Raw genomic sequence first — 71619 nt, forward strand, 5'->3', positions numbered from 1 at the left:
AGGGTACACCAGTACAGAGTCAATGTGCGGGGGCACCGATTAGTTTAGGTAATATGTACATGTAGGTAGTGTAATTACAGTGACTATGCATATGTGATAACAACAGAGAGTAGCAGCAGTGTAAAAGGGGGGCAATGCAAATAGTCTGGGTGGCAAATTTGATTAGATGTTCAGGACTCTTATGGCTTGGGGGTAGAAGCTGTTTAGAATCCTCTTGGATCTAGACTTGGCGCTCCGGGACCGCTTGCCATGCGGTAGCAGAGAGAACAGTCTATGAGTAGGGTGGCTGGAGTCTTTGACAATGTTTAGGGCCTTCCTCTGGTATAGAGGTCCTGGATGGCAGGAAGCTTGGCCCCAGTGATGTACTGGGCCGTACGCATTACCCTCTGTAGTGCCTTGTGGTCAGAGGCCGAGCAGTTGCCATACCAGGCAGTGATGCAACCAGTCAGGATGCTCTCTATGGTGCAGCTGTAGAACATTTTGAGGATCTGAGGACCCATGCCAAATCTTTCCTGAGGGGGAATAGGATTTGTCATGCCCTGTTCATGACTGTCTTGGTGTGCTATGTTAGTTTGTTGGTGATATGCACACCAAGGAACTTGAAGGTCTCAACCTGCTCCACTACAGCCCTGTCGATGAGAATGGGGGTGTGCTCGGTCCTCCTTTTCCTGTAGTCCACAATCATCTCTTTAGTCTTGATCACGTTGAGGGAGGGGTTGTTGTCCTGGCACCACACTCCTCCCTATAGGCTGTCTAGTTGTTGTCAGTGATTAGGCCTACCACTGTTGTGTCATCAGCAAACTCAATGATGGTGTTGGAGTTGTGCTTGAGCATGCAGTCATGAGTGAACAGGGAGTACAGGAGGGGGATGAGCACGCACCCCTGAGGGGCCCTTGTGTTGAGGATCAGCGTGGCGGATGTGTTGTTACCTACCCTAACCACCTGGTGGTGGCCCGTCAGGAAGTCCAGGATCCAGTTGCAGAGGGAGGTGTTTAGTCCTAAGGTCCTTAGCTTATTGATGAGCTTTGAGGGCACTATGGTGTTGAACGCTGAGCTGTAGTCAATGAATATCAAATCAAATGTATTTATATAGCTCTTCGTACATCAGCTGATATCTCAAAGTGCTGTACAGAAACCCAGCCTAAAACCCCAAACAGCAAGCAATGCAGGTGTAGAATCACAGTGGCTAGGAAAAACTCCCTAGAAAGGCCAAAACCTAGGTAGAAACCTAGAGAGGAACCAGGCTATGTTGGGTGGCCAGTCCTCTTCTGGCTGTGCCGGGTGGAGATTATAACAGAACATGGCCAAGATGTTCAAATGTTCATAAATGACCAGTATGGTCCAATAATAATAAGGCAACCCAGACATGAAGATCACATCAGTGAGTCAACCTGCTCAAGTGACGCACCCCTCCCAGGGACGGTATGAAAGAGCCCCAGTAAGCCAGTGACTCAGCCCTTGTAATAGGGTTAGAGGCAGAGAATCCCAGTGGAAAGAGGGGAACCGACCAGGCAGAGACAGCAAGGGCAGTTTGTTGCTCCAGAGCCTTTCCGTTCACCTTCCCACTCCTGGGCCAGACTACACTAAATCATATGACCCAATGAAGAGATGAGTCTTCAGTAAAGACTTAAAGGTTGAGACTGAGTTTGCGTCTCTTACATGGGTAGGCAGACCATTCCATAAAAATGGAGCTCTATTTTTTTTAAATATTTTACCTTTATTTAACTAGGCAAGTCAGTTAAGAACAAATTCTTCTTATTATAGGAGAAAGCCCTGCCTCCAGCTGTTTGCTTAGAAATTCTAGGGACAATTAGGAGGCCTGCGTCTTGTGACCGTAGCGTACGTGTAGGTATGTACGGCAGGACCAAATCAGAGAGATAGGTAGGAGCAAGCCCATGTAATGCTTTGTAGGTTAGCAGTAAAACCTTGAAACCAGCCCTTGACTTGACAGGAAGCCAGTGAAGGGAGGCTAGCACTGGAGTAATATGATCACATTTTTTGGTTCTAGTCAGGATTCTAGCAGCCGTATTTAGCACTAACTGAAGTTTATTTAGTGCTTTATCCGGGTCGCCGGAAAGTAGAGCATTGCAGTAGTCTAACCTAGAAGTGACAAAAGCATGGATTAATTTTTCTGCATCATTTTTGGACAGAAAGTTTCTGATTTTTGCAATGTTACGTAGATGGAAAAAAGCTGGTCTTGATATGTTCTTCAAAAGAGAGATCATAGGTCATAGAATAGCATTCTCACATAGGTGTTGCTGTTGTCCAGGTGGGAAAGGGCATTGTGGAGTGCAATAGAGATTGCATCATCTGTGGATCTGTTGGGGTGGTATGCAAATTGGAGTGGGTATAGGGTTTCTAGGATAATGGTGTTGATGTGAGCCATGACCAGCCTTTCAAAGCACTTCATGGCTACAGACATGAGTGCTACGGGTCTGTAGTCATTTAAGCAGGTTACCTTAGTGTTCTTGGGCACAGGCACTATGGTGGTCTATGTGAGTGAATGTGAATAAATGTGAGTGAATGTGAATAAATGTGAGTGAACATGTGTGAATGTGAGTGAATGTGTGTGTATGTGAACAAATGTGAGTGAATATGAGTGGATGTGTGTGAATGTGAGTGAATATGAGTGAATGTGAATAAATGTGTGTGAATGTGAGTGAATGTGGGTAACTGTGATTTAATGTGAGTGAATGTGAGTGAACGTGAGTGAATGTGAGTGAACGTGAGTGAATGTGTGTGAATGTGAGTGAACGTGAATAAATGTGAGTGAACGTGAGTTAATGTGAGTTAATGTGAGTGAACGTGAGTTAATGTGAGTGAACGTGTGTGAACGTGAGTGAACATGTGTGAATGTGAGTGAATGTGTGTGTATGTGAACAAATGTGAGTGAATATGAGTGGATGTGTAAATGTGTGTGAATGTGAGTGAATATGAGTGAATGTGAATAAATGTGTGTGAATGTGAGTGAATGTGGGTAACTGTGATTTAATGTGAGTGAATGTGAGTGAACGTGAGTGAATGTGAGTGAACGTGAGTGAATGTGTGTGAATGTGAGTGAACGTGAATAAATGTGAGTGAACGTGAGTTAATGTGAGTGAACGTGAGTTAATGTGAGTGAACGTGTGTGAACGTGAGTGAACGTGTGTGAACGTGAGTGAACGTGTGTGAACGTGAGTGAACGTGAGTGGACGTGTGTGAACGCGTGTCAAAGTGAGTGAATGTGTGCAATGTGAGTGAATGTGTGTGAATGTGAGTGAATGTGAGTGAATGTGTGTAACTGTGAGTCAATGTGTGTAACTGTGAGTGAATGTGAGCGAATGTGAGCGAATGTGTGTAACTGTGAGTGAATGTGTGTAACTGTGAGTGAATGTGAGCGAATGTGTGTAACTGTGAGTGAATGTGAGCGAATGTGTGTAACTGTGAGTGAATGTGTGAATGTGTGTAACTGTGAGTGAATGTGTGTAACTGTGAGTGAATGTGAGTGAATATGTGTAACTGTGAGTGAATGTGAGTGAATGTGTGTAACTGTGAGTGAATGTGAGTGAACGTGAGTTAATGTGAGTGAACATGAGTTAATGTGAGTGAACATGAGTGAACGTGAGTGAATGTGAGTTAATGTGAGTGAACATGAGTTAATGTGAGTGAATGTGAGTGAACGTGAATAAATATGAGTGAATGTGTGTGAATGTGTGTAACTGTGAGTGAATGTGAGTGGATGTGTGTAACTGTGAGTTAATGTGAGTGAACATGAGTTAATGTGATTGAACATGAGTTAATGTGAGTGAATGTGTGTGAATGTGAGAGAATGTGTGTGAAGATAAGCCTGGTCACTTATTCCTCCCATGCAGTGATCTGTCAATACTCACAACCTTAAACCCTGCAGAGGCTTGAAAATGAAAGGATTCTTTATTGGACTAACTTAATTAGACTGTATTGTTTTGTACTGCAATTTCCATGATTTGCTTCCTTTCCAAAGAAACATTGGAGCATTGTCCCTTCCTCGTATGTGAATAATAAAGATATATTCAATGTATTATATTCTAAGCAATCAGAAGAGGGTTTTCAGTTGAGATGCTCGTGCAGAGCAGCTTTTCTCTGCTTTCTGCCAGGACCGAAGTCTGGCTAGGAGCTGGTTGGCTGGAGGGGGTCCTGTCCAGCGACTTATTACCCAGTCACTTGGGGTAGGATTTATGGGTGATTTATGGGTGATTTCCAGGGCCCCCTCAATAATAAGGCCTGATGAGAATGTTCAGTCAATAAGATAATAGCGAGCAGAACAGCGATAAGGGTCTGGATTTATTAACGCACCGTAACTCCTGTCAAGCAGTAGTGTAACATCAGGGCGCTCAAGAGTCACGAACTGGCTCGTTCCTTATGACGCTGCACGGTAACATAAGTGTTACCACAACAACAAAAGAAAATAGATGAAATTCCCCGTTCTCACACATCACCCCCACAAAAAAATGTCCTGGAAGAAAATGAACTCAACATCCCTGAAGTGTGAAAGAGTAGAGCATGAGGTATATGCTTGACATATGACCATGCCATAATGATGTCATAGTGTCGATGTCATAGTGCTTAACAAACAACCAATAAAACAGATGAAAGGAATACAAGTATGAAGAATCCACACAGCACATATTTAAACATGTTCCTGAAAACCACATACAGTAAAACCAGTGTTATATTCCAACACCATAAAAAGGTACTGATGAAATTCCCCTCCCTAACATTTCCGAATCGCTCTCTTAGCTGCCTGCCACACAAGACAAACAGGCATTGATGTGTGGATGTGGAGCTGTGGCCCACAGCCACAGCTCTACAGCGGAGGGGGGGACCAAGCGGCTGATGAAATCGTCCCAGTCTGCGGAGGGATCTGTCAGGGTTATGTGGCGTGCGGAGTGGCTCGCCCTGTGGTGGCCCGTCGAAGGAGGAGGAAGAGGGGGAGGAGTGCTGGATCAAATGTTAAATTGACGGAGGCAGGGAAGAAGGGAGGGAGGGAGGGAGGGAGGGAGGGAGGGAGGGAGGGAGGGAGGGAGGGAGGGAGGGAGGGAGGGGGAGGGAGGGAGGGAGGGAGGGAGGGAGGGAGGGAGGGAGGGGGAGGGAGGGAGGGAGGGAGGGAGGGAGGAAGGAAGATTATTGCCCCGGCCAGCCGGTGATCAAACCCAGCTGATGAGTCTCAGTGGAGGCAGGGTGCGGCTGGCTCAGCGACCCACTCAGCCCCTGTCCCCTGCTCTGTCGAATGGCCGTTGGGACGTCAGCGTGTCCCTGCTTGATGGCACCCATGGGAGAAGGGTATCAAGGGCCCTGGATTGCCATAGGGCTGGTGGTGTATTTTAGTCGGCCTCTCTATCAAAGGCCACTAGGGACCTTAGAGGAAAGAGATCTCTCATCATTATACTGTAAGTCGTATGTTCTGACAGGAGTCAGGTGTTAGAATAAAATGTGACCGGCCTGGGTTTGAAGCCAGGTACCCTGCACACCACAATACTGTGTTAGCCCACAGAGCTAAAGCCTAAGCATTCGCTTTGGGAGCGAACGCAAGTCTTCAGGTCTCAGGCAATGTTACTCATGATGCGAGTGTGGTTCCGAACCTTCTTTGCTGCACTAAGGCAAACTGTTTTACGTAGAGGAACTACACAGCACATACGCAAACACATTGCGTTAGTGCTAACAACGCACCACCACAGTGATAAGAGTCGCTGATGACTCTTAAAATGGTTCCCTGTCACAGTTACAATTAGTTATTGCAAGGTTTCACGGGATACCACTCAAAGTTGGGCGAACAACAAGGCACAAAACCCAAACTCTCGTCATAAAACAAAGCGTGTGACGAGTGTACTGTTTTCTTTTATGGTTTGGCTCCAGGAAAACTTTGTTGGAGCAGCATTGTCCTCTCTTCGGTGCTGGACCAGTCACACGGTGTGACATGTTCTCCGGTCCTTCTGCTGACACAGGAGTTTGGAGGTCAGTCGGCGTGACAAGCCATCCATCGCCGTCACACCGTGACAATATCCGCTGTGACATCCCACGGTGCATTCTGCTGACACCTGGAAGTGCACGCGGTGCACTGCATTACCCAGGATGCATAGGAGGAGGAGGGGGTGGGGGACTTTGGGTAGTGGGAGAACTGTACATTTTAGGCACAGTGCATTATGGTTATTGTGCAGAGCTTGTGTCGCCTAGTGTTTCACAGATTTTGGACCATAGCCGTTTTGTTTTCTGATTTTGCACTGAGGTTGTGGGGATTCTCAAAGCGGTTTCCTGGACTCATGGTGGTCTTCCACAACAGAGGAAGTAAAGTCTGCTCTGTCATCTAACGGTTATCTTTACAGTGGATAGTAAGACATCTAAGGAAGGCCTTCAAATGCCCCTCCTCCCTACCCCATCTCTCTCCTCTCCCTCCGACCCCCCTCTCTCTTTTACCTACCCGCAATCCCTATCTCCTGCTCCCCCCCAACCCTCCCTCTCTCTCGCTCTTCCTCGCTGGGATGGAAGAAGCCGTAGAGAGAACAGCATGGCGAGTCTTCTTCTCTCAGCTGCACTGGCAGCACAATAGAGGTAGAGGATGGATGTCGGAGCCAAGCACATGCCTGCAGGCAGCAGCCCACACCAGCCAACACAGAGCGTGCACGGATAGAGAGTTTCACACACCCACTTTGAGCCGTTGCATACGGTGCAGCACAATAAAAGGGCTTGAATGACCCAGTCAGATGAGTCATTACAAGATGTTGTCAAGTGGAGCATTTTAGTGGTAAAAACACACAAGCGTGCGGGCACGCACACATACACTTGTGCGCGTATGGGCGCACAACCACACACAAGGCATCATCACGTTTAATAAGCGCTTGGTCTTCTGCTGCCATTTCCACATCACATGGGCGTTCAGAGTGAAATAAATAGCCAGGAAAGGAAAAAGGCAGGAAAAAGAAGGCCAAATGGAAGAAAGGCAAGAAAAGAATATAACTGAATCTCTCCACACCACTTCACCCCCTTTTAGAATGTTATATCCCCATTTCCTGCTTTTTTCTCCTGCAAGACCATTAGATGTATTTGAGGTTGGTGTTGTTCAAAGTTGAGTGCATTATTCTGGCTGCCTGGCCTCTTTAATCATGCTAGGGCTGTGCAGCATGTTTGGATTATAGGATTATTTGCAGCTGCTTCCTCCTGCCATTGTTTTGCAGGTGAAGTAGGCCAGCGGTTTGGGACACACTAGCTGCAGTAACATTTCTGTTCGAGGACAGAGTGAGCCGACGCAGGTTACAACCTATAGTTTGTCCCTGGTTAGCACCGCTGCCTCAAGAAAATAGAGAGAGAGAGAGAGAGAGAGAGAGAGAGAGAGAGAGAGAGAGAGAGAGAGAGAGAGAGAGACATTGAACAACAATGCTGAGCTGTGTCAGTAGAGATTACAGTTACTGGTTACGCTGTCTCTCCTTACCTCACCCTCTCCCCATCTTTCCTTCGACCTTTCCCTGTCTCTTTCCCTTTCTCTGTCTCCATCTCAGTTTCCACTGTGCCTTTCCACTGACTCTTCCTCTCTCTCTCTCCTCTCATCTCTCCCTTTTCCCCTGCCTCTGTCTGTCCCTCTCACCAACAGGGTTTGAGAGTTTTGATTAATGCCTCTCCTCAGATTCCTCTCTTAAAGCTGGTGTTATGGATGGGAGTTTACTGTTTATTTGGGGGGGGGGGGGTTATTTCCCCACAGAGTTGGCCCAGGAAGGCGAGCTGCTGGCCTAAAATCACAGAGCTAAGCACAGCTCCCTATATTGTTCTGTGCTTGAGAAAAGTGTGCGTGTGCTCGCTCAGCAGCTCCATGTGTGGCAGAGCTATTTCAGGGAGCTACAGCAGCTCGGCAAAATCAATGCTGTGATGCTGTGAGTTCTACGCCACACTGTCGCTGAAAGTGTACACAAAATAAAGCAGAGGACATCCGAAACACCATTATGTCAAAGAGGCTGTGTTCCAGCATGCAAACGAGCAAACTAGCATGATGCATACTTAGGATAAAGTATTATATTGGGCATGCATTTTAATTCTGCTGTGGTAGGAATGATGAGGTGAGGGATAATATGAAGGTCCCACACTACTTTGGACATTGGAATGTTGCCCGTCTTAAAAATACCTCATTTAGTTATCATGCCTGAGTGTTCCCTGTGCTTTATTGCTGTGAGGTGAGGGTTTACTCTAAAAAAATTAAACAATTAAATACTGTGAATACAATTTCACATGGAATCGAATGTGTACAGTAGGGGAGAGAGGGTTAAATTGAGCCAAAGGGGTAGTTGAGCCACCCCTTGTTTCCAGGAAACCATACACAAAACGTATCATTTGACCAAATATTTAGGAAGAGGCCGTCATTTCATGGAGTCTTGTGAAGGAAGATACCACCAAAAAGTTTCCCAAGAAAACGTATTTCACAAAATCAAAGAAATGTATTGTGTTATATAGGTTTCATGATTCTTGTATCTAAACCAAAGTAGATCGTTTTAAGATTATTTTACGCAACTGTTCTATAAGCTACAATATGAGGTCCTAAACTTAGCATCAAAGTGCATCCTTGTAGCTGTGTGGGCTAATATAGTCAAAGTGTTTGCCTTGGGGTACGTTGAGCCTATGGTCATGGGGTAAGTGGAGCCAATAGCCGTTGGGTAAGTTGAGCCAATAGCCACCACACCCCATACAAATGACAATTACATTTAGTCAATTTTATGCATAATATGCATCTTTTTGCTGTGTGCCGTGCATTTCTATTGTTACAGAGCAGACATCATTATGCCCGTGTGAAACAAAACAAGGGGTGGAGCCCAACTTGAGGTTCTTGAGAGAGCAGCCACGGAAGTGAGTGAAGGGAGGAAGTCCATTTGAGCAGCAGCAAGGGATGAACAAATAGACTGAATGACACTGAAGATGTACACTGGCAAACAAACAGAAAAGGAAAAAGGACCTGTGTTAAAGAGAGGCTGTGATAGAGTAGCGGAGGAACACAAGGTCTTATCTGATGACATGGAGTCTGAGCTTGCTAAACATGTCAAGAATCTCTTGGACCAGTTTCCTGGGCTTAGTAGCCTCAAATGCAGAGGAATTGCCAATGATTTGGCACATCGAAACGACACCCTGTCGCAGACAACCGGTCAAGAAATGGAAGGATAACATTATATAGAACAGAGATGTCTATATCTTTACGGAGGCATACATTTAAGATATACTGTACGATATAGCACACCTCCATTCCACAAATGAGACTTTGACCTACCAGCAGCATCACCCACCGTCACAGGACACCATCACCCACTTACCCCGTGGTTGCTCAACTTACCCTGTCCCTATGATCTATTTACCCCATACCCGGGGTAAGTTGTGCCAAGAGAGCTTTTTCAAAAAAAGTGGTATCTTTTCAAAATTGTCATGTTTACATGAATTCAGATTACATCCAGGGAAACACAACATCCTGAAATCTATGTAGATATCTTTGTTAGAAAGAATACTATCTTTCCCTTGATGTAGTGATGCTAAATGTTTGTTTTTTTTAAATGGCCACACTCCCCACACACACACACCGAACACCCCACCTTTAAACCTAAAGCGTATAATGGTGATTATCTGGACCATGGCCATCCCATAGAATTAGGAATTAAAATGATTTGTTAGGATCTCTATGGCCCATCCCCTATCCCGTCTCTGGCTGTGCAGGTTCAGCAGAGGGGCTTCAATCCTTCCCCTCCGCCCCTCCTATTCCCATCCCATCCGGTGTCAACGCTCCACGTACAACACAACATCTGTGGGCACCGACAGAAACAAACTGCACATCCCACATGTGTATCGCCTTACCGACGAGGGCGCAGTATTGCACGGGCGACAGATATGCATGCAATTCAGTGAAATGTAAGCTGTGTTGATTGAGCACATTGTAGCCTGTTTTCATCCTTCTGGCGGTAACGTTTCTGATCCCGCAGGTGGCGCATCAAACTGATAGACAATGTCCCCATCTGCCCAACGCCAGCTTTGGTGCTACAGGCTGATTGATACCTGATCTCCTATACAGCTTCCTCATTCCCCAACACAAGGCTATAATGTTGGACATGGACCAAGACAGTCAAAGACTCTCTGAGGGGTCTAGCTCTCTATAGTATCGTAATACACTCTGATACTATCGAACCATAGTGCACACACACAATTGCCCTTATTATCAATGGATAATCTCTATTGAAAATAGTTTTTTTTAGTCCAGGGCTAGGCTTAACCTGTGTCCAGGAAACTGCCCCTACGATGATTATTGTCCACAGTTTACATCGTCAACACTTGGCTATGGTTGACCATTCACCAGACTATCATGATGAAGGGAAGTCTGCCTGGGGCCTATTCATTATTCAATGGGCAGACTGGGGTATATATATGTTATAGAGAAAGAGAACGTGAGAGATAGAAAGCGAGAGAGGGAGAGAGAGAGAAAGAGAGAAAGAAAGAGAGAGAGAAAACGAGAGAGAGAGAGAGAGAGAGACCGGTAAATTGGGAAAATGATGACCACTAGCCAATACAAATCCTCCAGGGGTTTGATCAGATCAGAAACAGATCAGTTCTAGCCACAGTTCTACAGAGGAACAGACACGGGATCCTTTCTTCCACTCAAATAACCTGTCTGATTCCCACTATAGGGCCAAATCAAATCAAGCTGGGTTGTACTGGTCTGACCATAAAGTAGTTGCTGGAACGGTTTGGGTGGACCCTATTGTGTGAAAGCCTCTACACGATCTACAGCAGAGGCTACTCTACCATATGTATGGTGACCAGAACCTCAGATTTGCCTTACAAAATCCCTCCATACAGTGATTCTGCCAGTTATATTACATAAGTGGAATCACCACTAAGACTGTATCCTCATAAAGACATTACTAAGCCACTCTGGTTATTGTCATCTACGGTCACCTGGTTGATGGCCATTCCAAACAGATGTGAGTCATGGGACAAGAGGTCAGTGCCTATAATCACTTGGGCTGTGTCCCGAATGGCATCCGACTCCCTATGTAGAGAATAGGGTGACATTTGGGGCACAATCTTGGTCTACACAACAGCAGTCAACAGAGTGCTGTGGGCGTGGGTGGGTTGTCTGTAGTAGGCTATATAACAGATAACATGGCATGAGATTTAGAGTAATGACTACTGGATTATGACGGTTATAAATAGACTAGGAGGAAGCACAATACATGAATACATTCATACTGTATAGCAAGAAAATGTTCTATTTACAGCGGAATGCAAAGAGGAGAAGAAAAAAAAAACATTCACTATCTCACAAATACATTTCTAACACACACACACACACACACACACAGTGGACATGTAAGGTCAAAGCCATTATGCACAGAACAGAAAGGTCAACTGGTGCGTTATTGCTTAGTTATTATTAGTCCATGTATTATTTGGGCAGAATAGGTCAGACAGAGGTATTTCACCTCAGAGCATCTCTGTCTCCAGACGGATTTATCCTCCGTAATCTGAACCCCTAACTGACCTCCAGTCCTCCAATCACAGGGCACATAACCAGGAAATGATTCAAATATCCAATAACGCTGACCGATGGATCCAAGAGAGAGCGAGACGGAGCTTGGTGCCACTGTGTCAAATATAGGACTGCATTTGATGTTTCTTTGGGTCATGGAAGCACTGTGCACGTGTACAAATGTAAGGACCTGTATTGGCATGTTGAAAGTACACATAGTACTGGCCAACGTGTGGATTAATCATGAATCAGCCAATCAGATTACAGATTTTAAACCGACACAGTGGCTATGGTCCAGGCTGGGCAGTCAAAGCAGGGAGGGGTGGAGAGTGGTGGTACTGGTGGTGGGTACTGATGGTGACTGGACCATGAAGCCCCATTGCGATGCATGTGATTCGGACATAGCCAGAGGAGTTAGCCCTATCACTGCATGGTGGTGGTGGTGGTGGTGGTGGAGGGGGTGCAAGGCAGGGCAGAGAGCCAAATGCTGGTCACTATGGCCCCTGCTCACCCAGGAATGGCAAGCTCTACCGGGACTCTCTCTGGCACTCCCCCAGGGGCCAACATAGATCACATATCCACAGGATCTCCATTTAAACTGAATTGCAATTAAAAATGTGTCAGCTAGCTATGGGCATCTGACTTTGATATGAGGCAAAGGGGTGTTGAGGGATTTGTCGTTTCAGGGTGTGATATGCAACACGCTGCATATCAATGAGTGTGCGGTGAGCCTTGATGCTTGCACCTTCAAAGCTTTCTCGACCCCCCATCTCTCTTCTCTCTCTCTCTCTCTCTCTCTCTCTCTCTGAAGTAAAAATGCTCCTCTGCTTGAAGCCAGTGGGGTGGCTCAGGTTTTTCTTTGGTGCAGCGTTGGAGTGGTGAAAAGTCGATCATGAAAACACCAGCTTAAATTCTGTGATGTTACCAAACATCTGCTCAAAGCGGAGCGCCAAGCCTGACCCACGCCTGCCCAGCTTCAGTGTTGGGGGAAATTAGAGAGCTGGATAGTGTTCATTGTGGCACACCGTAGCAAAATGTTTTGCAATGGAAAACAAAAACGAGCATTTCATATTGGACCAGTTCATGTAGTCCCGCCCTGTTTCAGTAAAAAAAATCCCGATTTGGTGCCTAATGAAGACGACCTGGCTTGGTTGATGGAACTAGATTCAAGCTGTTTTTGGTTTGTAGATCCCCTGTTAGTCGCTTCCATAGCCAGGACTGTGGCTTTTTATAGCAGTGGGTGACAGAGAGGTCACTTAAAACTCTGTAGATAGAGTGACTTTCATTCAATCGAAAGGCTTTGAGGTGGTTTTTAGTTATTAGAGCAGTCCATATTCTCTCAAGGACCCATGTCCTGCCCATGACTCTCACACACACATACAAACACAAACAGATACGCGCGCGCACACACACACAAGGTCGCGCACGCACGTACACATACATACAGACATACTACTGCTTTGCAAATCCACGGCTCGTAGATTAAGGATGTTCTCTTTAAAGCGGCTTAACACTTGATATCATTGACCTGAGCTGTCCTGGTGCCTGACACCTGGACACAATGGAGACCGGCTGGGATGTTTTTACCTAGAGAGAGGAGGAAGGACAAACTGGCTCAGGTACTAGAAGGAACTATGGAAACGGGAGAGAGAAAGACAGAGAAAGAGAGAAAGAAAGATGGAGAGAGAAACAGAGGGAGAGAGAGAGCGAGAGACAAAAAGGAGACAGAGAGAGAGAGAGAGGGGGATAGAGAAAGGTAGCGCGAGATGGAGAGAGAAATATCGAGAGAGACGGAGAGCGAAAGGTTGGAAGTATAGGATAGAGAGTGGTGTAAAAAGGAGAACAGGAGAGATGAGTAACCCAGACAGTGACCTCTCTAGGAGTGCAGGCTGCCAGGGCTCAGAGGGAGGGCCGGGGGAGGAGGCTGAAGGTGACCAGAGGTGCGGTTGCCTGGCTGGATGGGAAATGGAGAAGGCCATATGGCCCCACTGTGAGAGGCCTGTAGCAGCCAGGGCTGCTGCTGTAGGATAAAACACACCCACATTCACAGCAGCACAGCACCGCCACATTCTCTTAAAGTCACATATCCATTACAGGAGGTGGACCAGCCGTATGGTTTTTAGCTTACTGTAGTCTGTATGACCCACTACGCGTCCTCTGTGACGGTATTGGGAGATGTCACCCCATTCATCACCTCATGGTGTGATCAATGTGATGATCACAGGCACAATGTCTACCGTAATGTGTTCTAATGGATAGATTCAAGCAATCCTGGCTACTTAGCTTCTTTGTTTTCACCTACAGAATGGTTTTTAAACGACAAATCTGATTTGAATCTCAGAATTGTAGTTCGAGGACAGCGCTTGTTAATTCTCAACAGTTTCAAATAAATGTGCTTCCAAGGACAATTCTATAACAACAATTGTCAGTACCAATCAAACCGCTTTCCCACCAATCCTATGATTGTCAGACAAGGTAAACCTTCAGAGGACAGGTCACCTGTTTCATCAAGACTTATCAACAACCTGCTAATCCCTAACACGGGCATGACCCCTCCATGTCGTCAGCTATATCACCTGTGTCCTCAGCGTAACCATGTCCATGTCAACAAGGCTGTTTAGGTAATCATACATTTGATGAGGCATGATATCATATTAATAGCAATAACACATGCCATTTAACAGACACTTTTATCCAAAGCGACTTACAGTTATGCGTGCATATATTTTGCAGGCGGGTGGTCCGGTCCCAAGAATCAAACCCACTAACCTGGCATTGCAAGCACCATGCCCTGGAACTGAGCCACAGAGGACCTTGTTTGGGATGTTACATGACGGTGCATATAGTCAGTCGTGAGGAACGACAGCCACAGATGGATAAACACACAGCTACACGCACACACACACACCTGTCCCACTTTGCTGTGTGCTCCCTGTGTGTGTGGCCCAGCAGCTGTCCATAATCCCGTCCCCAGACGACAGTGCCCCTAGGACAAGACCCTGGACTTGTGTTCTCTTCACAACAAATTGGATCCCCACTCCCCCCACCTCCTCTAATCTCACTTTCTAGGTTAAGTTTTTCTGCTTTAATGTCACAAAGGATAACATCAGAAATCTTTGCAGTAAATCTGAGAAAAGTCTAACTGTTAAACTATTGGATTTCATGACGCAGAGATTATCTACACAGCATTTTGTCTACAGATTTAAACCTGTAAACCATGGCATCATTGGAAATCAAAAAATGTGTGGAGCCCAAAATCGGATTGAGGGCATTGATGTATGTGAGAGATTAAGAGTTGATTACCTATTTCAACCAACACAGAGAGAGTGACTTCTTCAAATGTTGTCTAGCCAGACGGCCTTCATAGAAAGCAGGTGGATGGACCATCTCAGCCAAAAGAGATTATAAGGATTCAACTTCAATTCTCTGGTGCTGAGATTAAGTCTCCAGTAAGGAAAATGCTCTGCTATTAAGATTATTACTGTAGGAATATTTAGCATCAGGAGACAATTGAGTTGATGTTCTTCTGCTGGGAAGGGACAAGTCCAGGGCGAGTTTCGCAAACTACCTACGGAGGTGGTGTAGGAGATGTGACAAATGTGTGGCTTTACACTTCAGTAATATGTGGAACTGAGGGTGTGTCATTTCATTTGACTTTGAACGTTTCGTAAACACCGTTAAAACATCTCTCGACTACACCTTCACCACTGCACCATGGCAACTGCACCGTCCGCAAGGGGTTAGTGCGGTCAGCTCAACGCATCACCGGGGGCACACTGCCTGCCCATCAGGACAATCTACAGCACCCGGTGTCACAGGAAGGCCAAGAAGATCATCAAGGACCTCACAGCCACCCGAGCCACGGCCTGTTCACCACGCTATCATCCAGAAGGCGAGATCAGTACAGGTGCATCAAAGTTGGGACCGAGCGAGTGAAAAACAGCTTTTATCTCAAGGCCATCAGACTGTTAAGTAGCCATCGCTAGCCAGCCTCCACCCAGCACGCTGCGCTGAGCTTAGTCACTGTCACTAGCCGGTTACTCCCTGTACTGTAGCGGCTTCTGCCCTAAGTACATATTCATGGAACATTGGTCACTTTAATAATGTTCACAATAATGTTCATATGTATATACTGTATTATAGCCAAGGCCATCCAATTAAACTATTGCTGTACATATCCTATTCTTTCCATGTATTCTTCAGATATACAATGTATACAGACCCTTCACTCAGTACTTTGTTGAAGCACCTTTGGCAGCGATTACAGCCTCAAATCTTCTTGGGTATGATGCTACAGGCTTGGCACACCTGTATTTGGGGAGTTTCTCACATTCTTCTCTGCAGATCCTCTCAAGCTCTGTCAAGTTGAATGGGGAGCGTCGCTGCAGAGCTATTTCCAGATCTCTCCAGAGATGTTTGATAGGGTTCAAGTCCAGGCTCAGGCTGGGCCACTCAAGGATATTCAGAGACTTGTCCCAAAGCCACACCTGTGTTGTCTTGGCTATGTGCTTAGGGTCATTGTCCAGTTGGAAGGTGAACCGTCGCCCCCTTCTGAGGTCCTGAGCGCTCCGGAGCAGGTTTTCATCAAGGATCTTTCTGTACTTTGCTCCGTTCATCTTTCCCTAGATCTCGACTAGCCTCCCAGTCCCTGCCGCTGAAAAACATCCCCACAGCATGATGCTGACACCACCATGCTTCTTGTAGGGATAGTGCCAGGTTTCCTCCAGACGTGACGCTTGGCATTCAGACCAAAGAGTTCAATCTTGGTTTCATCAGACCAAATAATCTTGTTTCTCATGTTCAGAGTCTTTGGGTGCCTTTTGGCAAACTCCAAGCGGGCTGTCTTGTGCCTTTTACTGAGGAGTGGCTTCCGTCTGGTCACTCCACCATAAAGGCCTGATTGGTGGAATCTTGGTGGTTCAACAATTCTTCCATTTAAGAATGATGGAGGCCACTGTGTTCTTGGGGACCTTCACTGCTGCAGAAATGATTTGGTACTCTTCTCCAAATCTGTGCCTCGACACAATCCTCTCTCTGAGCTCTATGGACAATTCCTTTGACCTTATGGCTTGGTTTTTGCTCTGCCATGCACTGCCAACTATGGGACCATATATAGACATGTGTGTGCCTTTCCAAATCATGTCCAATCAATTGAATTAAACAGTTGGACTCCAATCAAGTTGTAGAAACACCTCAAGGGTGATCAATGGAAACAGGATGCACCTGAGCTCAATTTCAAGTCTCATAGCTAAGGGTCTGAATACTTATGTAAATAAGGTATTTCTGTTTTTAAATTTTTATACATTTGCTAACATTTCTAAAAACATTTTTATGCGTTTGTCATAGATTCCAGATTTGTATTTAATCAATTTTAGAATAAGGCTGTAACGTAACAAAATGTAGAAAACGTCAAAGGGTCTGAATACACTTTACTATATATTCTATCCACATGCTATCCATAATGTCTGACATTATATACTGTACATATATACATATACAAAATCCAGACTCTGCTCATCCTAATATTTATATATTTATTAATTCCATTTACTTTTAGATTTGTGTATTGTTAGATATTACTTCACTGTTGGAGTTAGGAACACAAGCATTTCACTATACCCGCAATAACATCTGCTATACATGTGTATGCGACCAATACAACTAGAATTTGCACAGTAGTGCCCCCCTGTGGTACACTGGATAAGGACATCCGGTTCTGACTAAAAATAAACTATTATTAAAATAATAATACATGAATTACTGTAGCAGTTAAATAGTGATGACAATATCCCCAAAAGCTATTCAAAACTTAAATGCTCTCCCAGGTCAGCTTTATTAAGCATCAAACAGAAGAAAATGGACTGAAACAGAGAGGGACTACCAAAAACGTATTCGATTAGAGCTGCTTATTTTGGTTTTCCATTGAAAAACATTTGTGCCACAGCTTACCCAAAATGTACACAACCCCTGTGTACCTGGCCAATAGTCGTGACTCGTGACACAGCGGTCGGAGTCAGAGTTAAGCCACACTTAAGTCAGACTTAAAACTGAGGGTCAGTGCCATGTTAACATTCAAGGAGGAAAAGACAAGTAGAATCAATATGGGATTGATGCAACGTCACTGTGGCTCCAAGGCCACAAAAGTCACGGCCGGCCCTTCTTGCTGATACATCTGCTTTAGGCATCAGGAAATATATATTTTGTCGATACGACACCCTTGACAATTTCTGTTGTGACCATGAATGTTAAACATATTAGCCACAATGTAATACTGATGTGAATATCAGAATATATCTAATGGTACTAAATGAGTCAATTCTAAATGACATCTCTGGTACATAAGAACTGAATCGTAGATTAAATACAGTATATGGTACCAAATTGCAACTATGGTAATGGTACTAAATGAGTAAATCGTAAATTACATCTATGGTACAAAAGCGGGAGCTAAGTAGTTCATTTAAATGTTGTAAATTCAGTAGCACACCACATACAATGAAATAATTTTCAATTTATATCCCAGTCATCTCAGTGTCTGTTTAGGCGACTCAAAAGCAATGTTGGCATTTATAAAAGACCTTCATTAAAAATCCCCCAAAAAATCCCTTATGCATTCCATTTTAGTTGCATCAACATTAAGTACTGTGTTCTCCAGAAAGACCAGAAATGGTTTTCCTCAGATCCATAGATGCACACCAAGCCACCTGGATATACAATATATGAAAATACAGATATTGCATAAGCTACATTTTCCACATTTGAGAATAGTTTATTGGTTTGGAGAGTGGTTTGAGAGTTATGACCGGATTGAACACGTGGGCAGAAAAGCTTATGATCCCAGTTCTTTTAAGCTTAATTTCCTTCTACTGAACAATCACTGGTGATTGAGAAATTTGACAGATCTAAAATATTCCAAACAAGCCTGACCATAGGTTAATCGCCTACATTATCAGTATGGACAGTCAAATGTGTTGCATTGTCGACGCAAGAATAAGTACACGGTCAAAGAATAACCTTAAGTAACGACATCATTTGTGATGGGCGGTGGATCAGATTTGACTGCTGTTTGAGCACCCTCTACTGTTGGGAAATAAGGCAAACCAAAGTACCTGTATCTCTGTCCAGGGACACACTATCACAATGAAAACAGAGAACATCAGATGGGTTTCATTTATTGGCTCAAAAAGGAGTGTTAAGGTCATTGCTCTTCTTCTCCTCATTAAAGACAGTACAAGAAATCTCATTTACACATACAACAGTACTTGAAGATCTGTAGTATAAGGCAATGTTAAATACTCTGCATTTATAGGAACAATAAAACGTGTCAGTACAGGGTTTAACTCCAAGATCAGGCTATACAAAAAAGGTAGTAAGGCACTGTTCTTGGACAATTCATTTAGATTCTAACCCATATTTTGCCACAGCAGTAACATAGCAACAGGAAACATTTACGACAAGTTACGACAAGCGGCCTCTTTGGATTACACTCCTGACAGTTAGCCGACAGAATAAGCGTCATTCTAATAGGAGTACTCTGAAGACAGAGGTAAGACCACCCTCTCACTTTCTGGGAGACGTTTAGCATAAAGGAGGGACATACTGCCGCAGCTGTTAAAGCATATCAATTAAAAGATAAACACCGAAAGACCGTTTTTGGGGTGGAGTTGTTTCATTGGTCCATTGTTAACGGTCTCAAAATGCTTTGCTTGTCAGCAATCAAGTTCAAGATATGCAATTTTCAAAATATATCATACAGGGATGATTGTCATCCTGTTGCTGCATCATATGACACAAAAAGCCTCATTCAGGGATGATTTGTGTTTTGAATGTTCGATATCTAGAAAACTTGATTGCTGACAAGCAAAAACATTGAAACTATGGTCAATAGACTAATGAAAAAAATACTAAAAGATAAGAGTTTAAAGGAAACCTCCATCCCAAAACTGTCTGTAGTGTGTAGAATAAAAACATTATCACTGGGCATCAAAACATCATTTAGCTAGACCAACAACTACACCTTCATCCTAACGAACCCTCATCACTAACCAACTGAACCATCCCATCTCTACCAGTCTCCTCATCACTAGCCAACTCCACGGTATCTATACAGTGTTAATCAGAAACGGCATCACACCAACGGCGTCCCCGGGATCAATTTGCTACCGCATTGAGCCGGCTGGGTGGACGTGATTACCATCACACGTCAACACTAAATACCTTCCTTATGACCTCACCTAGAAGAGACCTGGTCTACATACATGAACCCACCATTCCAACTGCTACACTCAAATCTTTTCACATGGAACCAGCATACATGTAGATATGGCACAAGAGACAAAAACAGATGACATACGTGACAAGACAGTGACAATTCAGGGGATCAATTAATCAAACACAATTAGACAAAGACAAGAGCAAGGATCAAATAGGAACATTAACTAGAATTTGGAACAGTGATTGGTGACTAAGCAATGGTTTTGATACAAGCAGGGAAAGGGCACTGGAGGAATTGAGCATGGAAAAAAAACTGAAAGCAAATGAGTGTATATTCCAAAATCATGCAAAAAAAAAAAAAAAAAGATTTCACCAGGTGTTCCTTGTTCCCCTGCACCTGCTCTGACAACCATGAAGGCAATAACCTTAAGAGCCACACTTATGCATTCAATGCCATTCAAACATTCAATGAATGTGCAATTTGTTTAAAAAAAAATATAAAAAAAAAAAATAATCTACAAAATGGTTGTCACATACTTCGTAAACAGGTGTAGACTAACAGTGAAATGCTTCCTTACGGGCCCTTCCCAACAACGCAGAGATAAAAAATAATAATAATAACACCAGGAATTAATTTGCAATCCGAGTTGCATTGGTTCGTGCCAATATTCACAAGCTGCTCTTTGTGTGTGCCTATTCAGTCATAAATTATCAATAATTTATGCAATGAGCAAAAAAAACAAAAACTGAAATACATTCATTGTGGAGACACGTAGGTTCTCAACTTCACTTGTCAGCTGTTCACTGTGTGAATTCATGAATCTATATTAAGATATATAAAAGCGCACAACACAAAAGTTTATCAATACAATCTAAAAACCCTTGTTATCAGAGAAGAGGCTACTGAAGCAGGGAAGACATGCACACTCAAACAGTGGGAGCATTGTGACATTACATTGCCATCCAGTACACAAACTGTCTATCCCATGAAAGGACACCATCATGTAATCCACAGGTCCTGTTCTAGAGGTGAAAGGTCATTCTTTAATCCTGGGGGGGTCCATAACTGGGCCGTCCTACCCACCTGTAAACATTTTAAAGTCCTTCTGACACAAGTGACAGTTGCTTGTCCACAGTCTAAGTCCTAATAGCAAGCGCAATAACCCAGTACTAGACAGGACTCGTCACAGAGGAATTGCAGTGTGACCACTTGGTTTCAACTCAGTCCATGATTAGTAAAATGTTATTACATAGAATTAATAAGTAAATTAGGGCCAAAGACTCCAGGACCGGTTCCACAGGAAGATATGCCTCTAGTTTGAATACTTCAGAGCCAGCTAGAGGAGAAAGAAAATCATAATTTACACATTCTAGATCATTTCCTATTAAATAAAAAAAAAACATTTTTTTCACTTCGATGGGCCACTTGGGAGGGCATTCTAGGGCCTAATTTTTTTGTTTGTTGACTGTAGCTCTGCTGGCTTTCTCAGTGGGTAAAAGTTCTGAACAAAGTCAACATACACAGCAGGATAGTCATAGTGTGGAATGATGCACACTTCATAATAAAAGTGGGACCAAAGTGGACCAAACTCAGGGGGTGAAGTCAAACTTTTACCCACATGCTGAATCTGTGTGTGTGTGTGTTAGCGTGTGTGTCTATACTATTTACATTCAACAATGTCACACCTTGTGAGCAGTGTCTGCAAACTGCTGGGCTTTGTGCATTAGGTCTACCGTCTTGTCCTCGGCCCGGCCCAGTCTCTCCCCACGCTCCTGCAGGGCCTGGCTGGCCCTCTGGACTACACTACCCATACTGCCCCCTGGAGGGCGCTGCCCACTGGGTCCTGCTCTAGGACCTGCTGCACAACACACAGGGACAGAGAATAGTGCATCAGAGATAGGCTACTCATAAGACTGCAAACAAATCCTGTTCAGTGATAATTAACAATTATTTAAAAAACAGCCGAGGCATGAGTTCAGTATATTCATGGCTGAAAGTGTCAGAAGGAGTGCTGATCTAGGATCTGTTTATATAATAATATTCATTATGATCCAAAAGGCACTCCTACACTGAGACGCTTTGTGGATACAAGCCCTGGACTGGTCAGCTTAGGACAAAGACAGCAACATTTGCTGTCGCTCTGTGTCTCTAGGCCCTGCTACCGCCTGGCACCTCTCCCAGTGCTACACATGACAACCCCCCTGTCAGCGGGTTCAATGGGGAGCCGCGTTCCTTCTCAGTCTCCCTGCCCTGGAGACTCAAGGCCAGCCTTTGTTTTTTAGCAGGAGGTTTGGACACAAAGTCACCACTCATCTAGGCACAACCTCATAGAAGAGCCATTCTCTACTGCAGTGGAGAGGTGTAACAGAAGACAATAGACCAAACCCATCCATCTCCTGAGAGAGGATTAGGAATCCATGAGAATAGAACAGACACAGCCACAGGCCTACTAAGGTCATCACCACATGCCTTTTGTCATCTCTGCAAAGATTGTGTTGCTACTCAGTGAGTATTAGGGGTTATTTGGGTTTATTTTGACTCACTTACCTCCAGTCTGAGAACGGCTTTGGTTTGAAACCATCACCTTCTTCATGCGATTGAAAAAGACCTTGCAACGGTACAGGACCAGATTCATTTTGCAGGCATCTGTTAGAATGACAATGACACACATAGTAGAATCTGATAATAGCTGTATTATAACCATGATCAAAATAGGCAAATAGAAACTACAGAATCAAACATGATATTGGGAGTCCCTGCCATATTATATGAGATGATAAGACAAGCCACTCCTAGGGTTGACCCAGTGGTCCCAGAACAATTCACACTCACATATGACCCAAATTCACTCCCTAACCCTTCCACTAGCACTTCGATTTGAAAATATGGAAGGGTTAGGACCAAGGAGAAGGAAGTGAATTGGGACCGACTGTTGATAGACTGGGCTTATCCTTCAACACTTCCTTACCTCCTGTGAGTTTGGACTGACAGTTGACAAACTCAGTATGATGGGGCCTGGGACCCACGGTGCTCTTCCGTCTAGCCTGGGCCACTGGTCCTCCTATCTGGCCCACTTGGGCCCCTGGGCTACCTTGGCCCCCTGGGCTACCTTGGACCCTTTGCCCCTTCTGCTGGTCCCCGGCTGGGCTACCAGGGACCCCCTCCTTGCCTTCCCAATAGGTCTGACAGGCGTGGTACATGATCTGGATGAAGATGCACTTCTCTGGTGCTGAGCTGGCCACCCATTGGTCAAAGGCGTTGTCGAACACCAGGTCAAACTCTGGGCAGTCCTGAAGGAGACACACAGGAGGGATACAGTATAGATCACAGGACAGTAGGGGGAATAGTGGTCTAAACATCCCAGCCAATAGGCATGTATACTGGTGGTGATGTCACCTTGTTGGGGTTGATGCCGTTGACCTGGCGAAGCTGCTCCACAGCCCACTGTGACCTTCTGGTGAAGGGGGCGGAGCCTCCAAACTGCTTGACTTTGGTGATGAGGAGCTGAGCTGGCCTCTTATTGGTCACTGGGGAATTGAGAGGAGTCAAGGGTTTACAAATATGCCAATACTGAAAGGTAAGCAAGCGCACTTCATAACACCCACAAGAGGATGTAAATGTACTCCCTACTAGAATCAAGATTAAAAGACTTGATAAAAAAGACTGGCTATCCAGAAATGGATATGTTTCATTGTGAACAAATTAACCCAACACAGAAGGCATAAGCGATCGGTCACCGTCACAGATCAACAAACAGACCACCAATGCTTATTCTTCAGTGGTTTCTCTTGTTCACCACACGATATGAGGGTTTTGTAATGGGGGGGGGGGATGTCAGTGCCAGCTGAGGACACCCAGCCAGCCATCACCCACCCATCAGTGGTGTTTGGGTAGGGCCAGTGAATGACCATGGCTCTGGGTGACTTCATCACAGTAACAATAGCAACAGATGACACTGAATACAGCTAAATATATGTGAATGACCCTTCCTGCTCAATTTTAGGATCCATGTCCTCTGACAACGTCAGATGCAAAGATCTTAGATTACCAGCAGCACAATGTCGTTCTTGCGACACGATGAATAACTCTGCATCCTTCTGTTCAGACAATGCCACTATGAGACAGTTAAAAACACAGATTTTCAATAACCTACTGAACAAGCGAGTTGTACATAGCAGGACTACAGAGTAGCAACAGGACAGTGAACTGTAAAAGTCACACTGATCTATCAACCGGTCATCTCAGTATACCCGGGCCCGTATTCACGTCGAGTCCCAATGTAGGACTGCTCGTCTGGATCAAGGTCTCTCCCCTCTTATTCATTATGATTTAAAGCTGCAATATGTAACTTTTTGGGCTACCTGACCAAATGCACATAGAATGGCGAGTTATAGATCTGTCATTATTATTGAAAGCCAGTCTAAAAAGCTGTAGATCTGTCCTATGTGCGTAATTTCTATGCTTTATGTTCTTAAGTTTCATTTTTTACTTTTACTTTCAGTTTTGTTAACCAGTTTCAAAACAGCAGAAAATACTATATTTTTGGCAATGGAAAATATATTACACAGCAGTTTAACTGGTAGTGATTCTCTACACTTGCTTGTTGTCAAATAAACATATTTATATGACAATTTCTGCATAGTGCATCCTTAAAAGGCAAAACTCATCTTAGATCACCACCTACCCTGAGACATAAAACAAACAAAAAAAACAAATGCTGAATGTAGATGTAGTCATGTTGTTGTATGCATAAAAAACATTGGTGTTACCTGACAAACAGATGTACGTCATGTAGTCTCCCTTGCCTCCAGTGGGCAGAAAGGGGACCCTTTTCCTTTTTCTCCTCTTCACCTCCACAGCCACTAGCATCCTCTCATCCCGGGGAGCAAACACTGCCCTGTTGATAGCTGACTGGATATTCATGGTGGGACTGGGTGGAGGAGATTTGATGAGTGATTTATGAAGATAGACAGTGAGACTGATGATCAGATTAGTTTAATAGTCACATGCACGGAGTCACAGATGTAATTGCAGTGTACAGTGAAATTCTTATGCCCCCCGAGCTCCAACAGTGCAGTTCAAAGAGAAGTGAATGAGACAATAATTAAAATATATATATTACACATTTACAAGTGTAGCAATTATAAAAGTCCATTAGTGGGTGGGGGCAGGGTAGGTATCCATTAGGGGGGGGGGGGGGGATGTCCATAGGGAGAGTAGCAGGGGAGTAAGTGAGAAGTGAATGAAACATTGATATATTCATTAATGTAATCTTGATTTCCTGTGTGCCATATATAGACCATCATTAATAATCAAGGACCCTTAGAGGGTTATTTCTAACTAGTAAAGTGGTGAACGTTACACCTCTAAAAGTGGCAGATCATTTAAATCAGTTCTGGATCTATTTTACTTGACCGGAGTGAATTAAATGAATCGTCGCAAAATGATTTGCAATAAAAAAATTCTCCATGGTGGCATTCAGAACAATTTGCAAGAGAGCAGAAATAATCGTTTACAATACCTGTTTTGTTGTTTTAGCCCTCACTCTTTCGAGACGCAGAAACAGGGAAGCTGCAATAATGCTCACCAAACTATTCCAACGCCTTATAGCGGTGTTGTTTTGTCACACAACAACAGCATGCCTTGCGGAGAAGGCGAATCTGTCTGGGACGCCATCCCATTTGAGCAAGTTAGAAGTCACGTGGGAAATTGTCCTGTTGAGTTGAATCTCATTACAATACATTTTAATAAATATAAATGTTAATCTTGGTTTAACATAATTATCTTTATTATTTGCAGGTTGCAAATATCTGGAACATATTGATTTAAAAAATGTTTGTACTCTTTCAGTACTGTAAAAACTTCCTTGGACATGATACTACTTTAAAAAGCGTAGATATTGGGATTGATCCACGAAATGAGAGCCTTTTGCATTCCTTTAATATTTTAAGTAGAAATTGTGCACAGATATTTGATTTTAAAAGCCTGTTATATTACATTGAGTGACCACATGGAAAATTCAATAAATCCGATTATTTTTATATGAATAAAGACTAACGTGACAAAATGTCCCTCTGTGATTCCTCCAAAATGTCTCCGAAGTTTTCAGCATCATTACAAAGCTCTAGTTATTTTGTTGTTTTGACAAAGTTTCTGAACAACATTATGTATTTCATGTGGTTAGTGATGAATTTTAAGGTAAAAATCAAATAAAAAATCAACTGTCCCTCATTTTAAGGACAACCCTGTCATGTGACCTGAACTCTCGTTTTAACATGGTGAAACTACTCCTGAAGACACATTGAACATCTAATAGTCAAATCATAGTGAGCTGGTTCTATTCTTTTTTCCCATTTTCTGGTGTTTTGTGGTTGAAAACTTAAAAGGGGTGAGCATAACACGTCAACCCTCCTACCTATAGACACGCTAAAATGTTTTCACAATAAATATACAAATTGTCAAGCTTGCATTCGATTGCCCCTCCCTGTTGCACACAACAAGCTTCCATTCCCCTTCACAGGAGATTTATGGCTGATTTCAGATGAAGTCGTCAACACTGTTACTTTATTTGGCACTTACTGAAGTATGTTTTTAAATTTAACCTCTTCAGATGAGAAAGCCATCTGTTTTTTTGTTAGGTATGAACATGTGCTCTTTTTGACAGAATGTTAAAATTAGGTGAAGTTACACTACTCAAAAGGCACCTAATTGGTGGAATGACCGACGGGCTGTCTTCGTCTTTGTTCATGAGCACATATGAATAAACTGAGACCACAGACAGACAGCTGTAGAGATACATTTTAATGTATAACAAAAGGGTTACCAAGGTTAAGCATTACGTCATTAATTTGAACAAAACACAGGTTAAAAATGGTGAGCAATGAGCATGACAGTGGATTGGGCAGTAAGTGGAAACATGTCCTCTAGTGCAAGGCAAATGGGAGTATAGCTGAAGAATGGACTACCCACAACACAATCAATCACAATTCAATGCCCTTAGGGTACAGTACATTTAGCCTCGAATGACAACTCTATGCACAATTAAGAGAAGATAGCTATGCCAGTTACACATTATGGCACATTGAATGGGTAAGTTGTAACATAAGGAAGAAGGAGGTATCAGCTTGCTATGTTTGAGTGTAACAGTGACAGTGTGACATGTAAACAAGGATATGCAAAACCAAGGAGTGAAGCACAAACAAAATCCTCTAAATACTCTTTTCGCACTACTGAGCCAAACTTAATCAAGCTGTATTGGAACTGGCCTGGTTACGTATACACCATAGTTGCTGGAATGACGCTCGAAAGGACAGAGTGAAAAGAAAATATCTGTGCCAGCACAGTACAGTTCCGCTAGGCCATATAGTGTGAATCAGGCATTTGTAAGCGCAGACGCAACGGGATGACACAGTAGCATACCTAGGAATCTGACAGCATGACTTAACAAGGGATGGACTCAAACACATCTGAGGAGAACTTAAACAGCAAACATTCACAAGACGGCAAAAAGGCATACTCTAACACATACTGTGTACAAAATACATGACACCAAACAAAAAAACAACTTCCTGATGGCAAGCTTGATTGATCCTTGATTATGGCAGAGATCCAATTTGAGTTATGTCACTCGGTGTTAGTGTAATACATTTGTTTTGTTTTTTTACTTTAAAAATCATGGAGGAACCCTCCAGGTGACTTTCAATGTGGCATGCTACAATCCCCCACTACTAGTAAGACAATCTTAAGCAGAGCATATTCATCCCCGTCTACGTACATACTGCACATCATGCTTCGTTTTCATTTTGGCCCGAATAGTTATTGATTTAAATAAAGTGTTAGAATTGTAAGGAGTGTACTCTGCAGACTTCTCTACTGCTACTCTGTTTCAGTACAATGGATGCACATAAAACATTTTGAGTCCTTCATGTGTGTGTTTTACTGTTGTTTTACCGATATGTCGTATCTCTGTTCGTTGCCTGACTAGAAAGTGCCGAAAAAACATAAAGCTATATGTGCAACATGTCAGTATTACAAATGGAGTGCTCTTTTCGATCAAGACAATTCACAATAGAACAAAGCAAATCGGCGGCCTTCCTATGGACCAGCAAAACCGACCGAACCTGCCACTGTTATAAGAGAGAGCTAAACAAAAACTGTATTTGGCAACTTTGCTAAAGTTGTGTATCCAACATTAGTATCTTTCAGCCTAGTCTTGCAGTTAGTCAGTTAGTGTAAACATAATTTGGCGACTCCACGCATCGTCGCAGCAGTACAGTTAGTATATAGAGCTGCATTTCATTTTGTCTCAGTATGCTCCATCCAATGTCATCATCATTCATTTGGCTTTAACCCTAGCCAGGTTAAACTGAACGGATAAAACAATGGTGAGTGCAGTGTTCCGTCTGGCTACTTCAACCCTTCCATAACAATCCACTTTGATCGACCTGACGGGTTGAAATCAAACGATGCAATTGAACGGGTTTCAGTGTGCTTCTCTGAGGCATTCAGACCATGAAAGGATGGATTTGAATGGATTCTCAACAGGCTAAACATCTGAATGAGTGTTGATGCTCAGAGTTGAGAGAAGTTAGGCTTGAGCCATGGCTACAGTTTCAGGAGTCACACAGACCGAGTCAAAGCTGTGTCCGACACCAACACAGTCCAAGAGACACAGTCATCATTTACGGTCACAGGAAAGAGGAACAGTCTTAATTGGGGTTGGTGGGTGCTTTGGAGGGGAGACGGTATTCAGAATTGACAGCATTGGGAACATTAGAGGAACAGTCACTATTAGAACCCGTAGGGTAAAGGGAACAGTCTCTGACGAGATCACCACCAGCTGACCACAGGCTGTGGAGTGGTCTCTGACACACAGACATGTCTCCTCGGTCTGGTTGCAAGATCAAGTGGGTGTGTTTGTGTGTGTGTGTGTTGGCTGTGGGTTAGGATAACTCTGGGTTATCCTCAGAGAGCTGAGTGGGATACTCCTGTCTGTACATGAAAGTGAGAAGAAACAGTGCCACGTCGTGTGAACACCAATAGGCAGTGTGAGAGGTCACCGCCGACCAATAGCGGCTCTCCACCATGCCCTCTCGCAGTTCAAAGTCAATACGCCTCTCCAACTCCACTGTAACACACAGAAAGACAAAGAGTTTCACAACAAACACACACACAAAACACGCACTTTAAATACTAGCCATAGATACGGGGACAAAGCAGTTACAAAATGCAATAGTGAAACCTCTGTCAAAAGGGCATAGTGCGTAGTCAAATTCACTGCTGGCTTTCGAAAACAATATGAGGGAGCAGGGTCCAATACATTTTTCATATACTTAAAAATAATTACGATGTGCTTGATTTAGCCTGCCTAGCATGAGTTTGCACTTTTGGTTATGACACCGGTTTGGTTCTTTGGCTGTCCCCCCCATAGAATAACCCTTTGAATAACCTATCTAGGTTCCAGGTAGAACCCTTTCCACAGAGGGTTGTACATGGAACCCAAAATAGTTCTACCTGGAACCAAAAAGAGTTCCCCTCGGGGTACAGCCAAAGAATACCCTTTGGAACTGTACTACAGGGCAGAGTTTATAGATTTCTTCCTTCCAATTAGTTTTTCCTGGCCACTGTGCTCTTGCTTCTGTCTTTGCTTGGGTCTAGGGCCGGGTTACTGTAAAAGCACCTTGTGACAACTGCTGATGTAAAACGGGCTTTACAGACACATTTGACTGACTGACTGATTGTCCCTGTCAAGCTAAATCAAGCACACCTAAACAATTTCGTATAAAATATTTGCAATGCATAATTGATCCAGGTCTGTGGGGAGCACTAAGGTAGATGCTTCGGTTGAATAGATCTGGTATAGGGATACGTACATGTGGTGTTGTCCAGGATAGCCGAGGTGGAACGAGACATGGAGTGCTCTATTTCTCTCGTCTCTTCGACTACCGCTAACTTCTCCACTAACTCCGCAGCCACGCCCTCCTCCCCTGACACGGCATTATCCACCTCCAAGACCCCGCCCTCTGAGTCGGAAGGCTCCTCCTCCACGCCGCCCACGTGACCACTTGAGCGCGAGAAGCGGGAGAAGAAGATCCCGCCGATGCCTTTGCCGAGACTTGCCGCGCCTGCCGAGACAGAGAGCACACAGCGAAACTCAAAGACAGACAAGCACACATGCACACACTCACGATCACATGGCACAGCACAGGACAACACATAAGTCTACTAACTTCTCACAGATATAGGCAGGAAAACAAGGGAACATTTATACTGTACCTATCACACCCATTGATTTACATAATTGCATTAGACTTGGTCCTATACTGCAAAGTGTTCTGTAAAAATACTATCTAATCATGAATGAAGGAAATCCTTTATTCATTGGTTCTATAGTGTCAATCCCTGTGACAACACTTAATGTCTCTCCATTGATTTGTTGAGCCTGGGTTTTCTGGACAGTGGTTCTGTGCTTGGCTTGCTGCTACATCAGCTATGCAATCTACTTCTGTTTCAGCGAGCAAAAATTAGGTATTTCCACAGAATAAAAAAATTATTACACACACACAGATATATATATATATATCTTAATGCGTAGGTCTGTCCTTGACTAAAGCCAAACAGCCCACTCTCTCTACTATAAAATAACAAAATAAGCCAATTTCAGGAAAGACCAAAGTAAAAAACACCAACAAGATCAACAAAGAGCAAAGTCTAAAAAGAAAGGAGATAAAAATGAAGAATCCACCACTGAAAGTCCCTATGTCTCTCCCTTCCTCCCCCGTCACTCATTCTCTCTCTCACCCATAATACTGGCTTTCCCCAAGTTCGTAATGGACTCTCCGTAGTGTCTTCGGGCCTGAGGGGGGGAGGTACAGGGGCTAGGGAGGCTCTCTGTGTCCGAGACAGATGCACTTTCCTTCAGTGCAGGGTTGAGAAGCGTGGGACGGATCTGGTCGTATGGAGTCGGGCTACTTGTGTTATACCTGTAGATCCCGGTCACAATACAATACATGTCATTCACAAACACTGATTCATACAAAACTGCTCCAAGGGTGCTGCTCTGCTGCCGATTCTGTGCTGTCCCAATATATATGTGTGTGTGTGTGTGTGTACTGACTGTGATCTATTCTACTCAAAATAAAATACTAAATCCACTACTCACCAGTGTATTTGGACAGGTGAAATGTTACTGTAGTTCTTTAAGATTAGGGGCTCCAATCGGTACGCCTGAAAATACAGCCATAGGCATCATTAAGCACTTCCATCATGCCATCAGCAATCTCAGAACCGGAACCCAAAACCAAATCGTATGTACACTATCTAGCCAGCCACTTGATTTGACTCTGGAAGCACAAACGGAAACAGCAGGTATGTTTCCACCCCTACCAAAGCCCTTCCTGAGCCCCTTTCCCTTCCAATCCTTTACGGATCTGCTACAGTATACCATCAGTGACTGACTGAATGACTGAATGACTCTACTGTCTGGTTCAGTTGGTTGGCTCACCACAGGGTCGGTAGGATGAAAGACGTTGAAGAGACGTTGGCAGATGGATTTGGGTAAGATGTGATCCTGGGTCACGTTGTTCCCCGGTCGGATCCCTCGCAACGCCAAGAACACGGCCAGGGGAGAACCCATGCAAAAGAAGTTCTCCACCTATAACAAAATAAAAGACACAGAGAAAATCAGAGGGGAACCGCGGTTAAATCCATGGCTCAATCTATCTGTCATAACAATTAGAAGGAATGAAATATGGAATTTGTCACCTTAAATTTCAAGGCTGAAGAAGAGCCTTCAGATGATGGGGATTGCAAACCAGCAAACTGATTTTCCAAATCCCGTAACCTTTAGACATGAATGCAACACCAATATTATCACACAACCGTAAATGAAACATAAACATTCAACACTGGGGACAAATGGTGGTGGGATCTGGGTCGTATTCAACAGGAAACACCATAGCAAAAAAAAATCCTACAGAAAATGAGTTGGAAAGTTGAAGTAATCCCTCCCTGTTTGAGCCAGTTTTTCCCCCATTTGGTGCCTAATGAATTTGACCCTGGCCAGGGCCGTGAACAGACGTTTCAGGGAGATAAAAGAATAAATTAAAATTCTTTCATAATTCATACACAACATGACTAAAAGTATGTGAACACCTGCTCGTCGAACATCTTATTCCAAAAGCATGGGCATTAATATGGAGTTGGTCCCCCCTTTGCCACTGTAACAGCCTCCACTCTTCTGGGAAGGCTTTACACTAGATGTTGGAACATTGCTGTGGGGTCTTGCTTCTATTCAGCCGCAAGAGCATTAGTGAGGTCAGACACTGATGTCGGGTGTGGCTCGCAGTCTGTGTTCCAATTCATCCCAAAGTTCTTCCACACCGATCTCAACAAACCATTTCTGTATGGATCTCACATTGTGCACGGGGGCATTGTCATGCTGAAACAGGAAAAGGCCTTCCCAAAACTGTTGCCACGAAGTTGGAACCAACAGAATTGTCTAGAATGTCATTGTATGCTGTAGCATTAAGATTTCCCTTCACTGGAACTAAAGGGCTAAGCCCAAAACATGAAAAACAACCCCAGATCATTATTCCTCCTCCACCAAACTTTGGCATTGCGCATGGTGATCTTAGGCTTGTGCGCGACTGCTCGGCCATGGAAACCTATTTCATGAAGCTCCCGACGAACAGTTCTTGGTTCTGACGTTGCTTCCAGAGGCAGTTTGGAACTCAGTAGTGAGTGTTGCAACCAAGAACAGATGGTTTTTTTAATGTGCTACGCCCTTCAGCACTCGGTGGTCCCGTTCTGTGAGCTTGTCCGGCGTACCACTTCGCGGCAGAGCCATTGTTGCTCCTAGACTTCACAATAACAGCACTTACAGTTGACCGGGGCAGCTCTAGCAGGGCAGAAATTTGCTGAACTGACTTTCTGGAAAGGTGGCACTCTATGGCGGTGCCACGTTGAAAGCCACTGAGCTCGTCAGGAAGGCCGTTCTACTGCCAAAGTATGTCTATAGAGATTGCGTGGCTGTGTGCTCGATTTGATACACCTGTCAGCAACGGGTGTGGCTGAATTTGCCGAATCCACTAATTTGAATGGGTGTCCATATTCTTTTTTACATTTTTTATATATAGTGTATCTCGGGAAAGGCCTATTTACTTCTAAAACAACACACTCTCTCATCATCACAAATTGTAAGCAAGCGAGTTACATTCCCTCTTAAAGACATGAATACCATCGGGAAAATCGGGTGATCATTGATGTTGATGACTGATGTAAATCTACAAGTTAGCTAGCTCAATTTATTTTACTGATTGTGATTTACCTCTTTATGTCTTTCTGCCTCTATCTGCTGCGGCTATCAGCCAACCAGACCAAATATTGATGATGATATAGGCTTAAGCAAGTGTTAACAAGTGTTAATACAATTTTATGCTGCTGTGGCAGTACATGTTGTTTTTTGTACTATTTAAAGTGAATTATTTTACAAAGACAACAAACACGTTAACAACACCACAACAGTATGAATCATAATATCCATAAAACCTAATGGTCAAACAGAGAAATGGGTCCAATCGTTTTTCCACCATACATTTTTCCCACAGGGGATTTCAGAAACACAAAATAATGGGTCTGTGTTTTGTGTGAGCTTACTATGGCGTGACGTTTTAAAAACCGTGTAAATCTGTCTCGGACAACGTGGCGTTTACCAATATATTTGCTTGTATTTTACACCCAACAAATGAAATGCTAATTAGCTGCTAATGTGGCTATCATAAAGAACGAAAAATGCCATGGTGATCTGGACGAGACTGCTGAATTGAGGCAAAGGTAAGAATCTCTAGATTAACTATCTAATGTTAGCTAACTGTAGTAATGAATAAATTGTCTAAATTCCTTTACATTTACGCGTCAGCAAAGGTGCCAGCTAAAGATGACGTGCTTGCAGGGATTTGTAGTCTTGCATGATGTCTACTTTGATGCTAATTAGCATTTTCGAATCTGAGAGTAAATAGAGACGAATATATAGATAAAAGTCACCTTGTCCGAGAGATTTACATGGTTATCAAAAAGTCACACCAGGGTAAGCCTACACAAAACACAGCCCTTATTTTAAGTGTATCTAACATCCCCTGTGGGAAAAATGAATGGTGGAAAAATAATTGGAACCATTCGCGTTTGACGGTTAGGTTTTATGGGTATTATATGACACCTCTGTGGGGCTCTATAAAGAGGGGGTATGGCCTGGGTCCTATCAGGACACACAGGGCACCCAGCGGGTACTGCCAAAGCACGCCCAGCATCCGGTGTGCAAACGACTCAAGCCTGGGGTGGGGGTGATACTGTTGGCAGTACTGTTGAGATATAAACTAGGTAGCTAGCTACAAACGCTTGACCTGGGATCGCATCTCTCAAGCCATGCATGTTTGGATACTGGGAGCGCACGTGCTCCGTACACGGCAGCTCAACAAGCACAACCAACGGACGGGTTGGGGGGTGGCAAACTTGACGACGACTTGCGGGCAGTGGGTTCCAAACAACAATGACAAAACAAAATAATATTTTTGGGGGAGGGGAAATTAGAGCCTGGCCCTGGCTATTGAGTGTCTACCTACCTGAGTCGTGTGAGTCTCAGCTCCTCTTGTAGGTGACGTTCCTGATAGCTTGACCAGCACTCTTGCATCTCTTTTGGGTCCGGCGATAGTTCTTCATGATGGAAGCGTACGGGGTCCCAGCCTGTCATGATGTCGAAGGTTATGACACAACCCAGGGAGTGGGACACGATGGACACCTTGCCACTCTCCTCAAACTCGGGGTTCCGCATGCAGAAGAGTGTGTATAGACGATTCAGCTCCTGAGTTAGACCCCTAGTGATCTACAGACACACGAAGCATGACGGATTACATTTGTGTATTAGGCTGCAACTGCAAATTGGTAGATATTAGAATTTGAGATTGAGTGTATGCGTGTATGTTGTAAAATATGCATGGGACATGCAGACAAGTGTGTGTGTGTGTGTGTCTAGACACATGGCATGCGAAAGTGGACACTATCATATGTCTACTGTATGTTTATTTGACTCACAGTGACCAGTGGGCCCCTATAGTTGTCTACTCTACAGACATACATACAGCGGTGGCTGGTGGCACCAAACATGGGGAGGAGGGGCTCATAGGATTTATGGTATTTTATTTGGAATGTTAATGAATGGGTGGTGCCATTAACTAAGAGAGTCTTACCTCGTCTCTGTACAGAGGGCTGGTGTAGTACATGATGTCCATAGCACTGCTGTTGAGCATGTCTCTGAGTCCTCGAACTTTATCTGGAGTGATGGAGTCCACGGTGTCTGCAACCATCACACAACCACACACACACACACACCAAGTCACCTACAAAGACATTTCAGTCCCTCCGGTATGTCAAACAGTGGGACTACAAGTAAAATGACCTATCTATACACACTAATAGCTGATGTTACTACTTAAAGGGATATTTTATTTCACCTTTATGTATACAGGTCTGTCTCATTGCAAGAGAGACAAGACAAGAAAAAGATACACATACACATACGATAAAAACCGGACTCTGCACCCTGCCATCTATGCTACCATGACGTTTATTGGCGACAACGTTTCTCGACCACTCAGGTCTTCAATAGGTCACAAAGTAGGTGTGGCCAAACTGGCCAGACATACCTCCATCCAGGCACAGTTTGGACCTCCACTCCACAGGAAGGAACTCCACATGCTCTGTGGAACGATCGGAGAAATGCTTCTCCTCCATCTTCCTAGCAGCGTCCCTCATCCTGTAGACGAGTAAAGGCACAGAAGCAGATGCGCATAAACAAACGTTACACTACCAAGAATGTTTGGTCATATATTCTAGGAATACCCTCTTCATGAAGCTTTATGAACGCATTACTATTGCACAACATAGCTGTGAATAAGTGATCATAAACAATGGTGCCGCGACAGCTTTAGATTGAATCGTCCAGGTCCAATCGTTGGTATCCCTTCTCCCACTCTGCTCGCTTTCCGTACAATAATACTAGATTATAAACATATGAGATTGTATAAAACTCTATGGCAGGTTCTGATAGGGTTTTATACAGTATTATAACAGAGCTCATTGTTCCTGTAACTCACATGCTTGTGTTCCTGATGATGCGGCCCTCATCCATCTTCTGGCCAATCCCATGCACCACAAAGACAATGTGTGTTGTTTCGGGCGGTGTGTCTTCGGGCGCTGCCTCCTCCACATAGCCCCGATGGAGACGCGTCCCACTACTGCCAGCTGAGGAGGACACAGGGGAATTATACCAGTTATTATATAGAACACTGTAAATGTAGTTTTATACAGTACAGAAACACAGTATTTGAGCAAATCCCACAAAAGATTGCTAGTTCTTTCTGTCAAAATTGATGTTTTTACTCAGGATCATTATGAGATGAAAAAAAATAGACATGCTTATGACAAGGCTTATAATGCATTATAACCATAGGTGCACAATTGTACCTGCAGGCTTTAAGTTAGATGTTATACACCTCGTTATAGGCAGTGAAACACAGAGGATTCTTATTTCACCTCAGTGGGGATACAAACCTTTGGAGAAGCCCAGTCTCTGGGTGACAGTGCGTGCGATCTTGGAGGTGGTGGCATCACTGTAGAGATACACCTCATCCACACTGTGCCAGTCCACATGGCTTCGGCTCAGTTTCAAACTGTGGATCGCTGTAAGAATCAAGAGGGAAATTAATTAACATAGACCTAATAACCTCCTTCCGTTAATGTGAATTAAGTCTCCAGTGACTTTTGTAGAAATCCCACTTCCATACACCGCTTGCATGCACTCAATCAAGGGTCGTGTTCAGTAGGTAATAAAACGGAAGAAAATTGTCCAGATATGAAATTGTCCAATAAGAATCGCTTGTTTTTGTTTTCTGCGGAAGTTCTAGCCATGTTATTTTCTTTCCTTATTCAAAGCGTTTGTTTTTGGGCCCAGAACCGGTGTGTGTTGTTCATCTATATCATTCACATAGAATGTGACACAATACACCCTTCATCAACACTGTCACGCCAGACGCCCCACATGGCACGCCCCCGTCCCACTTGCCATTGAGTCCATCCACTTTACAGTCCTTGCTGTCCACTGCGGTGGTCACCACCTCGGTGGCAGTCTCGTAGATCTCCCTCATCTGGTGGCCACGAAAACGGGCCAGGTGCTCCAGCTCGATGAGGTCACTCTCGTCCTCCTCCAGAGGAAGCCACGTGCCGTCGATGAACCACTGGCCCCTCATCACAGGAATACGGTCCTGCTCTGTGGACAAAGAGGTTGCGATGTATGGTCATGTCGGTCCATTCCTGTATTGAATGAGCAGGTATTGAATGAGCAGTAGGCTAACTTTGCTCTATGCGCGGACAGATGTGGGACTGTTATGACATGCTTATTGAATAGGAATGGTATCAGTGTGATAAAACCAGGATTAACAAGACAAATAGCACGAGAGAGAGAAACATCTATAGTGATAAGAATAGGCTACTCACGGTTCCAGTAGACGGGGTAACATTCTTTCTCTTTGACATCCACTTCATAGAGACCCCCTCTGACGCAAACAGCCTCAACGTTGACACTTATGGAATCCAGGTCGATGTCATCCGTCTCGTATCCTCCCTCCCCTCCACCTTCCCCTTCTCCTGTTGCCGGATCCGCCTGAACAGCTCCCCCCTCCGCCACATCCTCCGGTTGGGCCTCGGACCCCATGGCTGACCCACTGGGGTTCTCTGGTTCGGTGGCATGATTGAGACATTTCTCCTTGCAGGGGTTTAGTTCACATAATTTGCGGTAAATTACTTCAATTTTCAAAGAGTCGTGTCCAACAAATGGCTTCCAGGTTTTCTTGTCCTCTTTGTAGAACCATCGCACTTCCTCGGGTCCCAGCTCCGTGACGACCTCCCCGCGGTGTCTGGAACTGTTGGAGCGGTTCCGCTTCTTTGTAGTCACACTCCCATCACTTTCGGTGTACTTCAGGTCGTTTGTGATGTCCAAATAGCCTGTCCCTGAGTCGGGGAGAGAGTGATAGCCCGAGTAAGTTTCCTCCACTAGGCCCAATAACATGCCGTCTTGAGATAAACGGTGATCGCCTCGCAACAGCGGAGGCAAGTGCATTTCCAAGCCGGACTGGACCGAGTCCATGTCCCCGTGTATAGTCTCTCCCATCGGTTCCTCGTAGCAGGACACAAACACATCATTGGCCATATCCCAGTCATTGCTGCTCACGGAATTATTATCCGAGCTCAGTCGACGGGTAGTCGGCTTAATGTCCTTAAAATTGCTCATCACTTGACAAAAAAATCAACAGCTTGTTCCCTAAAAAACAATATGGCCTACGTTCTCAAACGTATTTATTTCTGCGCCTCTTGTTGACCTTTGATTGACAGTCATAGGTCCAGGACTAACGGTTTCCAAACCTCCTCCTTGATTATTGTAAATGCCACCATCTTTGAGCCGGTTCATCCACTCAGTACCCAGATACAGGCTACCAAATTGGAGACTTTTTGAAATTGCTGATAGATATCCTACTATTCAGAGACCCAGTTTGTCACTGCCAGTAGGTTTACCTGTTCACTTATTCTATTCGCATGCCTATCTGCGACTTGCTTACAACATAATTACAATGGTAGACTACGTGCTCCTCCTCCCAAATGCGCGAAAAGATTGCGCATGAAAGGCAGATTGTGCACTGGCCACCGTAGTTGAAAGACGGAAGTAACTGCTTTGAAGTATACGAATATTGTTTTCTCCACGGGTTTAATCATAAATTGGTTTATTTATCTTCAGCCAAGATTTAAAAATGGCAGCGGTGTTTCTAATTACGTTGTATGAATATTCTCCATTATTTTACATTACTGTCATATCGTTATGTTTCGTTGTTACCGCCGCCATGGTCCTCGGCTGGTAGGTTCCTGTCAAATTGCCTTGTTATGACAACAACAACATTAGGCTGTTATTATTGAATGGAATGATTATTTTAGCCTACAAATAAAGTTGTCAGCTATCTGTACTTACATTAAGCAATCGGCCCTGTTTATATTTTGTTCAGTAAATCACACGAGACTGTGTTATTTGCGGTAATAAATATTGCAAACGGCGATGGTCATTTGACATCACGGCAATGCTACGTTGACACATCACGTGACAGCATACAGAGTGATAAATGTTGCAATGTTAGGCACGCACGAAAATGTTTAATTTTTTTATCTATTAGGATCCCCATTAGCCGACGGCAATGGCAATAGCTAGTCTTATTAGGCTGCGACCCATAACGAAAAATACATTACAGACAAAATACTTTGCAATGTACATATATTTAAAAATATTCACATGTGGGGGTGTGTGTATCTGTCAGTTACACATGCATGTCAGTACATACACACAACAAGTAAAATGAAACTTTGTAGCGTTAGTGCTATCCGGGAACCTTGGAACGGCTCTTACCCTAACTATAACCATTACCTAACCTTTAACCATTTTAAAAGTCAACTGCAATGGGGTAAAGTCAGAGTTGGGACGTCCCAAGGACCCTGGATAGCATGGACCTTGGATACACCTGGCATTCGGGAAAGTTAATCAAAGTGTCATTGCCTCAGAAAAAAATACAGTACCTGGTATTGTATTTACTGAAACATGGACTGTTCTGCACAGTTGTCTACTTGTTTTATTATAACATGTGTTTGTTTTTTAAATAGCCATTTACAATGTTCTACATGCATTTCTTTACATCACAAGGTAGGCTATTAGAGAGCTTTCTTTATAAGCAGAAATTGTTTTATAAACTTTTATCAATTTGGTGTGCACGCAATATCAAGTTGTTATACTTTAGGCTACTTCACTTATCTTGTCTGATCTCTTATACACACAACATAATGAAATATTCAGATTTTCTGTCCTTATGTTCCACCATATCTCCCATAGGTTTGGTTTCGATGTCCCAGTGATTCTCCGCAGCTCTGATGAGACTGAGTCAGTCGTGCCTGTCCCAGAGAAGAGGATGGTTCAGGTGACCAACCCCTTTGCCCTAGAGATGGGGTCCTCTGGGGTGGCCTCTGTGACTGGTGAGAGAGCATGCAAAGACAGTTATTATGCAACAAACCACACATAGAGCCATTTTCCGGGACCCAGATTAAGCCTCCAGGGCCTAAAAGCTATTTCAATGGTGATTTTGAAAAAATGACCTGTATAGCATAGTGTGTTGTATTAGGCCTTTGCCCACACTATGTTATTGGTGTGCCAGCATGAATGATGCATGAATCTAGATTGTATAAACTGTGTGGTTCAAGCCCTGAATGCTGATTGGCTGACAGCCATGGTATATCAGACTGTATACCATGGGTATGACAAAACATTTGTTTTTCCTGCTCTAATTAAGTTGGTAACCAGTTTATAATAGCAATAAGGCATCTCAGGGGTTTGTGATATATGGCCAATATACCACAGCTAAGGGCTGCATCCAGGCACTCCACGTTGTGTCATACTTTAGAACAGCTTTTAGCTGTGGTATATTGGCCATATACCACACCTCCTCGGGCCTTATTGCTTAAATATACCACATTTTCGTATTGAGTGGTTAACCAGGGAAATATACAACTAGTACTGCATCCATGCCAATTTCCTCAACGCCCATCTGACTGCCACTTTGAATCATTCATTGTTTACCTCTTTCCAGAGGGTGTGTCCCTGCTTCCATGCTGCCTGGAGCCTTGTGTGCTGAGTTGTTACTGGGGTTGTGGTGTCCATGCCCTACAGGGGGCGCTACAGTCCCACCAACACGGCCCCAGTAAGCTCGCCACGCCACATCTGTTCCAGGAAGCTCTGCACTTCCAGTACCATCACTGCCAAAGCTTCCAGTATCCTCACAGGCGATAATTGTATAATCGGTATCGTTGTTGTTAGTATAAGGATGGTCTTATGATGTGTTCTTCATTTTTACTCTTAGTATTATCTATCCTGTTGTCTAGTCACTTTACTCTGCCTCTATGTACATACAGTGTCTAACTCAAATACCTCATACTCCTTCCTGCACATTGATCTGGTACTGGTACTCCCTGTATATAGCTTCATTCTTATGTATTTTATTCCTCTTGTGTTACTTTTTAAAATTAATTGTTTTTACTCTGCATCGTTGGGAAAGGGTTGTGACAAATCACATTTGATATCCGATATTCAGGTTCTAGAAGATATTATTTGCTCATGTTTGTCTTTTATGAAATATTGCACATTAATGCATGTTTCATTGATGTATGATATGTCATATTTCATCATCATATTTAGTTGTGGCACTAAGGTTGAGGATAGACGGATGGAGTGCATGCAAGGCTAAAATGACATGTCTTTCAGTTCAGTTTCATCCTGCATGTATTTTACCCCTTAACCAAAGGCTCAGTATCAGTGGAGAGGACAGAGAGGAGCATTATACCAAGATGCCAGCCAATCTGGGGATCACTGATTTCGGGCTTATGCCACGGGAACGCTACCACATAGTGGCTGTCCTCACACTGGCCGAATCTGAAGCAAGGGACACGTACAACATTGTTAGTGTGACAGTCTTGGTAATACTTGGAACATCGTCACATGGGGCCAGTTTCGTGGACACAAATTAAACCTAGTCCCAGAACATGCTCAACGGCGAATTCCCACTGAAAGGGTTTTTATGTCCAGGACCAATCTATGTCCGGGAAGTTCAATCACTTCAATCTGTATTATCCTAGGGGTAATGATGCAATCCACACCCCGATATAAGGTGTGCTCGTTAGGTTTAAAGTTACCATCTTGGCATGGGCGTAGTCCTGGGATGTGACACTCATTATCCCTCATTGTTCCTCTCGCTCAGGTCGCCAGCGTCACAGTGGTTCACGTTCCAGATGACAAATACAGCCTGTCGGCACGGATCCTGTTTCAGTATCTCCTCACGGCACAAGGGAACATGTATGAGTTGAAGGTACGGCTTTATTTTTTGTTAATTCATCATTTATTTCTCCAGTCTCATTGACGTAGCAGGAATGTCTTGTTCAAGGTAATGGACAAGGGCTCAGTGAGGTTACAGTAGCCTATCATTACTTTTTTCAGATTTTTGGTTGTGTTCTAATATCCATACTAGCGTGCCGTTTAGAATGCAGGCCAATGTGCCAATACATTGCTTCCTACGTGATGTGCTATTGTAGTTATTTGAACAGAGTATTCACTGTTAAGAGCAAGTCTGATGCTAGCAGTTAACATCCTTACAAATGTAATGTTATCTGCTCCAGCCACTATTTATGTCAGCCGAGAGCAAGGGGTTGTCGGAGGCGACTGACCCCGACCGTAGCACAGAGGCACCACCAGAATCACAGAAAATAGAACCCGGAAAGGAGATGCCAGGAATAGAAGATGAAGAGGATTGGTCAGAGGAGGGAAAAGGAAAAGATTGTGTGGTGTGTCAGAATGCACCTGTTAACCGCGTCCTGCTGCCCTGCCGGCACGCCTGTGTGTGTGACGGCTGTGTCCATCGCTTCCAACACTGCCCCATATGCAGAGCTTTCGTATTAGAGTCCTTTGCCCTGTTCCAGCAGACCCATATGGAGGAGATAGAGGAAGAATGAACTGTAATGTAGCAGGTCAATATTACCAGTATTTAACAATATGAACGTAGTAATGTAGCTCTACAGGCTACTGATAGGAAGGAATGGTGTCCAAAAAGTCCATGCTGATTGTCACAATGGGTGCTGTTCCAACAGATACATGAGTACAATTTCAACAGAATCAAAGTGTTTACCGAATGGATGATATGGTTTCACATTGAGGTGTGTTTTATTGGACATTTCTAACTGTTTTATATGGCTGTGTGAGCATATGAACCACATTTTATCACGTTGAGTTTATCGAGGTGCAAACTACTTGTACTATTTGTAAATGTAGAAATGGAAAACCTAATATTTTTGATGTGCAATGTATAGAGAATGTATTGTTTTTGTCAATATACCATACTGTGAGGTGTTTTTTCTTTTGACCCTTAAAATCATGGACAAAGTTATGAATTGCATCTTTATGAAAATCACAAAGAAATCAAAACTGGCATCACAGCTTCCCCAAGGTTTAAAAGGCAGCAAAAAAAAAAAAAATAGGACAATCAGTGTGAAATATCAATGTTTTAATGTGACATATTCCTTTGATTTTACAGATACAGGTGCTCCAATGGCAAGAATATTTGTTTTGTTAATATAACCCAAAATACTGGGCCAGTGGGCATACATTTCACACTATGGAGTGGAGACAGAGACATTAATGTATCCATTTCCAATATCTATAACTGTTTTGAGGTCACTTCTTGGCAACTCTGTATATAAATGGTACACTAATTAGAACAGACACCGCCCCCAAGAAGCTTTTCTGCATCACACAAAAAGTTAAACCGCAAAAGCAAACCCCATCCCAGCCTCTCTTTCTCATCTACTTTCCATTTTCACATATAGGAATACTGATATAGGCATTTATATGGGCTTGTAGTCCAGTTTGGATTCAAGCTTCTTTGAGTCGGCAACCTTGCGAACCGCCTTCATGAAATCTTCTTGAGTGACGTACTCGTGATCGGTACGGATCGCAAACATACCTGGAAGATGGAAAGGAACGAGACTTAGAGCATGAACAGCAGGTTGGGTTCAGGACAATAACAGCTATGTTCAGATAGGTTTCCCGGACACAGATTAAGACTAGTTGTACCAGTCGTGGCCAAAAGTTTCACAAAGTCTGCTGCCTCAGTTTGTATGATGGCAATTTGCATATACTCCAGAATGTTATGAAGAGTGAGCAGATTAATTGCAAAGTCCCTATTTGTCATGCAAATTAACTGAATCCCCCAAAACAGCCCTGCCATGTCAGTGGTTCTCTTATTAACACAGGTGTAAGTGTTGACGAAGACAAGGCTGGAGATCACTCTGTCATGCTGATTGAGTTCAAATAACAGACTGGAAGCTTCAAAAGGAGGGTGGTGCTTGGAATCATTGTTCTTCTGTCAACCATGGTTACCTGCAAGGAAACACGTGCCATCATTGCTTTGCACAAAAAGGGCTTCACAGGCAAGGATATTGCTGCCAGTAAGATTGCATCTAAATCCACCATTTATCGGATCATCAAGAACTTCAAGGAGAGAACTCCAGCAAGCGCCAGGACTGTTTCCTAAAGTTGATTCAGCTGCGGGATCGGGGCACCACCAGTACAGAGCTTGCTCAGGAATGGCAGCAGGCAGGTGAGTGCATCTGCACGCACAGTGAGGCAAAGACTTTTGGAGGATGGCCTGGTGTCAAAAAGGGCAGCAAAGAAGCCACTTCTCTCCAGGAAAAACATCAGGGAGAGACTGAGAATCTCTGCAAAAGGTACAGAGATTGGACTGTTGAGGACTGGGGTTAAGTCATTTTCTCTGATGAATCCTCTTTCCGATTGTTTGGGGGATATCAGGAAAAAAGCTTGTCCGGAGAAGACAAGGCAAGCACTACCATCAGTCCTGTGTCAACAGCAAAGCATCCTGAGACCATTCATGTATGGGGTTGCATCTCAGCCAAGGGAGTGGGCTCACTCACAACTTCGCCTAAGAACACAGCCATGAATAAAGAATGGTACCAACACATCCTCTGAGAGCAACTTCTCCCAACCAACCAGGAACAGTTTGGTGACGAACAATGCCTTTTCCAGCATGATGGAGCACCTTGCCATAAGGCAAAAGTGATAACTAAGTGGCTTGGGGAACAAAACATCGATATTTTGGGTCCATGGCCAGGAAACTCCCCAGCTCAGTTCCCATTAAGAACTTGTGGTCAATCCTCAAGAGGCAGGTGGACAAACAAAACCACCCAAATTCTGACAAACCCCAAGCATTGATTATGCAAGAATTGGCTGCCATCAGTCAGGATGTGGCCCAGAAGTTAATTGACAGCATGCCAGGGCAGATTGCAGAGGTCTTGAAAAAGGGTCAACACTGCAAATATCAACTCTTTTCATCAACTTCATGTAATTGTCAATAAAAGCCTTTGACACATGAAATACTTGTAGTTATACTTCAGTATTCCATAGTAACATCTGACAAAAAAATATCTAAAGACACTGAAGCAGCAAACTTTGTGGAAATTCATGTGTCATTCTCAAAACTTTTGGCCACAACTGTAAACTAAAAAGCATACTCAATGGAGAATCTTCATTAAAATGGCTTTTCAGTCCAGGACTAGGCTTTATTTTTAGCCGGGAAAGCCGCCCATAACGTGGGTCAGTTACCTGCTTCAGTGCACACGTTTCTCAAATCGGCTCCGTTGAAGCCGTCTGAAAGCTTCACGATCGCTTCGTAATCTAAAAATGCAAAGCGACAACACCTGTTACAAGAAGCAGTTTAACAAAATCGAAAACATGATTACACCCAAATGTGTCCCAGTCCCAGCTGTGCTAACAATCAAGACTAGTGTCTCCATAGTGTGTGAGTACACACACACACACACACACCTATTTCTCCATGTTTGGTGATGGGGCCAGAGTGGATCTTCAGGATGTCCAAGCGGGCCTGTTCATTGGGCAGCTCAATGTCTGTTGGAACAGTAGAAATAACCATGGGTCACTCATTGTTTCATACCATAGACATTCACATTTCTTTCTACTTGGTTATGATTGAGAAAGAAATGGAAGGAGATCATTGTGGCCTTATCTCCCAAAAGGAGATAAGGTCCTGCATGGCTCAGTTGGTAGAGCAATGGCACTTGAAACATCAGGTTTGTGGGTTTGATTCCCAGGACCATCAAAGAATGTATACACACATAACTAAGTCACTTAGGATAGAAGTGTCTGCTAAATGGCATATATCATTATATTACATTAAGTGGATTAAGTATGAAGGTTGCGGGATGATGATGAGAGGAGGAAGAACGTACGGATCTTGCGGTCCAGTCTGCCGGGACGCAGCAGTGCAGGGTCCAGGGTGTCAGGCCGGTTGGTGGCCATGATCATCTTGACTCTGTGCAGGGTGTCAAAGCCGTCCATTTGGTTCAGCAGCTGTGCGGTGCACAAACACACAAAAGATAAGTCGGCGAGGAGCCAACTCACAGAGAGGATTATCTGCCGTGGATCCGGGTTAACTTTAGACATCTTTCAGTAAGACCCTTCAGTACGTATTGAAATGCCAGTCAAGCTGGCTGCAAACTACACGTCACCGAGTTCTATTCCCATCTTCAACATCAGCCAGAAGATATACTGTACTGACCAAGCCACAGAACGGTCTTTCAGCAAATAAATATATTTTACAGAACCATCACTCTCATAGAAAGCAACATCTGTTGAACATTATCCATTCTATGTAACATATATCTAAGAGTTATGGCCTCCCATTTTACCTCCATCAGGGTCCTCTGGATCTCTCTGTCAGCTGACGTGCCCTCTGAGAACCTTCGGCCACCTTGTAGAGAAAAAAAGTTTTTAACTTACAACACATTCAACATTCCCAGACACTGCACGCAATGCTAAGCAAAGGGAGAAGGAATAGATATGGCATCAGGGCTCAGGATGCTTAGCCTGGTCCCAGATCTGGTTTTGCTGTATAGCCAACTCCTTTGGTTGACAATGACTACAGCAATTGGCTTTACAGCTCAAACTGATCTGGGACCAGGCTCCAGGTGAGGATGCTCACCGATGGCGTCGATCTCGTCCATGAAGATGATGCAGGGCTGGTGGTCCCTGGCATAGTTGAACATCTCCCTGATGAGCCTGGCGCTCTCTCCAATGTACTTATCCACAATGGAGCTGGACACAACCTGCAGCAACCGGTGCAAAGAAGACAGGACATGCTAAGCATCAGCCATGTTGTTCAAAGAATAGTGAATACAGCCCGAAGGGCCAGTGGAGGAAAACAAAGTGTTGCCTATTACTCACCTTGAGGAAGTTACAGTCCATCTGACTGGCTACAGCTCTTGCCAGAAGGGTCTTTCCGGTGCCTAATGAAAAGTGCATAAAGGAAATCGATGAATAAACCCTCAGGACCTCAGTGACATAACCAGCATTACTTGGGGTGAATCTCAAGTCTTTCCTTGGTTCGCCGCATCCTTTATTCCTAGACCTCCTCAAGACGCATTGGAGAAGAAGGTCTGAGGGGAGGGACCTCAGATCTTTTGATGCAATGTGTTTTGAGATGTAGGTCAAGGAATCCAGGACATGAGGAATCAATTTAAAGTCTACATCAAAATCCTGCTAGTGACTCACCTGGAGGTCCGTAGAGCAGGCAGCCCTTTGGAGGGATAATCCCCACCCTCAGGAAAAGCTCTGGGTTGGTCAGGGGCAGCTCAATCACCTGACAGGGAACATAGGGGAGTGTCATATAGAACACCTGCCTGCTTCAGGGAAGCAGTACTACCTGTACTGTAGAATGTGACGTGTACCTCTCTCAGTTCACGGATCTGCTCGGCCAAGCCACCAATCTCTGAGTAGGAGATACTGCCAGGATCTTCATGGGACATGTTGTACACCAGGGGGTCGACTTCTCTGGGCAGATACCTGTAGGGTGTGTGAGCATACATGTTATCTACCATCAGGGAAAACATTTAGGCCTGACATACCTTACCATTTTGTGTCAGTACATTGTATTGACATTTGCTCAACGGGTGTGTGTCTGTATTAGGGCTGCACAATCAATCAAATTCACATTGAAATTGCTAAATTGATTTGTGCAATATCCATATCGCAAGAGATCCATATCGCATGCAACATTTTGGAACGCCAATAAGCCGCGTGTAACATCAGTTACGGTTTACTCTGTTTGTCGTCTCTCTCCCCCTCATTGCTTGTGGCTGCTTCCCACACACCAAGCCCTGTCACTCAAGCAGCACAGTTCCCCCTCCTCAAAGTTAGATTCACTATAAGTTTGCATGCTATTCTGTAAGTTAGATTCACTATAAGTTTGCATGCTGTTCTGTTAGGTCAAATGCAGTCAACACAATGCTGCTTTCCACTTCGCCTCTTAATATAAATGATTCTATTTCAATAGTTCCAACAGTTCACCCAAGTGTTTTGATCTATATCGCAATATATAAATGGTCAATTTTTTGTATTTATTTTTTTTTTTAAATCGCAATTAAAATGTTTTGCAACCCTATTGCGTGTGGGTGCAGTACCAATTACGGATGTTAACGGTTAAATGCATTTTACCGTTCATGCTTATTGGTCTATAGGTTAATTTGCATAATTTTGTGGAATGAAATTGATGAGTGTATTTTTGTTAGTCATCGTGCAGCTTATTAAAATCACACACGCACAGCATACAGAGCCTGGTTTGAGGAGCGGAATAGCCTACCACCTGTCAGACAATGCGAGAGCAGCTCCTCAAAAAGCTGGTACTGGAATGAAATGTGCTTTTGCAAGCCCAGTCATTGCGCAACAAATAACAATTCTAAATGCAATCACGTGTTAAACTGTTTTGATGGCCACGATTAAAGAGCTATTACTTGTATTTTTCAATCTCAACTCGTAATCAAAGGGCGCCTCCCATTCTTCATTCGAGTGCATAGGCTATAGTCGATGGTAGGCAGGCTATCAGCGAGTCACCCACCACTTTGCAATGTGAGCTTGTGGCAGTATAATTGTTTGAAACTGAACGTTTTACATTACTTCAAATAATGAGGCATGTCTTACTTTGCTTCAACGTAGCCTAACCATTATTCAACCACAGAAACAGAGGCAATTGTTTTATAAAGACTTCCTCATGCCATTAAGCAGCATCTCTCTCCTGTTCTATTGCTTTTCATATCAACTTTCTTTCATTGTCCAGAAGCCAAAGGCACAATCCTAATCATATTAGCAACCCATGCTAGTTGTTGCTAATAGATGCCCCGTCTTTCTACGTTTCTAACAGAGATTTTAATCTCTGTCACATATGGAATCCCTAGTGCCTACCTCATAATGGTGAGGGTGGTCATGTCCAGGGCCACTCTAGTGCCTGGTTTGAGCTGTGATTTATCCAGCTGTGTGAAAATGACAGAGAGATGAGCTCAATTACAATCATGGAGAGATGACACATTAAGTAAATAATCACTGATGAAATGTTGGTAACATGTTTTAAGACCTACTTGTCTGCGGCAGCCAACAACATAGCGGGGTCCATTGGTTGCCTTGACAATGACTGTGAAGAGAAGTAAATAATGAACATAACATGGGGTGTGTTCGTAAATTCCCTCTGGCTATTTACTCCGATTTCAGAGCACTCTCGTCTGAGTGTGCCAGAGCGTAGAATAACTGCTGAATTTAGGAACGCTCAACACTCATTGAATATGGCCGGTGTCAGTAAACGTTGGCAAAAAAGCGTAATTAAATTGTTGCCAGCAGCCCAGTTACAGTCATCAACGCTCTGGATAACATGAAAACAACCTAACCAGCTCTGCTAGGGCAGGTAAAATGGTCAGAGTGAGGTGTTCTCTCATTTGTGTCTGGAAGTAGCTAGCAAGCTAGCCAGTTGGCTTGGGTGCTTGACTACCGTTGTGAGATCAGAACTCTCTGATCAATCCTACTCCTCCGCCAGAGTGTCCAGTGTGCGCTCTGAAAGCAAACGGACAATCTGACAACGCTGAATTTACAAATGCCCAAAGTAAACTGAGGCACTCCAGAGTGAATTTACGAACGTACCCATGGCATTGTGTGTTCTTCAATGCACTCTGGAGTGCCAGAGTGAGCTCTGGGCGTTTGTACATTCAGAGCGCACACTGTACGCTCTGGCTGCGGAGTAGGGTTGACCCGAGAGTTCTGATCTCACAACTGTAGTCAACTAGCTAAAGTTGGCTAACTTGCTAGCTACTTCCAGACACAAATGAGAGAACACCTCACTCTTACCATTTTAGTCACCTTAGCAGAGGTGCTTAGGATGTTTTCATGTTGTCTAGAGCATTGATGACTAACTGTGCTGCTGGCAACAATTTTATGAATTGTTTTGGCTGACAGGTTATATTCATGGTTGTTACTCTGCTCATCAGTTATTCAGCTCTCTGGCACACACTGACTAGTGCTTTGAAATCGGAGGAGCTAACCAGAGTGAATTTACGAACACACCATAATATGTGACGTTTAAGGATGTAGCTAGGCATATAAATAGGCAATATTGCTAGGCAGTATAAATTGCAGTGATATTAGCTACAACTTACATTTCTCCTCCGTCAGCTGTTTGAGCACTTCACCCACAATCTACATAAAGTATGAAAATAATTCGCAGTTCAAATCCATTCATTAAGACACGTTTTTGTACACTATATTGCCGGTCAATAATCATGTGTGAATACACCACCTTACCTGACCAACACTTTGTAAGGCCTTCAGGTCATTTTCAGATTTTTCATATTGTTTTGTCTGTTCCTTGAGCTGTTCCCTCACTGAAAACAGAGTCAGACAGAGGATACGAATGGAATCAAGATGTGTAGCTAACGTTAGCTAGCTACAGTTAGTAAGTTAACGTTAGCTGATGTCGGTTATTGTTCTTCCATGACTTCAAGCTAAACTCGAACTAATATTGTTAGCTATCGGTCTTGGCAAATAACGTTGGCTGGTTAAACTGTTTTGCCATGGTTTAGTACAGCAAATACACTTCAATATACGGCTAGTTACAGCTGTTTTTGTAGCTAGCATTTCGCTAACGCGTTAGCCGGTTGTGAAGACCATTAATTTCTATGGACGAGTCTACTGGCACTGCATGACAAAGCGAGTTACAAGTAGCCAACAACCGCTTATCTAACTGGTTGTTGCTCATTTTAGTTAGATAACCAATTTTACGTGCATTATTCCGATCTATTGACAAAGACACGGTAATACATTACTTACACTCTTTTAAACGTCCGTCAATCTCTTTATGTTCAAGTAATCTTTTCCTGTAATCTTGAAGTCCCTTTTCTCTAGTGTCAGCCATGTTGCCTCTATGAATTATGGGGAACTGTACGACGTCAGAAGATGGGTTTTGTTTCTGTGTCATCATGCAATTTGTCCCATCTGCCACATGGGGGAGGTGTCTCCTCATACTGCTCACTGGGTGAAAATAGGACCAAGACCAAAGGACGCTCAAAAAGATGCCCTTTGACACTGAAAACAAAATCCTCTCGATCCAAAAGAAGAGTTTTGTTGGGAAATAAAATATTCCCCCTCACTTTCAAATCACAAAAACAAATCTTTCTATCTAAAAATGAATCTGGTTATGTTTAGCTTGGGTGACTTTCCCAGTGATGATGGGTCACAGATTAATAATAAGGGACTGTACGTTATTTATAATGAGGGATACCTGGAGAAAATCGGATCTCCCTGAACGCTTGAAAAAAATACGTGACCCTCCCCTATACCAAAATTAATCATTAAGACATAAAGTAGATAGCAGAGAACATGCCTACCGTTTACCCCCACTCCTAGGACAGATCAGAGCCGTGTGTACTTTGTTTTGTAAGCATTACAAGGCAAAGTACTCAGAAGGTTGTGGATTCGCAGACCACTGCAGACAAGGGTGAAAATATATCCATTATAGTAAAGCACTGCGTGAATCATTTTATTTGCGTTCTGAGAAGAAAAATTGATTTTACAAACGCATTTCATTCCAATCTACGTCATTTTTCATGTCTGCTGATGAGGATAATCTTTTTAATACCGCAACAGAGGATGTCAAAGAATGAGCGCATGCTGCAGCACCTGAGGAGTTTTGATTTATATACAGGCCACTGTAAAAAAAAAAAAAAGATAAGAAAGATAGTCTAAGTTTGGAAATGTGCTTAAGATATCAACTGTAAAAAAAATAGCTCAACAAAACCAGTTACAAATGAAATATCTGATCATCAATGATTTAGACAAAAAGCTAATAACTGTTTAACACAGCAGTCACATATCAGGTATGCACATGTCGTTTTTTTCATTAGGAAACCTATAATTTTCTAATTTATTATATTTTATTCCATGATATTGTTGTTACAAAAAATATTTGTGTTGACTGTGATTTGGGGATTGGAATATAAGAACATTTTCTAGGCTAAATTAACACACATAGCTCACCACATGATCCTCAAACCAAAGACTGGCCCAACCTCTGTTTTCTATAAGTGAATTCAAAAACGCAGTAGAATGACTGAATAGCCTAATAAGTCATTTTTAGTTTCATTACAATTTAATACAAAGTTAAATGTAATTTTATACCGTTTAAATATTACATTTATAGGCATGCTGTTGTTGATGTGTTGTTGAAATGCTGAGCGCTCCTGCCTGCCTGTAGCATGTCACAAATGCTTTGCAATTGATTTCTTAAATGGCAGGCTGTAGCTTTGAAATAATAATATAGCCCAAATAATACATGTTCGTTCCTTCTAAGGCGACCTGGCTTGCTCCTGACTGATTTAAAGTTAGTATTTTGTTTAGTATCCTGTTGAAATGTCAAACGTCAATTGAAAGTGACAGAATCATTACTTCTCAATCGAAGTCTTATTTTTATCTCCTTGTCCTCGGCTATAGAAGGTTGTAGTGCATCCTCTGAATGTTATAGAGACAAACCAAATATATCTCACATGCATCTGTCCCCTGCATTTTACAGCTTGTTTCTAGCATAAAGCATTGCGGACTAAAGCGTTGTTATAGATCGCTTTATAATCATGTCCATACGAATGCTTTGAAATGCTGTGGGATATTCCGCGTTCTGAACGAGTACATAACGGGACATGGATTACGGTGGGACCGTTGTATCGATTTCAAGAAAAAACTGGGCGCCTGGAGACACTGAGTGAGTGGATAGAGGCATTTGCGATTTGTTCCCGCTATACTCTCAACTCTGGCGGTCGTGGGTGATGTAGATATGGATCACATGCGTAAATTGATGGGGTAACATCGGAGCAAAACTACTCACATTTGAGGATTACTTCTCCCCACAATCCAAGCCTGGGAAAGCAGTGGATGCGTAATCCGTTCACCAGCACTGAAGAGACTCACAGTTTGTCACCGGTTCTTAAGATTGGAGCTGTCCTGTGACCAAGGCCTGCGCGCTCGTTTTAATGAGATGCGCCTGTCCACATTCTGGCTGTTCAGCAACTCTGCAAATTGGGAGAAACTCCCCAAATACAGGTGTGACAAGTTTTTAGCATCACACATAAGAATACTCAAGGCTCTAATCTCACCCAAAGGTGCTTCAACAAAGTACTGAGTAAATGGTCTGAATACTTATTCAGTTTTTTATTTTCAATCAATTTACAAAAAAATCCCCAAACCTGTTTTTGCTTTGTCATTGTGCGGTATTGTGTGTAGTTTGATGAGGGAAAAAACGTTGTTATACATTTTAGAATAAGGCTGTAACGTAACAACATGTGGGAAAAGTCAAGAGGTCTGAATACTCTCCAAAGGCACTATATATGATTAATTTCTTTGACGCAAATAGTTGCCTCGGGACTGCAGGTGTTCCGTGTACTGAACGAGTAGGCATACATGACGGAACATGGATTACGGTGGGACCGTTTTTATCGATTTCAAGAAAAAATGGGCGCCTGGAGAGACCAGTGAGTGCATAGAGGCATTTGCGATTTCAAATGTCTGTCATCTCATCTGGTTTTATTGCAAACTAATTGGACGTGCGGGCTCTGTCTAAAACCTTCATGTGATTCAATATCATTTGCTATATCCTGAATTCTGTATAACTGTGTCATTGGAAAGTAGGATTTCACTGATCTTTGTAGCAACAGTTGGGCCTTAAACCTCACGGGAAGCATCGACGACTGAGGGCCAGCTTTTAAACTATGGTTTAAGGAGCCTGGCATTTGGAAATGTTATGAGAAAGTATGAAGCTTTCAGTAAACTTTCGTTGTCTGTGAAATTATTGTGCAAAATTTTTGTTTGGCTGGTCTTACATATCACACAGACCGGTTTTGGCAGGCAGCTGTTATTTTAAACAAATCCAGGCGGAAAGAAAGAGAGCTTGCAGGTTGTATAGAAGGGCTAGCTTGTGTGTGTGTTTGATTAACTTGGTCTCAGAGCATTTTGTGTTATTCTGTACAAAAGGCTGTATATAAATCCAAGACATGCCATTATGTTTCGAATGGTAAGCATTCATTTGTGGATGTCCATATAATATGTTACAAATTATAATTTCTATTATATGTTACAAATTATAATTTCTATTATATGTTACAAATTTGCAAAACATTTGATATGTTCCAATTTCTCAAACTGTACAATATGTTACAAATTGGCTAAACTTACAAATTCTAGCTAGGTGGCTAATGTTAATTAGCTGGCTAACATTAGATAGACTAGGTGTTAGGGTTATGGGTTAAGTTTAAGAGTTGAGTTAAAGGGTTAGCGCTAGGGCAAGGGTTAACTAACAGGGTTAGGGATAGGGGAAGGGTTAGCGAAAAGGGTTAAGGTTAGGGTTAGGAGAAGGGTTAGCTAACATGCTAGGTAGATGCAAAGTAGCTAAAAAGTAGTAAGTAGTTGAACATTTGCTAATTATCTAAAATGCTAAAGTTGCCCTTGATGAGTTTCAAACTCACAACATTTAGGTTGCTAGATGGTCGCGTTATGCTCCCACCCGTCCACCCCGACTAACCACCCTACTTTTGTTTTTGTCCTAAGAAGCCATCTGTCTTATGTAACCATACCAAACGTAACATATCATACTAATTTGAGTGTCCCGGATTTACAGTTCCTATTTCACGTCTAGTCTATGAGAACAGGCTGGTTTGGTGTACAGTAACTATACTTAGACATGGTAATACAATTCCTTTACTGCCGCATGCATAGTTCAGTGCATTGAACAAGTAGGCCCATGGCAAGTATTTATCTGAGTCAAGTATATACAGTATTCCAGTCAAATATGCAGCAGACCATGAAAAAAACCTGATCATATTGAAGACTCTCAGGTTTCAGGTATGACACAGATGCAAACAGTGTCGAAGTAACAAAAGTTTATTTCTAATACAGGGGCAGGCAAACAACAGGTCAAGGGCAGGCAGAGGTCAGTAATCCAGAAAGGGTGCAACAGGTCCAGAACGGCAGGCAGGCTCAGGGTCAGGGCAGGCAGAAAGGTCAAAACCGGGAAAGACTAGAAAACAGGAACAAGAACAGACAGGCGCAAGGAGACAAACACTTGTAGGTTTCAGGAAACAAATCAAACTGGCAACAGACAAACAGAGAACACAGGTATAAATACACTGGGGATAATGGGGAAGATGGGCGACACCTAGAAGGGGGCGGAGACAAGCACAAATGCAGGTGATACAGATCAGGGTGTGACACAAAACAAATATGCTGCAGACAGACCGGCTCATTTGAGAAAGGCCGGTATAGGCTATGGATAATTTTATTGAGACCACACTCGGCACTCTTGATATTGTGTGCCTAGCAGAGAATCAGGGACACACATCAGGCACACAATAAATTAATTCTCAAACCCTAAGCAATATTGTTACGGTTTTCTTCTGTTGAAAGAGAGGAGGACCGAAATGCAGCGTGGTTATCTTTAATAAAGATGATAACGAACAATTACAAAAACGTAACGTGAAAAACCGAAACAGCCCTATCTTGTGCAAATAAACACAGCAACAGGAACAATCACCTACGAAACACTCAAAGAATATGGCTACCTAAATATGGTTCCCAATCAGAGACAACGATAAATTACACTCTTCTAGGTCTGGATATCAGCTGATTTTGTGTTCTTTGTGAGCAGAGGAAGCAAAGTTATAAGAGGCTTGCAGGAAACCCAAATAAGTGACCTTCATCTGCTACAGAGTTATAAACATCAGCTGTGTACAGAGTTATAAAACAGTAGTAAAGCAATCACAGCAGTCGAAGTGCTTAAATCACATCCAACAGTAGCCATAAACTAATAAACTCCTTGTACCTGGACCTTAAGTAACTTATCTGGCTGGCATCAAACATTATCAACAAAAATAAGAACACTTCCCCCACAGTTTGGGAACCACTGCCTAAACTAAATATTAACTTTAGTAATCTTACATTTTTCCATTTACAGTCATTAATTCAATTTTAATCTCAATTCAAAGGTTATTGTATGAAATAATGTTCTGAAACATGTCAAATGGACAACATGTCAAATGGACTCTAGAGGGTGAAATAAATGTTGGACATGTTCAAGCCCGTTACAGGAAGGAGACCAACCAACCTGTGAATATCAGGTGATTTGCTCCTAAGACATGTTCACAGGATGAACACATTAGAAGTATAGACAAACTCTTATTAAAAACAGTGTTTTTCATGACTTGTTTTATTCCTTACATATTAAGGTACAACGTCTTCAGCGTATAAGCATTGCTGTCTGATCAAATTAATATGCTGTGGATTAGATATCATATCTCTATGATGTGGTATAGGCTTACTGATAAATGGGACCTGACTATGTCATGATCCTGTGGATTTAGTTGACCACAAGCTCTGGTATTCCGCTCCAGTTGTTCAAACAACCTCTGTGCTGTCACATTGCATTAGCTATACTAGAGTGCTCTGCATGGAAGGTTTCAATGGAAACACAGCAAGCAGCACTTCATGGGATGTCTTTGTCCAATAAACCACAGACATAGATGATAATGTGTAGTGGTACCCCAGAGTCATCTGGTCTCCAAATGTAGAGAATGAGTAAACAACACTAGCTGCACCCCTCTGGCGGCACCCCATCATTCAGTGCAATTTGAATGAGGATAGACAGTGAAGCTACCACCACAGAAACTTCAACTCAACAACCCCCTTTGGATGCTGCTAATATTCTCAACTCGGAAGCATTCAAAAACATTCCTGTGGGAAATTATGGGTTACACTACACACATCAAAAGGAAAATAAAAGGAATTGGGCCACCCCATGCCATTGCCATAAACACTGAAGGGAAACAAACTGCTTAAATAGCTAGGGAAGGGAGCAGAAGGGTGATTAGGGAAGTTGGATCCGCAGGTGGGTGGTGAGTTGAAAGGAGAGGGGTCAGAAACAACAAAGCGATTAATTACAATTTTAAAAGCTTCTTTGAAAACAAAAATAAATCATAATTAAACAACAGTGGGACAGATCATACAGCCTTCTTAGACTCAACAACCCTGAAGCAACTATCAGCAGATTCAAAATAATAACTCAAAAAAGAGAATACCCCAAAATAAATTTGTAGATACTTTTAAAACATTCATGTGGAAAAAAGCAACAGGAATGGATAATTTCCCAAAGAATTCTAATTAACATTTTGAGACAAAATAGCACCCCTTTTACACAAATGACAACACACATCACTCAATTTACAGAACATTGGGTACAGGTACAGAGCCAATGTGCAGGGTCACCGGTTAGTCGAGGTAATTGAGGTGACATGTACATGTAGGTAGAGTTAAAGTGACTATGCATAGATAATAACCAGAGAGTAGCAGCAGCGTAAAGGGGGGGAGCAATGCAAAAAGTCTGGGTAGCCATATGATTAGCTATTCACGAGTCTTATGGCTTGGGGGTAGAAGCTGTTGAGAAGTCTTTTGGACCTAGACTTGGCACTCCGATACCGCTTGCTGTGCGGTAGCGGAGTGAACATTCTAAGACTTGAGTGGCTGGTGTCTTTGACCGTTTTTAGGGCCTACCTCTGACACTACCTGGTATAGAGGTCCTGGATGCCAGGAAGCTTTGCCACAGTGATGTACTGGACCGTATGCACTACCCTCTGTAGTGACTTGCGGTTGGATGCTGAACAGTTGCCATACCAGGCAGTGATGCAACCAGTCAGGATTCTCTCGATGGTGCAGCTGTATAACTTTGAGGACCTGAGGACCCATGACAAATCTTTTCAGTATTCTGAGGGGGAATAGGTTTTGCCGTGCCCTCTTCACGACTGTCTTAGTGTGCTTGGACCATGATAGTTTGTTGGCGATGTGGACACCAAGAAACTTGCTCTACTACATCCCTGTCGATGAGAATGGGGGCGTGCTCGGTCCTCCTTTTCCTGTAGTCCACAATCATCTGCTTTTGTCTGTATCGCGTTGAGGGAGATACTGTTGTCCTTGCTCCACACGGCCAGGTCTCTGACCTCCACCCTATAGGCTGCCTCATCGTTATCGGTGATCAGGAAACTTAATGATGGTGTTGGGGTCGTGCCTGGCCGTGCAGTCATGAATGAACAGGGACTACAGGAGGGGACTGAGCACACACCCCTGAGGGGCCCCGTGTTGAGGATCAGCATGGTGGATGTGTTGTTACCTACCCTTACTACCTGGAGGCAGCCCGTCAGGAAGTCCAGGATCCAGTTGCAGAGGGAGGTGTTTAGGTCCAGGGTTCTTAGCTTATTGATGAGCTTTGAGGGCACTATGGTGTTGAATGCTGAGCTGTAGTCAATGAATAGCATTCTTACATAGGTGTTCATTTTGTCCAGGTGGGAAAGGGCATTGTGGAGTGCAATAGAGATTGCATCATCTGTGAATCTGTTGGGGCGGTATGCAAATTGAAGTGGGTCTAGGGTTTCTGGGATAATGGTGCTGATGTAGGCCATGACAGGCATTTCAAACACTTCATGGCTGCAGACGTGAGTGCTACGGGTTGGTAGTCATTAAGGCAGGTTACCTTAGTGTTCTTGGGCACAGGGACCACAGTGGTCTGCTTGAAACATGTTGGTATTACAGACTCACACAGGGAGAGTATGAAAATGTCAGTGAAAACACTTGCCAGTTGGTCAGTGCATGCTCAGAGTACACATCCTGGTAATTTGTCTGGCCATGTGGCCTTGTGGCCTTGTGAACGTTGACCTGTTTAAATGTCTTACTCACATTGGCTATGGAGAGCGTGATCACACAGTCGTCCGGAACAGATGACGCTCTCGTGCATGTTTTAATGTTACTTGCCTCGAAGCGAGCATAGAAGTAATTTAGCTTGTCTGTTAGGCTCGTCTGTAAGTCTGTAATAGATGGCAAGCCCTGCCACATCCGACGAGTGTCGTTGCCGGTGTAGTACGATTCGATCTTAGACCTGTATTGACTCTTTTTTCCATTTTTTCACCTTTATTTAACCAGGTAGGCTAGCTGAGAACAAGTTCTCATTTACAACTGTGACCTGTCCAAGATAAAGCATAGCAATTTGACACATACAACAACATAGAGTTACACATGGAATAAACAAAACATAGTCAATAATACAGTAGAACAAAAGAAAACAAAAAGTCTATATACAGTGAGTGCAAATGAGGTGTATAGTGTTGAGTCATCCGCATACATAGACACTCTGGCTTTACTCAAAGTCAGAGGCATGTCGTTAGTAAAAATTGAGAAAAAAACAAGGGGCCTAAACAGCTACCCTGGGGAATTCCTGATTCAAATTGGATTATATTTGAGAGGCTTCCATTAAAGAACACCCTCTGTGTTCTGTTAGACAAGTAACTGTTCATTCACATTATAGCAGGGGGTGTAAAGCCATAACATTTCAGTTTTGTCAAAAGCTGCACTGAAATCTAACAAAGCACTCCCCACAATCATTTTATCATCAATTTCTCTCAGCCAATCATGTACTTACAGTCACTGTGGGGATGACATTTATGCACTTATTGGTGAAGCAAGTGACTGATGTGGTGTACTCCTCAATGGCATCGGAAGAATCCCGGAACATATTCCAGTCTGTGCTAGCAAAACAGTCCTGTAGCTTAGCATCTGCTTCATCTGACCACTTTTTATTGACTGAGTCACTGGTGCTTCCTGCATTAGTTGTTACTTGTAAGCAGGAATCCGGAGGATATAATTATGGTCAGATTTGCCAAATGGAGGGCGAGGGAGAGCTTTGTATGTGTCTTTGTATGTGTGAGGAGTAAAGGTGGTCGAGAGTTTTTTCCCCTCTGTTTGTACATTTAACATGCTGGGAGAAATGAGGTAAAAATGATTTAAGTTTCCCTGCATTAATGTCCCCGGGCCACTAGGAGCGCCGCCTCTGGTTTAGTGTTTTCCTGTTTGCTTATGGACGTATACAGCTCATTGAGTGCGGTCTTAGTGCCTGCATCGGTTTGTGGTGGTAAATAGACAGCTACGAAGAATATAGATGAAAACTCTCTTGGTAAATAGTGTGGTCTCCAGCTTATCATGAGACCCTCTACCTCGGGCGAGCAAAACCTTGAGACTTTATTAGATATCATACACCAGATGTTGTTTACATACAGTATATACATAGACCGTCACCCCTTGTCTTACCAGAGGTTACTGTTCTATCCTGCTGATACAGTGTATAACCCGCCAGCTGTATGTTATTCATGTCGTTGTTCAAGCCACGACTCTGTGAAACATAAGATATTACAGTTTTTACTGTCCCGTTGGTAGGATATACAGTTGAAGTCGGAAGTTTACATACACCTTAGCCAACTACATTTAAACTCAGTTTTTCACAATTCCTGACATTTAATCAAGGTGAAAATTCCCTGTCTTGGGTTAGTTAGGATCAACACTTTATTTTAAGAATGTGAAATGTCAGAATAATAGTAGAGAGAATGATTTATTTCAGATTTTATTTATTTCATCACATTCCCAGTGGGTCAGAAGTTGACATACAATCAATTAGTATTTGGTAGCATTCCCTTTCAATTGTTTAACTTGGGTCAAACGTTTCAGGTAGCCTTCCACAAGCTTCCCACAATAAGTTTGGTGAATTTTGGCCCATTCCTCCTGACAGAACTGGTGTAACTGAATCAGGTTTGTAGGCCTCCTTGCTCGCACACACTTTTTCAGTTCTGCCCACAATGGAACCTTTTATGGAACCTTGACTTTGTTGTCCTTAAGCCATTTTTCCACAACTTTCGAAGTATGCTTGGGGTCGTTGTCCATTTGGAAGACCCATTTGCGACCAAGCTTTAACTTCCTGACTGATGTCTTGAGATGTTGTTTCAATATATCCACATGATTTCCCTTGCTAATGATGCCATCTATTTTTGTGAAGTGCACCAGTCCTGCAGCAAAGCACCCCCACAACATGATGCTGCCACCCCCATGCTTCATGGTTGGGATGGTGTTCTTCGGCTTGCAAGCACCCCTTTCCTCCAAACATAACGATGGTCATTATGTTTGTTTCATCAGATCAGAGGACCTTTCTCCAAAAAGTACGATCTTTGTCCCCATGTGCAGTTGCAAACCGTAGTCTGGCTTTTTTATGGTGATTTTGGAGCAGTGGCTTCTTCCTTGCTGAGTGGCCTTTCAGTTTAGGGCGATAAGGGACTCGTTTTACTGTGGATATAGATACTTTTGTACCTGTTTCCTCCAGCATTTTCACAAGGTCCTCACAAGCACTGAGTTTGAAGGTAGGCCTTGAAATACATCCACAGTTACACCTCCAATTGACTCAAATTATGTCAATTAGCCGATCAGAAGCTTGTAAAGCCATGACATTCTTTGGATTTTTCCAAGCTGTTTAAAGGCACAGTCAGTCAACTTAGTGTATGTAAACTTCTGACCCACTGGAATTGTGATACAGTGAGTTATAAGTTAAATAATCTGTCTATAAACAATTGTTGGAAAAATGACTAGATTTCCTAACCAATTTGCCAAAACTATAGTTTGTTAACAAGAAATTTGTGGTGGTTGAAAAACGAGTTTTAATGACTCCAACCTAAGTGTATGCAAACTTCTGACTTCAACTGTATATATCTTGTGTAAATTCATCCGGTGTATATACGTATAGATTGCATTTGGATTACTGTTACAGTGCAATTTGGTATTCGTTCCAACATTTCTTGAAACATTTTTTGTTGTTGTATTTTTTGTGTACTTGTTTGACATTATACTGCATTGTTGGGAGCTGGTAAGATAAGCATTTTGCTGCACCCGCTATAACATCTGCTAAACCGTGTATGATTTGTCTATGGACAAAGAATGATTGCAATCCACACTTTGGTTTTGGTAAACTAACCACTAACTTTTAGCAACATTGGCATTGTGCCAACAATTCCTGAAATCGGTAAACTATCACTTATAGTTATGTCGGCTCAGGAATTATGTTCTTACTAGTGGTTGTCTGTTCCTTGTTATTATCATAAGACGTGCAACATTCTGTGAGCTGACCAATCAAACTGATATGAACATGAAGAGTCCCTGTCAATATCACTGCAAAGAAATCTTAGATCCCTTTGAAAATAAAGTTCTGAGTTACGTGTTTCGAAATCCTATGTCCTTGTTTATAAAAGTGATACATTTTTATGGGCTGTACACATACTGTTTGTTAGTGTAAGTGGGCTCCGTGTCCAAATCTATGTTTATCAGTGCAACCAGACCAGTTGTGAGATGATTGTGCATCCTTTCCTGGAAGTGTACTGTTGAGATTCAGTTTCATATCTTGTTGCACTTGGAGCCATAATTTACTTGTTTTCTTCATTCTGTAGTTCAATAAAGGACCATTTGGAGAGATTCAGTACATATGGAGCATTAGAGCTAAACCTACAGTAAATAAGACACATCTCTTCCTAACTTCAATGGTCCAGTGAAATTCACAAACATACATTTTTCATATTTTTGTTTTAAGCCTTCCCCAAACCATAGACCTAACCTTAACCTCTAAATGTCATTCGGAGAGCGGGGTTCTACTAAGCTAACATATGGAATTTTTTTTAAAGATCGTCATACCATGGATTTTATTTGGAATTTTAGGACCCCTTTAGGTATCAAAAGCAATTATTTATAGCTCATAGAAAGGCATTGACTAACGAATTTGTAAATGGCAAAAAAAATCTCACAAGGAATTAGGTTTCAAAGTGTCTGTCCTATTGACACGCCCTGACCTTAGAGATCCGTTTTATTTCTCTATTTGGTTAGGTCAGGGTGTTGTGTGGGGTGGGCATTCTATGTTCTATTTTCTATGTTTTGTTTTTCTTTGTTTTGGCCGGGTGTGGTTCTCAATCAGGGACAGCTGTCTATTGTTGTCTCTGATTGGGAACCATACTTAGGCAGCCCTTTTTCCCACCTGTCTTTGTGGGTAGTTCACTTTGTTTGTGGCACTTAGCCCTGTAAGCGTCACGGTTGTGCAGTTTGTGTCTTGTTTTGTTGGAGACATTCCAAATAAAAGGAAAATGTACCCTCACCACGCTGCACCTTGCTCTTCTTTTATATATATATATATATATATATATATATAAATATATATATATTTGTACACATATTTAACCCCTAATTTTTGTTGGGACAAAACTACCTCCATACTTCCATTAATTTGTATGGGTGTATGGGTTACCTTCAGGGTTACCTCCCATGATACTTGTGGTAGAGCAAAACTAATACCATCGTGTTCATGAGAGTCATCTTTCCATCAAGTGGTCATATTCATTTGTAGGCCAAACAGTTCTGCCGCTGCAGGGGTTTTTGTGAGAAGACCGATATTCAGGATGTCTCACAGTGGGACAAACACCTCTGTAGCTTGCCCACCTTCCACCGCATATGCAGAAGGCCTTATGGCGGCTACAGGGTATACGTGTGTAGATTTACCCGCCTGCATGTTCGTGGGTGGAGTGTTTTTTTTGCCGGCAGCGGAGTCTTTTCGTTGCGTTACACCCAGAGAGAAAGTCTGCCTTGGAGGGAAGATGGCAGAATTGGTTGATGAGTTAGAATTAAGCAGCGTGTCCAGTAAACTTGGTGAAGACCAATGTTCTGAATCTGTCGTGCGAGGGTAAAAACCACAACGTCCACTGGGGTCCTGAGGACTGAGTTTGGAAAACCCTGGGCTACACAGTTGTTACAGTACACATTGGATATACTTCATGTTCCTGTTCAATGCTAATGGAAACGCTCATTTTATACAAAGGTTCTTCTGCCCTTGATGACACCAAGAGGTTTGCGCCAAACTTAAGAACAGGGCTACCGCACACAAAGCTATCGTAGACAACCCTGATGCTACGCTCGAAGACAGGAATAAGTACAAAAAGGCCTGCTATGACCTCTGCAGTGTAATTAAATGAGCAAAAGGACAATATAGTAATAATATTACACAGGCTCCGATGCCTGCTGCATGTGGCAGGGGTTACAGTCCATTACGGATTACAGGGGAAGACCCAACCCTACCAGACAAACATAATGTATTTTATGCACACTTTGACAACAACATCGAGCCGGGTGTGAGGGCTGTCACCCACCCAGAGAATTGGGTGATCTCGCTCTCACAACATGCTATTCCAGGGCACGTTGTCAGAGCATGCGCAGAACAGCTGGCAGGCATATTCACGGTCATTTTCAATCTCTCATGGTGGTTGATGGTTGATGGACTTTCAAGGGTGTGCCTGGATAGTAGGTTGGGTGTTATTTGCAGATAGAAATGTGTTCAACGTCCACTGAAGTAGCAAGCAAGTTTACTAGATATCTACATTAGTTGCCTTGGTAACCAAAGACATAGACTTGCTAGTTTGCTCAACAAACCATCAGTCCTAGCTTGCTATAATGAACATTTAATACAACACTGCAATAATGTTTTCAATTGGACTTTTGCTTTCAAAAGCAGCTCAAACATAGAACATGTAAGAATGAACTATAGCCATTGAATTCTACCTTGCTGATATACCATGCGTTATAGGGAAATAATGCACACTCTAGAGTGCCCTTCAAGCCAATCAGAAATTAGTATTCAACAATGCCATTATCTAAATTAGATAATGAAGTGGGTGATTCGAGCCCTGAATTTGAATTTGGCTGACAGCCGTGGTATATCAGACCTTTTTTCAGATTGGAGTGCAGTTGTGAGTCGCCTTTTGATTTTTACCCACCTCCTAAGGACGAGGAGTCTCTTCAGCTTTGGCTCAAAACATTGAACTTGAAGAAACCACCAAACCGTGTGTGTGTTCCTGTCACTTCGTGGACAAGAGGCCAACTGAAGAGCATCCTTTCACTGAGAAGTGGTTGGGCTATTTTGCTCCAGTACAGACCAGAAGGCGACGTCTCATCAGGACATCAACAAATACAGGTAATGTAGCTGTTAGCTAGCTGCTGCTCGCTAGCTATTGTCACAGATGGGGTGTTCTGAATCAGGCAGAAATGTGCTAGCTTAGCTAACTATGTTAGTATTAGGTAGCCACTCCTAAGTCCTAACATACTTTAACTAGCTACATACTGTACTCACTTAGCTAGCTAGCTTGGGGGCAGCCCATCTGATACAGTGTGCTCGCTAACTAGCCTAGCTAGTTAGTCCCTACATTATTAGCTATCCAACAACTAATGTCTGACAATGTCTCCCCCATGCCATGACTATCCCCATCATTGCTGGCATGCCACTGGTGATGCTCATGAAATGTCTAACTAGCTAAATTATTAAATGTTCAAGTGTTTTTTTTTACCTAACCATGACCAATAGGCTGTCTGTGTATTTTTGTTTTGTTAAACTTGTGATCTCTCTTATATTTGCTTGACAGATGAAGACAACTGTGATGATGCAAGAGTCTGATCTGAGTGTGCAAAATGCCACCGCAGCATAAAGATGATGATACTCAATGGAGGTTCCAGCACTGACTGATCACAGCTACGTGTCAAGAGAACCAGTTAACAAGCCCACCTGCCACAAACAAACCCAATGTGGTAGTGCTCAGCCATTGACCCATACCATCCTGAAGAATGACACTAGCTCAGTATTGTATACTGGCCTTCTTAGTGTTTTCCTTGACCGTGTAGAAGAAATTCTACACGGCTAGCTTAAAAATGCATATCATTGATCAAATACTGATAACCTTTATGAGGCTGAAGCTGAATCTTCTCCAGGGTGATCTTGCTGAAGGCTTTGCTGTGTCCCAGGGAGTAGTGAGCAGAATCTTTTCCTACTGGATTGACACAATGGGGATCTATACATGAGGATCTATATTCCATGACTGCCGAGGGAGACAATCCAGAACACAATGCCTCAGTGCTTCAAAGAGAAGTTCCACAACACTACACGCATCATCAACTGCTCTGAAACCACTCTTCAGAAAGCATACAATATCGATTCCAGAGGGGAGTCATTCAGCCACTATTATTCCAGCAATACTATCAAGTATTTGGTTGCCATTGCTCCATGTGAACTCATTATGTTCATTTTGACCCCACGGGGTGAGATCTTGCATGGAGCCCCAGATCGAGGGAGATTATCAGTGGTCTTGTATGTCTTCCATTTCCTAATAATTGCTCCCACAGTTGATTTCTTCAAACCAAGCTGCTTACCTATTGCAGATTCAGTCTTCCCAGCCTGGTGTAGGTCTACAATTTTGTTTCTGGTGTCCTTTGACAGCCCTTTGGTCTTGGCCATAGTGGAGTTTGGCGTGTGACTGTTTGAGGTTGTGGACAGGTGTCTTTTATGCTGATAATAAGTTCAAACAGGTGCCATTAATACAGGTAACGAGTGGAGGACAGAGGAGCCTCTTAAAGAAGAAGTTACAGGTCTGTAGAGAAGTTCCACAACACTACATACATCATCGACTGCTCTGAAACCACTCTTCAGAAAGCACACAATATCGATTCCAGAGGGGAGTCATTCAGCCACTATTATTCCAGCAATACTATCAAGTATTTGGTTGTCATTGCTCCATGTGGACTCATTATGTTCATTTCTCCTGCATATGGAGGCAGATGCAGTGACAAGTTCATCACCCAAAACTCTGGCTTCCTGGAATACCTTAGGCCTGGCAATGAAGTAATGACAGACAGGGGCTTCACCATCTGAGAACTGCTGTATGAGAGGAAGGTAAACCGTGCCATACCAGCCTTCACTCAGAAAGGAGGCCAGCTGTCTGATGAGGATGTCACAAGCACGAGAAGGATAGCTAATGTGCGTATACATGTTGAGAGAGTTATCAAACGACACAAGGTGTTCAAAAATACTCTCCCAGACTGTTCCCATCAACCTGACACACAAAATGGACAACGTCCTTAGAATCTGTGCAGCACTTGTTGACATGCAGGTTGAGATCATTCATGAGAAAGCCGAGTGAGCAGTGAGAATGTTCATACATCCTAAATGTGACTTTATACACTATAATGTATGTGTGTGTATGAATGTATATATATACACAAGACATAACAAACACCATGAAGAATTATGCAAATATAATCAGGTAAATGTGCATATATGAATAGAACTGTACAATACAACAACAAAAAACATGGAGTTATACTTAGATAAGGTAGAGCTAACAGAGTGAGCTTTAGAACACAAAATAACACAAAATAAGAACTATTTTTAAAAAAGTATTAGGCTCCGAGCCTAGATACCACACAAAATAACATATTTGGAGCACAGACTTAGTCTGCCTGACTGGATCTCATATGGTGTCCTTGGCAGCATATCTGTGAAATAAAATGTCTTCAGTTTAGGGATAACATCAGCACAGAACGTCACATCAAAAGGCACATCAATAACAACCTGCTCAGATGGAGCCCAGACAGCAGTTTGTGTCTCTCCAGTCCTGTGCAGAACATGCCCATTTGCACCTGCATGTAGTACCCAATGGCGCCATTCGGTTGCAGCTGAGGAACCCCATCCACCAGCTTCACATCGTGAGTTTGCTAGAGAACAGTTCAGTCAGAGACTCACACTTCTTACTCAGAACAGGACATTTGATTTCTAGAAGTTCTTGAGAGTTTAACACTATCTGGGATTGCAGAAAGCCATGGCTCCTTGACACTCACTACTGTGCCTCTACTCTCTAGACTAAGACCACAGCTCTCCATCAATGTGTAGGCCACCTGCTTGTTCTCCTTGCCATATGTGCTTGCTGCGTTCCCATGGAACCTGGGGAAGAGATGCTGCCGCACAAAGTTGTCTGGATTTATTGAGGTGCGCACAGGAACCGTCTTTGCTGAGCTAGCAGTGATCCGAAGTTTACGTCCTTCATACCACGCATAGGAGGCACTCTGTGCTTTAGTGACTTCCTCCAAGCTGGCACATTTCCACTCCTCCAGCTTAACAAAAACGTCCTAAAATGACAAGCATTTCTGACACTGCATGTTGATGCCGTGTTCAGTGCCTTAGACCGCTGTGCCACTCGGGAGCCCTATAACGGACTACCATTCAAATTGGAGTTAATGACAATGCAATACATAAAAGACTATAAATCACAACTTAAAGCAACCACTAAGACAAACTGTCAACAGACAAACAGAGAACATAGGTATAAATACACAGGGGATAATGGGCAGATGGGCGACACCTGGAGGGGGTGGAGACAATCACAAAGGCAGGTGAAACAGATCAGGGTGTGACTGTACCCTCCCTCTATGGGCGCCACTTGGCGTTTCACCTGGACGCATACCTCGTTGACCGGGGTGCTGGTGGTGGAAGTCAGCGATGAGGGCTGGATCCAGGATTTCTCTAGTGGGGACCCAGCAGCTCTCCCCCGGGCCATAACCCTCCCAGTCAACCAGGTACTGGAAATCCCTGCCTCGTGGTCGAACACTCAGGAAGCGTCTCACCGTGTATGCCAAATGGCCATCGATGATACAGGGAGGAGGGGTGGGCCTGGAAACAGAAGACAAAGGGCTGTAACACACGGGCTTAATCCTAGACACATGGAAAGTATGGTGAATACAGAGGGTACGGGGTAACAAAAGACAAACAGCAGTGGGGCTAATGACTCTAGAGATGGGAAACGGACCGATGAAATGGGGGGAAAGTTTACGGGACTCCACCTAGAAAGGCAGGTTGCGGGTGGAGAGCAAAACCCTCTGCCCGAGCCAATAGCGTGGAGCAGGGGTCCGATGGCAATCTGCTTGTCATCTATACCTGGTAGTGGTCTTCAGCAGAGTGGCCTGGGCTCTCTTCCAGGTACGGCAACAGTGGGGGATGAACATCTGGGCAGAGGGATTGCTGACTTCTTCCTCTTGCTCTGGAGGCTGGTATCCCAAGGAACACTCAAAGTGCGAAAGACCCGTGGCAGAGCAAGGGAGGGTGTTGCGAGCATACTCAACCCATACCAGTTGATGACTCCAGGTGGGAGGGTTGGCAAAGTCTAGGCAGCATCTCTCGTCTCCATGTCCTGGTTGGCTCGCTCTAACTGGCCATTGGACTGGGGGTGGAATCCAGAGGACAGGCTGGCCGACAACCCAATGAGCATGCAGAACACCTTCCAGAACCGGGATGAGAACTGCGGACCCCGGTCGGAGACCATGTCCACCGGGAATCTGTGGATCCGGCAGATGTGCTGCACCATAAGCTGGGCCGTCTCCTTGAACGAGGGGAGTTTGGGGAGAGGAATGAAGTGGGTGGCTTTGGAAAACCGGTCGTCCACAGTCAGGATGGCCATATTTCCATCAGACAGGGGGGACCCGTGACAAAATCCAGAGATATTTGGGACCACAGACGATGAGGGACAGGCAGTGGTTGGAGAAGACCAGCTCGAGCTTGCCGAGGAGTATTGTTCTGTGTGCAGACCGTGCAGGCGCCAACAAACGCGGCAAGATCCGGAACCATAGTAGGCCACCAAGAGCGTTGTCGCACGAAAGCCAGGGTCCGACGAGAACCCGGGTGTCAAGCAAGCCTGGGGGAATGGGCCCACTCCAGGACCGCGAAGTGGACAGTGTCAGGCTCAAACATCCGGTTATCTGGGTCCCCCAAGGGTTTGGCTGGGACCGCTGCGCCTCCCGGACCTGTTTCCCTATAACCCAACTGAGTGCCGTCGCCAGACACGAGGTGGATAGGATGGTCTCGGGCTCCGGCGTGGTAACCGTGTGGTTATAGTGGTGAGACAGGGCCTCCGGCTTGACATTCTAGGACCCCGGCCGGTAGGAGAGGGAAAAGTTGAACCGGGTAAACAACAGGGCCCATCTCGCTTGCCTGGAGTTGAGGCGCTTGGTGGTTCGGAGATACTCCAGGTTTTTGTGGTCGGTCCACACAATGAACGGATGTTCCACCCCTTCTATCCAGTTCCTTCATTCCTCCAATGACATCTTCACCGCGTGATGCTCCCGATTCCCCACATTGTAGTTCCTCTCTGTGGCTTTGAGGTGGTGGGAGAAGAAGGCGCAGGGGTGCAGCTTAAGGTCCAGGGTACAACGTTGGGACAGGACAGCCCCCAATCCGACATCCTTAGCATCGGCCTCCACCACAAACTGATGGGAAGGGTCAGGATGAACCAGGATCGGAGCAGTGGTGAAGAGGTGTTTAAGGTCCCGGAACGTCCAGTCAGTGGCAGATGACCACGTGAACGGAATCTTGGTAGAGGTGAGTGCAGACAGGGGGAAGGCCCGGGTGCTGTAACCCCAGATAAAGTGGCGATAAAAGTTGGCGAAACCCCAGGAAGCATTGCAGCTGCACCCTGGACCTAGGGCCAATCCACCACCACTCTCACCTTCTTGGGATCCATCTGGACACTCCCAGCAGAGATGATGTAGCCCAGAAAGGAATGGTGGAGCAATGAAACTTGCACTTTACTGCCTTAACAAACAACTGGTTCTCCAGAAGGTGCTGGAGAACCTTTCGGACATGGAGCACGTGTTCTTGGGGGGAGTGGGAGAAGACGAGGATGTCATCAATGTAGACAAAGGCGAACCGGTTCAGCATGTCACGGAGAACATCATTCACCAGAGCTTGGAACATTGCAGGGGCGTTGGTGACCAGGTCAGACCAGGTATTCATAGTGGCCGCTAGCCGTGTTGAAGGCGGTCTTCCACTTGTCCCCCTCTTGTATCCGCATGAGGTGGTAGGCATTTTGTAGATCCAGCATGGAGAAAACAGTGGCCCCCTGGATCGGCTTGAAGGCTGGGGAAATGAGTGGTAGCGGATAATGATTCTTCAGAGTAATGTCATTGGGTCCCCGGTAGTCAATGCATGGGCGCAGGGTCTTGTCCTTTTTCTCCACGAAGAAGAAACCTTTCCCAGCGGGAGAGGAAGACTGACGGATATATCCTGTAGCTTGGGAGTCCCCAATGTAGGTCTCCATAGCCTTGGTCTCTTGTCCCGACAGAGAGTACAGACGTCCAAGGGGCGGCTTGTTGGTCAATCCACAGTCATAGAGGCGGTGCGGCGGAAGGGAAGTGGCCCGGGACTTGCTGAACACCTCCCGGAGGTCCTGGTACTCCGGGGAATGGCTGAGAGGTCCGGGGCAACTTCCGAGCCCCCAGGAAGATGTCCAGGGGCAGATTGCGCCGACTTCAGACAATGGGCGTAGCAGAACAGACTCCAGCCCATGATAGCACCCGTAGACCAGTTAATTTTATTGATTTATTTTTATTTATCTGTTATTTTACCAGGTATGTTGACTGAGAACACATTTTAATTTACTGCAATGACCTGGGGAATAGTTACAGGGGAGAGGAGGGGGATGAATGAGACAATTGTAAACTGGGGATTATTAGGTGACCGTGATGGTTTGAGGGCCGGATTGGGAATTTAGCCAGGACACCGGGGTTAATACCACTACTCTTACAATAAGCGCCATGGGATCTTTAATGACCTCAGAGAGTCAGGACACCCGTTTAACGTCCCATCCAAAAGACAGCACCCTACACAGGGAAGTGTCCCCAATCTCTGCCCTGGGTCATTGGGATATTTTTATTTTATTTTTTTATAGACCAAGAGGAATGAGGGGATTGTGTCGCTGGAGCCAGGAGAATGGTCTTGCTGTGATTCCCTGATACACATAGTTTGATGGGATTGGTGTTATGGGTGACCTGACCAATAGAGCACCCGTCCAGTGCTCTAAGTCTCTGGACGTTCGAGCGGAAACGAATTTCCTCTCCATCCGTCATTCCCACAATCGCCCATCGATGCAGATGGTTAAAGCGATAAGGGAGTCAAGATCTGTGGGTAAATCCCAAGCAGCAAGCTCGTCCTTAACCTCCTCCGAGACGCTGTGCAGGAACATGTCGAACAGTGCTTCCTGGTTCCACGCAGTCTCTGCGGCCAACATGCGGAAATCCACAGCATAGTTGGCCACTCTGCGGGCATCCTGCCGGAGCTGGATTCACTTCCAGGCA

General features: G+C 43.7%; 4 protein-coding genes across 4 annotated transcripts; 1 reads left to right on the plus strand and 3 right to left on the minus strand.

Annotated features, from left to right (window-relative positions):
- Nucleotides 1-20236: 20236 nt before the first annotated feature.
- stxbp6l (syntaxin binding protein 6 (amisyn), like) lies at nucleotides 20237-25378 on the minus strand. Its single transcript, XM_064924938.1, has 7 exons — nucleotides 25237-25378; nucleotides 24485-24645; nucleotides 23112-23242; nucleotides 22684-23005; nucleotides 22263-22361; nucleotides 21401-21573; nucleotides 20237-21051 (listed from the first exon to the last, which is right to left on the minus strand). The coding sequence occupies exons 2-7, from the start codon at nucleotides 24636-24638 to the stop codon at nucleotides 21028-21030; spliced, it is 903 nt and encodes a 300-aa protein (XP_064781010.1). The 5' UTR covers nucleotides 24639-24645; nucleotides 25237-25378; the 3' UTR covers nucleotides 20237-21027.
- A 1120-nt stretch (nucleotides 25379-26498) lies between these two features.
- Nucleotides 26499-38452, minus strand: LOC135505799 (phospholipase DDHD1-like). Its single transcript, XM_064924939.1, has 13 exons — nucleotides 37263-38452; nucleotides 36832-37035; nucleotides 36321-36449; nucleotides 35864-36011; nucleotides 35414-35523; nucleotides 34958-35064; nucleotides 34334-34593; nucleotides 31479-31557; nucleotides 31219-31368; nucleotides 30877-30941; nucleotides 30516-30697; nucleotides 29588-29839; nucleotides 26499-28842 (listed from the first exon to the last, which is right to left on the minus strand). The coding sequence occupies exons 1-13, from the start codon at nucleotides 38053-38055 to the stop codon at nucleotides 28658-28660; spliced, it is 2664 nt and encodes an 887-aa protein (XP_064781011.1). The 5' UTR covers nucleotides 38056-38452; the 3' UTR covers nucleotides 26499-28657.
- Nucleotides 38452-42784, plus strand: cgrrf1 (cell growth regulator with ring finger domain 1). Its single transcript, XM_064924941.1, has 6 exons — nucleotides 38452-38673; nucleotides 39691-39830; nucleotides 40442-40622; nucleotides 41159-41306; nucleotides 41606-41713; nucleotides 42021-42784. Exons 1-6 carry the CDS (start codon nucleotides 38570-38572, stop codon nucleotides 42351-42353), a joined length of 1014 nt encoding a protein of 337 aa, XP_064781013.1. The 5' UTR covers nucleotides 38452-38569; the 3' UTR covers nucleotides 42354-42784.
- A 102-nt stretch (nucleotides 42785-42886) lies between these two features.
- psmc6 (proteasome 26S subunit, ATPase 6) lies at nucleotides 42887-50683 on the minus strand. Its single transcript, XM_064924940.1, has 14 exons — nucleotides 50575-50683; nucleotides 50050-50129; nucleotides 49905-49944; nucleotides 48840-48892; nucleotides 48667-48734; nucleotides 47157-47271; nucleotides 46981-47068; nucleotides 46654-46715; nucleotides 46412-46535; nucleotides 46119-46180; nucleotides 45660-45780; nucleotides 45238-45318; nucleotides 45016-45087; nucleotides 42887-43360 (listed from the first exon to the last, which is right to left on the minus strand). The coding sequence occupies exons 1-14, from the start codon at nucleotides 50657-50659 to the stop codon at nucleotides 43242-43244; spliced, it is 1170 nt and encodes a 389-aa protein (XP_064781012.1). The 5' UTR covers nucleotides 50660-50683; the 3' UTR covers nucleotides 42887-43241.
- Between the last annotated feature and the right edge of the window lie 20936 nt (nucleotides 50684-71619).

This window comes from Oncorhynchus masou, chromosome 19 (assembly GCF_036934945.1).
Source record: "Oncorhynchus masou masou isolate Uvic2021 chromosome 19, UVic_Omas_1.1, whole genome shotgun sequence".
NCBI lineage: Eukaryota > Metazoa > Chordata > Actinopteri > Salmoniformes > Salmonidae > Oncorhynchus > Oncorhynchus masou.

Excerpts from the sequence above, each read along its gene's own strand:
- stxbp6l (XM_064924938.1), bottom strand. The coding sequence starts at position 24,638 with ATGAATATCCAGTCAGCTATCAACAGGGCAGTGTTTGCTCCCCGGGAT. Across the intron at positions 23,006-23,111 it reads ACGGCATCAACCCCAACAAG|GACTGCCCAGAGTTTGACCT; the intron begins GTGACATCACCA and ends TGTCTCCTTCAG. Across the intron at positions 21,052-21,400 it reads TTGCAGACACTGCTCACAAG|CTGGCTCTGAAGTATTCAAA; the intron begins GTGTGACATTGT and ends TTTCTCCTCTAG.
- LOC135505799 (XM_064924939.1), bottom strand. The coding sequence starts at position 38,055 with ATGAGCAATTTTAAGGACATTAAGCCGACTACCCGTCGACTGAGCTCG. Across the intron at positions 29,840-30,515 it reads GGGGAAAGCCAGTATTATGG|GCGCGGCAAGTCTCGGCAAA; the intron begins GTGAGAGAGAGA and ends CTGTCTCGGCAG. Across the intron at positions 28,843-29,587 it reads TATCCTGGACAACACCACAT|TGGAGTTGGAGAGGCGTATT; the intron begins GTACGTATCCCT and ends TGTGTGTTACAG.
- cgrrf1 (XM_064924941.1), top strand. The coding sequence starts at position 38,570 with ATGGCAGCGGTGTTTCTAATTACGTTGTATGAATATTCTCCATTATTT. Across the intron at positions 39,831-40,441 it reads TGGGGTGGCCTCTGTGACTG|AGGGTGTGTCCCTGCTTCCA; the intron begins GTGAGAGAGCAT and ends ACCTCTTTCCAG. Across the intron at positions 41,307-41,605 it reads CAAGGGACACGTACAACATT|GTCGCCAGCGTCACAGTGGT; the intron begins GTTAGTGTGACA and ends CCTCTCGCTCAG.
- psmc6 (XM_064924940.1), bottom strand. The coding sequence starts at position 50,659 with ATGGCTGACACTAGAGAAAAGGGACTTCAAGATTACAGGAAAAGATTA. Across the intron at positions 46,536-46,653 it reads TGGACTGTAACTTCCTCAAG|GTTGTGTCCAGCTCCATTGT; the intron begins GTGAGTAATAGG and ends CGGTTGCTGCAG. Across the intron at positions 45,088-45,237 it reads CACCAAACATGGAGAAATAG|ATTACGAAGCGATCGTGAAG; the intron begins GTGTGTGTGTGT and ends TTGCATTTTTAG.